This window comes from Salvelinus namaycush, unplaced genomic scaffold (genome assembly GCF_016432855.1).
Source record: "Salvelinus namaycush isolate Seneca unplaced genomic scaffold, SaNama_1.0 Scaffold524, whole genome shotgun sequence".
Lineage (NCBI taxonomy): Eukaryota > Metazoa > Chordata > Actinopteri > Salmoniformes > Salmonidae > Salvelinus > Salvelinus namaycush.
In genome coordinates, this window is record NW_024061225.1 from 679 (window position 1) to 72,767 (window position 72,089).

General features: G+C 44.9%; 2 protein-coding genes across 2 annotated transcripts; both read right to left on the reverse strand.

Moving 5' to 3' along the window:
* Window positions 1-17,052: 17,052 nt before the first annotated feature.
* On the reverse strand, window positions 17,053-19,515 carry LOC120041745. The gene is made up of 3 exons (XM_038986606.1): window positions 19,126-19,515; window positions 18,350-18,588; window positions 17,053-17,682 (listed from the first exon to the last, which is right to left on the reverse strand). Exons 1-3 carry the CDS (start codon window positions 19,312-19,314, stop codon window positions 17,487-17,489), a joined length of 624 nt encoding a protein of 207 aa, XP_038842534.1. The 5' UTR covers window positions 19,315-19,515; the 3' UTR covers window positions 17,053-17,486.
* A 4,296-nt stretch (window positions 19,516-23,811) lies between these two features.
* LOC120041742 (paralemmin-3-like) lies at window positions 23,812-58,870 on the reverse strand. The gene is made up of 8 exons (XM_038986603.1): window positions 58,441-58,870; window positions 36,863-36,914; window positions 36,080-36,160; window positions 31,574-31,689; window positions 28,866-28,938; window positions 27,573-27,600; window positions 27,211-27,267; window positions 23,812-26,454 (listed from the first exon to the last, which is right to left on the reverse strand). The coding sequence occupies exons 2-8, from the start codon at window positions 36,905-36,907 to the stop codon at window positions 25,334-25,336; spliced, it is 1,521 nt and encodes a 506-aa protein (XP_038842531.1). The 5' UTR covers window positions 36,908-36,914; window positions 58,441-58,870; the 3' UTR covers window positions 23,812-25,333.
* Between the last annotated feature and the right edge of the window lie 13,219 nt (window positions 58,871-72,089).

Genomic DNA, 72,089 nt, shown 5'->3' on the forward strand with positions numbered 1-72,089 from the left:
AGAGTAGATTTACTATATAGAGAGTAGAGGAGTTATAATAGAGAGTAGAGGTGAGTTATATAGAGAGTAGAGGAGTTATAATAGAGAGTAGAGGGGAGTTATAATAGAGAGTAGAGTTAGTTATAATAGAGAGTAGAGGGAGTTATAATAGAGAGTAGAGGAGTATAATAGAGAGTAAGGTCTTATAATAGAGAGTAGACGGAGTTATAATAGAGAGTAGAGTTACTTATAATAGAGAGTAGAGGAAGTTATAATAGAGAGAGAGGAGTTATTAATAGAGAGTAGATGAGAGTTATAATAGAGAGTAGAGGGAGGTATAATAGAGAGTAGAGGGAGGTTATAATAGAGAGTAGAGGAGTTATAGAGAGAGGTACTTATAATAGAGCAGTAGACGGGAGTTATAATAGAGAGTAGAAGTTACTTATAATAGAGAGTAGGAGGAGTTATAATCGAGGAGTAGAGGTACTTATAATAGAGAGTAGAGAGAGTTATAATATAGAGTAGGGAAGGTATAATAGAGAGTAGAGGGAGTTATAATAGAGAGTAGAGAGGAGTTATAATAGAGAGTAGGAGGGCATTTATAATAGAGAGTAGAGTGGAGTTATAATTAGAGGAGTAGAGGGAGTTTATAATAGAGTAGAGGGGTTCAATGAGAGTAGAGGGAGTTATAATAGAGAGTAGAGGGAAGTTATAATAGAGAGGGAGAGTTACTTATAATAGAGAAGTAGAGGGAGTTATAATAGAGAGTAGAGGGAGTTAGTAATGGAGAGTAGAGAGATTTATAATAGAGAGTAGTAGAGGGAGTTATAATAGAGAGTAGAGGGAGTTATCAATAGAGAGTAGAGGGAGTTATAATAGATAGAGTGGAGTTAGTTATAATAGAGAGTAGAGGGAGTTATAATAGAGAGTATAGAGAGTTATAATAGAGAGTAGAGGGAGTTATAATAGAGAGTAGAGGGAGTTATAATAGAGAGTAGAGGGAGTTAGAAAAGAGAGTATAGAGAGTTATAATTGAGAGTAGAGGGAGTTATAATAGAGAGTAGAGGGAGTTATAATAGAGAGTAGAGTTACTTATAATAGAGAGTAGAGGGAGTTATAATAGAGAGTAGAGGGAGTTATAATAGAGAGTAGAGAGAGTTATAATAGAGAGTAGAGGGAGTTATAATAGAGAGTAGAGAGAGTTATAATAGAGAGCAGAGGGAGTTATAATAGAGAGTAGAGGGAGTTATAATAGAGAGTAGAGAGAGTTATAATAGAGAGTAGAGAGAGTTATAATAGAGAGTAGAGGGAGTTATAATAGAGAGTAGAGGTACTTATAATAGAGAGTAGACGGAGTTATAATAGAGAGTAGAGTTACTTATAATAGAGAGTAGAGGAAGTTATAATAGAGAGTAGAGGGAGTTATAATAGAGAGTAGAGAGAGTTATAATAGAGAGTAGAGGAGGTATAATAGAGAGTAGAGGGAGTTATAATAGAGAGTAGAGAGAGTTATAATAGAGAGTAGAGGGAGGTATAATAGAGAGTAGAGGGAGTTATAATAGAGAGTAGAGGGAGTTTCAATAGAGAGTAGAGGGAGTTATAATAGAGAGTAGAGAGAGTTATAATAGAGAGTAGAGGGAGTTATAATAGAGAGTAGAGTTACTTATAATAGAGAGTAGAGGGAGTTATAATAGAGAGTAGAGGGAGTTATAATGGAGAGTAGAGAGAGTTATAATAGAGAGTAGAGGGAGTTATAATAGAGAGTAGAGGGAGTTATAATAGAGAGTAGAGGGAGTTATAATAGAGAGTGGAGTTAGTTATAATAGAGAGTAGAGGGAGTTATAATAGAGAGTATAGAGAGTTATAATAGAGAGTAGAGGGAGTTATAATAGAGAGTAGAGGGAGTTATAATAGAGAGTAGAGGGAGTTAGAAAAGAGAGTATAGAGAGTTATAATTGAGAGTAGAGGGAGTTATAGTAGAGAGTAGAGTTACTTATAATAGAGAGTAGAGGGAGTTATAATAGAGAGTAGAGGGAGTTATAATAGAGAGTAGAGAGAGTTATAATAGAGAGTAGAGGGAGTTATAATAGAGAGTAGAGAGAGTTATAATAGAGAGCAGAGGGAGTTATAATAGAGAGTAGAGGGAGTTATAATAGAGAGTAGAGAGAGTTATAATAGAGAGTAGAGAGAGTTATAATAGAGAGTAGAGGGAGTTATAATAGAGAGTAGAGGGAGTTATAATAGAGAGTAGAGAGAGTTATAATAGAGAGTAGAGGGAGTTATAATAGAGAGTAGAGAGAGTTATAATAGAGAGTAGAGGGAGTTATAATAGAGAGCAGAGGGAGTTATAATAGAGAGTAGAGAGAGTTATAATAGAGAGTAGAGGGAGTTATAATAGAGAGTAGAGGGAGTTAGAAAAGAGGGGATGATGAAAAAGGATGATTTGAAGTCATCTCATGGATCAACATCGTTAGCACCGAGGTCATGTCAAATCTAATGTGTCACGTTGTTTGTAAACAACAGGTGTAGACTAACAGTGAAATTCTTACATATGTGTCCTTTTCCAACAATGCAGATAAAGATAAAGTTAAAAAATTAAAATCAAATTAAAATGTGAATCTATTAGACCGTAATCCATAACCATGTTATGCTGTTTTCAGGGCTCTGCTCTAAGTTGACAAGCATCGCTATCTTTCTCCCTCCATCCGTTATTATTGAATCTTTCTTATCTGTAGTCTGTGTAGATATACACTGTAGATAATGTAGCAGGCAGAATGACTGTAGCCTGGTCCCAGATCCCTTTGTGCTTTCTTGCCAATTGAACCCCTTTGATCATTGTCAGCACAAACTGATCTGGGACCAGGCTAAAGGGACTGCATGGGGCTCAGGCTAGGGAACAGTGCTTTTAGCTGTCAGACTGGTTTACAATTATGTCAGATTTATAAAGTTGCAGTCAGCCGATGCTAATCTTGTAGTCACTTCAACTTCAGAGAGATGTGTAACCCAAGAGAGCAACCGTGGAGGAACTCAGGAGGGACTCTCTCTTTCTCTCCACTTTCGTTCTGTCTCTCTTTTGCTCTTTCTCTCTCTCTCGCTCTTTCCGTACCCAAACTCTATTCATATTTCGAATCCACTGCTCTCTCTCTCTCCCTCTCCTTCCCTCTCTCCCCCTTCTCTCTCTTATCTCAATTGATTAAGGAAGCTCCTTACTATCAGATGTGGTGTTATTCGCTCTGAGGGCTGAATTCACTGAGAAAATGCCACCAATGGAAAATCTACACGTGCTCTGGTGCTACGGTATATATGGCTAAATGGCTAAACATGGTTAAATGTTGAGTCTAATGCAGTGATAGTGTCCTGGTGTTTATGTATGAAGTATGGAGAGGACATGGTTGTTTGGGTATGTTATGGTTTCCACTACACTCTTAAAAAAAAGGTGATATCTAGAACCTAAAAGGGTTCTTCAGCTGTCCCCATAGGAGAACCCTTTGAAGAACCCTTTTTATTTTCAGGTAGAACGCTTTTTGGTTTCACAGAGGGTTCTACATGGAACCCAAAAGGGTTCTCTCCTCGCCCTTTTTTCTAAGACTGTAGATAGCACAGCCACAAAGTCAAAATTGGGTAATATCGTAAAATATCATGAAAACAAATGTTTATTTTTTCTTAATTTAAAGTTAGGGATAAGGTTAGCAGTGTGGTTAAAGTTAGGGATAAGGTTAGCAGTGTGGTTAAAGTTCGGGATAAGGTTAGCAGTGTGGTTAAAGTTAGGGATAAGGTTAGCAGTGTGGTTAAAGTTAGGGATAAGGTTAGCAGTGTGGTTAAAGTTAGGGATAAGGTTAGCAGTGTGGTTAACATTAGGGATAAGGTTAGCAGTGTGGTTAAAGTTCGGGATAAGGTTAGCAGTGTGGTTAACATTAGGGATAAGGTTAGTAGTGTGGTTAAAGTTAGGGATAAGATTAGCTGTGTGGTTAAAGTTTGGGATAAGGTTAGCAGTGTGGTTAAAGTTAGGGATAAGGTTAGCAGTGTGATTAAAGTCCAGGATAAGGTTAGCAGTGTGGTTAAAGTTTGGGATAAGGTTAGCAGTGTGGTTAAAGTTAGGGATAAGGTTAGCAGTGTGATTAAAGTCCGGGATAAGGTTAGCAGTGTGGTTAAAGTTATGGAAAATGTTAGCAGTGTGGTTAAAGTTAGGGATAAGGTTAGCAGTGTGATTAAAGTCCAGGATAAGGTTAGCAGTGTGGTTAAAGTTATGGATAATGTTAGCAGTGTGGTTAACATTAGGGATAAGGTTAGTAGTGTGGTTAAAGTTTGGGATAAGGTTAGCAGTGTGGTTAAAGTTAGGGATAAGGTTAGCAGTGTGGTTAAAGTTTGGGATAAGGTTAGCAGTGTGGTTAAAATTTGGGATAAGGTTAGCAGTGTGGTTAAAGTTAGGGATAAGGTTAGCAGTGTGATTAAAGTCCGGGATAAGGTTAGCAGTGTGGTTAAAGTTATGGATAATGTTAGCAGTGTGGTTAACATTAGGGATAAGGTTAGCAGTGTGGTTAAAGTTCGGGATAAGGTTAGCAGTGTGGTTAAAGTTAGGGATAAGGTTAGCAGTGTGGTTAAAGTTTGGGATAAGGTTAGCAGTGTGGTTAAAGTTAGGGACAATGTTAGCAGTGTGGTTAACATTAGGGATAAGGTTAGCAGTGTGGTTAAAGTTCGGGATAGGGTTAGCAGTGTGGTTAAAGTTAGGGATAAGGTTAGCAGTGTGGTTAAAGTTTGGGATAAGGTTAGCAGTGTGGTTAAAGTTAGGGATAAGGTTAGCAGTGTGGTTAAAGTTTGGGATAAGGTTAGCAGTGTGGTTAAAGTTAGGGATAATGTTAGCAGTGTGGTTAAAGTTTGGGATAAGGTTAGCAGTGTGGTTAAAGTTAGGGATAATGTTAGCAGTGTGGTTAACATTAGGGATAAGGTTAGCAGTGTGGTTAAAGTTCGGGATAGGGTTAGCAGTGTGGTTAAAGTTAGGGATAAGGTTAGCAGTGTGGTTAAAGTTAGGGATAAGGTTAGCAGTGTGGTTAAAGTTAGGGATAAGGTTAGCAGTGTGGTTAAAGTTAGGGATAACGTTAGCAGTGTGGTTAAAGTTTGGGATAGGGTTAGCAGTGTGGTTAACATTAGGGATAAGGTTAGCAGTGTGGTTAAAGTTAGGGATAAGGTTAGCGGTGTGGTTAAAGTTAGGGATAAGGTTAGCAGTGTGGTTAAAGTTAGGGATAAGGTTAGCAGTGTGGTTAAAGTTAGGGATAAGGTTAGCAGTGTGGTTAAAGTTAGGGATAAGGTTAGCAGTGTGGTTAAAGTTAGGGATAAGGTTAGCAGTGTGGTTAAAGTTAGGGATAAGGTTAGCAGTGTGGTTAAAGTTAGGGATAACGTTAGCAGTGTGGTTAAAGTTTGGGATAGGGTTAGCAGTGTGGTTAACATTAGGGATAAGGTTAGCAGTGTGGTTAAAGTTAGGGATAAGGTTAGCGGTGTGGTTAAAGTTAGGGATAAGGTTAGCAGTGTGGTTAAAGTTAGGGATAAGGTTAGCAGTGTGGTTAAAGTTAGGGATAAGGTTAGCAGTGTGGTTAAAGTTAGGGATAAGGTTAGCAGTGTGGTTAAAGTTCGGGATAAGGTTAGCAGTGTGGTTAAAGTTTGGGATAAGGTTAGCAGTGTGGTTAAAGTTTGGGATAAGGTTAGCAGTGTGGTTAAAGTTGGGGATAAGGTTAGCAGTATGGTTAAAGTTAGGGATAAGGTTAGCAGTGTGGTTAAAGTTAGGGATAAGGTTAGCAGTGTGCTTAAAGTTAGGGATAAGGTTAGCAGTGTGCTTAAAGTTAGGGATAAGGTTAGCAGTATGGTTAAAGTTCGGGATAAGGTTAGCAGTGTGGTTAAAGTTTGGGATAAGGTTAGCAGTGTGGTTAAAGTTATGGATAAGGTTAGCAGTGTGGTTAACATTAGGGATAAGGTTAGCAGTGTGGTTAAAGTTCGGGATAAGGTTAGCAGTGTGGTTAAAGTTAGGGATAAGGTTAGCAGTGTGGTTAAAGTTTGGGATAAGGTTAGCAGTGTGGTTAAAGTTAGGGACAATGTTAGCAGTGTGGTTAAAGTTTGGGATAGGGTTAGCAGTGTGGTTAACATTAGGGATAAGGTTAGCAGTGTGGTTAAAGTTAGGGATAAGGTTAGCGGTGTGGTTAAAGTTAGGGATAAGGTTAGCAGTGTGGTTAAAGTTAGGGATAAGGTTAGCAGTGTGGTTAAAGTTAGGGATAAGGTTAGCAGTGTGGTTAAAGTTAGGGATAAGGTTAGCAGTGTGGTTAAAGTTAGGGATAAGGTTAGCAGTGTGGTTAAAGTTAGGGATAAGGTTAGCAGTGTGGTTAAAGTTAGGGATAACGTTAGCAGTGTGGTTAAAGTTTGGGATAGGGTTAGCAGTGTGGTTAACATTAGGGATAAGGTTAGCAGTGTGGTTAAAGTTAGGGATAAGGTTAGCGGTGTGGTTAAAGTTAGGGATAAGGTTAGCAGTGTGGTTAAAGTTAGGGATAAGGTTAGCAGTGTGGTTAAAGTTAGGGATAAGGTTAGCAGTGTGGTTAAAGTTAGGGATAAGGTTAGCAGTGTGGTTAAAGTTCGGGATAAGGTTAGCAGTGTGGTTAAAGTTTGGGATAAGGTTAGCAGTGTGGTTAAAGTTTGGGATAAGGTTAGCAGTGTGGTTAAAGTTGGGGATAAGGTTAGCAGTATGGTTAAAGTTAGGGATAAGGTTAGCAGTGTGGTTAAAGTTAGGGATAAGGTTAGCAGTGTGGTTAAAGTTCGGGATAGGGTTAGCAGTGTGGTTAAAGTTCGGGATAAGGTTAGCAGTGTGGTTAAAGTTAGGGATAAGGTTAGCAGTGTGATTAAAGTTAGGGATAAAGTTAGCAGTGTGGTTAAAGTTAGGGATAAGGTTAGCAGTGTGGTTAAAGTTAGGGATAAGGTTAGCAGTGTGGTTAAAGTTAGGGATAAGGTTAGCAGTGTGGTTAAAGTTAGGGATAAGGTTAGCAGTGTGGTTAAAGTTTGGGATAGGGTTAGCAGTGTGGTTAACATTAGGGATAAGGTTAGCAGTGTGGTTAAAGTTCGGGATAGGGTTAGCAGTGTGGTTAACATTAGGGATAAGGTTAGCAGTGTGGTTAAAGTTAGGGATAAGGTTAGCAGTGTGCTTAAAGTTAGGGATAAGGTTAGCAGTGTGCTTAAAGTTAGGGATAAGGTTAGCAGTATGGTTAAAGTTAGGGATAAGGTTAGCAGTATGGTTAAAGTTAGGGATAAGGTTGGGGTTAGGTTTAAAATATAATTTTAAGAAGAAATAGGCAGTGTTTATGACTTTGTGGCTGTGATAACTAGTGACGACCGTATGTTAGGGCCAGGTGGTTTTACTGACCTTGTGACTTAACCAGGAAATCAACTTTGAGCCCCCAGTGTTTCTTCCGGTGCAACATGATATAAACTAAGAGCGCTCGTCATGATATAAACTAAGAGCGCTCGTCATGATATAAACTAACAGCGCTCGTCATGATATAAACTAAGAGCGCTCGTCATGATATAAACTAAGAGCGCTCGTCATGATATAAACTAAGAGCGCTCGTCATGATATAAACTAAGAGCGCTCGTCATGATATAAACTAAGAGCGCTCGTCATGATATAAACTAAGAGCGCTCGTCATGATATAAACTAAGAGCGCTCGTCATGATATAAACTAAGAGCGCTCGTCATGATATAAACTAAGAGCGCTCGTCATGATATAAACTAAGAGCGCTCGTCATGATATAAACTAAGAGCGCTCGTCATGATATAAACTAAGAACGCTCGTCATGATATAAACTAAGAGCGCTCGTCATGATATAAACTAAGAGCGCTCATCAAAGCGTATGATTAAGCCCCGACGTTTTACCTACTCAGGAAAACTCCTGGGCCTATATAGATTATGTTTGGTGAGGGAAGGAATTAACATACCTCTGATTGGCTATCCGGATACCCATCTGTCTGTGGTGGAGGCCACATGCCCAGCTTCCCAAGAGACTGTCGCGCTGGAGAGAGTGGGAGGCGAGAGGAAATTATAGTTACATAATGATCTATAATTTATAATAAAACTATAATTTCTCAGACACGGAGTCATAGAGGACTCTTGTGGTATTAGCACACCCTAACCCTGGCGTCCCTCTATTCAGTACTGTACCCAGATGAGCCAGGCCTGTCCCTGTCTGTCTGGCAGCTACTGTGGGCCTACCACTGACAACATACACAATACACCCAGCTTGCCTTGGCACAGCACATCGTAATAACACTGGTACTAATTATTACTGTGATAACAGCTTTATTTGAAAAGCATTTTTCATACTGGTCACATCACTAAGCACTTTGAATGATTTCCAAGGGTGATTTACGCTCTGAAATGTATAACCATTAGATTGTATTAGTTTGTTACATATTCATTCATGTTAAACATCCCTTAGTGTCTACCAACTCCCAGAATCCAAAGTTGCCTCACAAGCATGTATTCTGGGTTCTACAATTCATCTTGGAAAAGATTTTCTAAAGAGCTTTGTGTTTTGCTGACACAATGAAGGGTCAAGACATGAGTCAGTGATTTTCACTTTCATATATTTTCACTCACTTTTGATCCGGCAGTTAATTGTACAGAAGATCCCAACTTTAGTTTAGTTAGTTACCCAGTAGTGTATCATTCAGCCTGTTGGCAAGGGTTGCTTACCAAACGGCACCCACCCTATTCCGTGCACTACTTTGGCACCCTATTCCCTATTTAGTGCACTACTTTTGACCAGAGCCCTGGTCAGCAGTAGTGCACTATTTAGGGAATAGGGTACAATTTGGGATGCACACAAAGACTGTGATCTCTGGAGCAGAACTCCTGATGACAGTGAGAATGTTGTGTTAGATGTTTGATGATGTAGCACTACCTGACCCAATGGGAGATGAAATGATATCCTCACTGAACTATTACATTGTCTTTTCATCATCTCTCCTGACACACACACACACACACACACACACACACACACACACACACACACACACACACACACACACACACACACACACACACACACACACACACACACACACACACACACACACACACACACACACAAACACACACACACACACACACACGGAAACAATTGAACACACACACTATACACTAACCTGTTGGTGTTGCAGAGGCTGTCTGCGATGAGGGGGTAACAGATAGTTCAGGAGTCGCCAGTCCGTTCTCTAGAAGTAGAGGTGGAGGAGGAGGAGAAGTGGGACTCTGTACCTCCCTACTGGCTGGCCTCCCCCCTCCTCCTCCTCCCCCGTACAGACTGCTCCTCTGCCTCCGTAGCTCCTTATCTCTCTCCCTGGCTTCCCGGATATCCTGCTCCACCTTGTCCTGAGACACCGTTGAGGAGCGCAGCTTGAAGAAGGGGTTCTCCTTTGGAACCTCTTCCTCCTCCTCCTCCTCCTCCTCCTCCTCCTGATCCATCCTCCCTCCATCCTCATCCCTCCAAAAAACCCTTCTCTCTTCTCTGCTGAGTGCACTGGTTGAGGAGTATATGGAAGCGGAGTCGACCACGGTGAGGCCCTGTGTCTCGGTGAGCGTGCCCGTACTGTGGGAGTGCCTGAGGGGCTTGGAGACGTGGTGGACGTGGGCCGGAGCGGGAAGAGCCAGGTGGTGGTGGTTATCCAGGATGATGATCTGGCCCCCGGTGCTCTCGGAGAGAGTGGGGCCCCGGGGGACAGGGGCCCCATGAGGGGTGTAGGTGATGCCTTTAGGTGTTCCAGAGGGGCTCTGGTTCTGGGACATCAGCTCCAGGCTACTACGTCTTCTCTCCCCAAACGAGCCTCCGACAAAGGACACAGATGAAGCGTCGTTCCCCTGGATCTCCAGGGTGGAGAGGTCACTCGCCGAAGCCCAGGAGGGTGCCTTGCTCTGGGACAATATCATCAAGGATGTCTCCTTGGGCTCCTGGAAAGCTTCAAATAACTTCTTCCTTTCCTTGAGCTGGCGTACTGTCCCCTTGTCATAGGAACCTCTAACTTTCCCTAGTTGAACCAGGACCTGTTCCCTCTGGGTCTCTACACTGATCTCCTTCTGCATCTTCTTCCCCGCAAACTGACGTTCCTTCCCCTCCTGGCTCTTGTCCAATTTGGAAGGCAGGGTCTCAGTCAAGACTGACTTCCTTAGGGGGATGTCCACATATTCCTGGGTGGGCGGCTTGTTGTGGAGGCCCCTGGATCTCCTGAGGGACTGCTCACGCTGCACTGCCCGACGGATCTCCCTCTCGATGGGGGTCTCGTCGGCAGGAGGAGAGGTGAGGGTGGAGGTGGTGGTTTGGAGCTCCACGGTACTACCAGGGGAGAAGTCGGCAGATACGCCGCTGTCACTCTGGCTGTCATCGAACAAGTCCCCTCCCAACTTCATCTTGGAAGCTTTGCTGTGACTGTCTCTCGACATCAACAACCCAGGGTTTGTCCACTTTTCTTCGCTCCGTTTCACTCTTTTCTTCCTGTCTGCCTCGCCCGCTGCGCCAAGTCCACTCGCTCTATGCCCTCTCTCTCCACCTGTTTGCCTGTTGTCTCCCTCCCTCTTTCCCTCCTCTCTCTCTCCACCCGCCTGCTCTTTCACTACAACACAGCCAGAGCCAAGGAGATCTGCCTTGACCTGATTAGCTGGCTCCTTGGCGACCGTCGCCAGGGGCGGAGCCGGAGTTGCTCCCTTGAACACCTGTTGTGCTGCCACTTCCTGGTTACTATGATGCGTCAGGGCAGCAGTGACATTTCGTAACAACTGCTCCCCCTGCTGTTTATCTGGTGTAACTACACCTGGGGGCTGAGCCAGGTCTAATAGGTGGCTACAAGAGGAGGATCTAGAGGAGTTGGATTGCTCAGGCTGAGGGGCTTTGCTTCTGGTACTGTCCAGCCTAACCCACTGCCTCCGGGCTGAGCTGATGTCTAAAGGCTTGGAGTCAACACTCAGGTTCTCCTCTCCATCACCGGCAAAAGCTGATTCAGGGTTTTCTGGGGACTCAGAGAATATGTCATCAGAACTCTCTCTTTTTAGTGGAGAGTGGGTGGTAGTGCTAGTTTCAGCAGCCTTCATAGTATCATGGTTGTTATTGTCTGACATTGTCTTCTCTCTGTCACTACTGATTGGGCACTCACTAGCCTCTTGCTTGTCAGCTACCTGCTCTGTAGCACACATCGTCTCTGACAGCCCCTGCTCAAGTTCACTACTAGCTGAACACTCTGTATTCAACTCCAACCGCACAGCGCCATTTTCCATCATCTCAACAGACTGAAACTCCTCTACTTTGTCTTTCTTGGCACCATCTTCTTCTTCTTTGTCTTCCTCCACAACGTCATCAAGGTGAGATCTCGAGGGCCACTCCTGGCTACCCTGGCTGTCTGATGACGACATTTCCTCCTCTACAGGGTTAGAGATCACCTCCACCTTACCATCACTGATACAGTCAATGGTCTCCTCTTCTTCTTCTTCCTCCTCCAATGGATATGGCTGGGTCTCTGGAGCGCCCTCTGCAGGTGAGGCTTGGTCAGTGCAGGCAAGAGGCGACCGAAAAGCAACGGCATCTTCCATCTCACAGTGATTGTCATCTATCATTTTAAGGTCTTGTTCCAATTCACTATCACCCACCTGGATTCTACTACTAGGCACCTGATTTACCTCAGAAAGTGCCTCCTGCTCCATTTTAGGAACCACTCCTGCCATTTTGTTTGTTGAGTCTGTAAGGTTCTCACTTGAGGGAGACACTTGAGGTCTAGGCTCTGGAGCATCTGGAGATTCCGACCCCAGGTCTTCTGACTTTGCCCTGGGTGCCTGTTTGACCAACGGGTGAGGAGGAGGGGTAGTGTCCTGGGCCAGAGTGGGGTCCATTTCGCCCTCCTCCGTCCACCAAACCTCGCTGGCCCACTTGTCCAATGATTCGGCTGAGCTCTGTCGGTTGGCCACCGGCTCCATTGTTTCCATGATGAGACGGGTAGACTGCCAATTGGCTGTCTCTGTTGACTTGAAATAACAGTCTGGACTAGAACAGTTTGTAACAGTCAGTCTTCAGCAGGTCGGTCTGGGAGAAAGAGGACAGAGAGGAAATGGAACGATTAGCGGTGCTGAACAAAACAAACATGGCGTGGAAACCCATTTTCAGACCAATTTTCAGATCCATTTTCTATCCTCTAGGCTACAAACGCATAAAGTAAAATACTGTTGTATAATGTCATTCATACTGTATTCCCATACTCCTTACTGTTTGACACACCATTCACTCTGTGTTGTAAAGCTAAATGGTTCATACACCTGTTATAATGCTAACCAATTGTTGTTGTCAATGCATTGCAGAATGGTTATGGTATTGTATTGCATTGTGTTAGTCTTTGGCAATGAGGTAAAAATTACTACTACACACACGATTCTCCTCCACTGCAGTAGGCTGACGACTCAAACTGAATTCTTCCGCTGTTTTATAGTTTGCTGCATACTTCAGTGAGGAGAAGAAACGTTCATGGGCGTGGCGTTTGGTTGGAGCAATATGGTTGGCTAGCCAGGCAACCTCTGCAGTGCAACTTGGGAAGTTTTCTGCTGAGTGGGTCAATCTTTAATGTGCTTAACCACCTCAGAGCAAGAGGCTCAGCAATGCTCTCTCTCACACACATGCATGCGAGTGTTGTACACCAGCTGAATGAGCAGAACAATGGGTCTGTACTTTGTCCTCATTATTGCCATGGCACCCATGGCACCTCTCTCTCTCCCTTTCAAATACCTTTAATAGGTTCATTTACACTCCAAAACAGTCTCACTTTCCAATTTATCACTTAAGCCCCAAAACCACTATTGAATATTTTTCTCCCCATCCTTACTTTCATCAACACTTTCTCTCTAGCCATCTCATTTATCCCCTTTCTCTCTAGCCATCTCATTTATTCCCCTTCTCTCACAGTCACACTTTCTCTCTAGCCATCTCATTTATCCCCCTTCTCTCCCACATTCACACTTTCTCTCTAGCCATCTCATTTATCTCCCTTCTCTCCCACATTCACACTTTCTCTCTAGCTATCTCATTTATCTCCCTGCTCTCCCACATTCACACTTTCTCTCTAGCTATCTCATTTATCTCCCTGCTCTCCCACATTCACACTTTCTCTCTAGCCATCTAATTTATCTCCCTTCTCTCCCACATTCACACTTTCTCTCTAGCTATCTCATTTATCTCCCTGCTCTCCCACATTCACACTTTCTCTCTAGCCATCTAATTTATCTCCCTTCTCTCCCACATTCACACTTTCTCTCTAGCTATCTCATTTATCTCCCTGCTCTCCCACATTCACACTTTCTCTCTAGCTATCTCATTTATCTCCCTGCTCTCCCACATTCACACTTTCTCTCTAGCTATCTCATTTATCTCCCTGCTCTCCCACATTCACACTTTCTCTCTAGCCATCTCATTTATCCCCCTTCTCTCCCAGTCACACCTTCTCTCTAGCTATCTCATGTATCCCCCTTCTTTTTCACAGTCACACTTTCTCTCTAGCTATCTCATTTATCCCCCTTCTCTCTCACAGTCACACTTTCTCTCTAGCCATCTCATTTATTCCCCTTCTCTCTCACAGTCACACTTTCTCTCTAGCCATCTAATTTATCTCCCTTCTCTCCCACATTCACACTTTCTCTCTAGCTATCTCATTTATCTCCCTTCTCTCCCACATTCACACTTTCTCTCTAGCTATCTCATTTATCTCCCTGCTCTCCCACATTCACACTTTCTCTCTAGCTATCTCATTTATCTCCCTGCTCTCCCACATTCACACTTTCTCTCTAGCCATCTCATTTATCCCCCTTCTCTCCCAGTCACACCTTCTCTCTAGCTATCTCATGTATCCCCCTTCTTTTTCACAGTCACACTTTCTCTCTAGCTATCTCATTTATCCCCCTTCTCTCTCACAGTCACACTTTCTCTCTAGCCATCTCATTTATTCCCCTTCTCTCTCACAGTCACACTTTCTCTCTAGCCATCTAATTTATCTCCCTTCTCTCCCACATTCACACTTTCTCTCTAGCTATCTCATTTATCTCCCTGCTCTCCCACATTCACACTTTCTCTCTAGCCATCTCATTTATCCCCCTTCTCTCCCACAGTCACACTTTCTCTCTAGCCATCTAATTTATCTCCCTTCTCTCCCACAGTCACACTTTCTCTCTAGCTATCTCATTTATCCCCCTTCTCTCTCACAGTCACACTTTCTCTCTAGCCATCTAATTTATCTCCCTTCTCTCCCACAGTCACACTTTCTCTCTAGCTATCTCATTTATCCCCCTTCTCTCTCACATTCACACTTTCTCTCTAGCTATCTCATTTATCTCCCTGCTCTCCCACATTCACACTTTCTCTCTAGCTATCTCATTTATCTCCCTGCTCTCCCACATTCACACTTCCTCTCTAGCCATCTAATTTATCTCCCTTCTCTCCCACATTCACACTTTCTCTCTAGCTATCTCATTTATCTCCCTGCTCTCCCAGATTCACACTTTCTCTCTAGCTATCTCATTTATCTCCCTGCTCTCCCACATTCACACTTTCTCTCTAGCTATCTCATTTATCTCCCTGCTCTCCCACATTCACACTTTCTCTCTAGCCATCTCATTTATCCCCCTTCTCTCCCAGTCACACCTTCTCTCTAGCTATCTCATGTATCCCCCTTCTCTCTCACAGTCACACTTTCTCTCTAGCTATCTAATTTATCCCCCTTCTCTCTCACAGTCACACTTTCTCTCTAGCCATCTAATTTATTCCCCTTCTCTCTCACAGTCACACTTTCTCTCTAGCCATCTCATTTATTCCCCTTCTCTCTCACAGTCACACTTTCTCTCTAGCTATCTCATTTATCCCCCTTCTCTCTCACAGTCACACTTTCTCTCTAGCTATCTCTAGCCTCCCCCCTTCTCTCTCTGCCTGGTTACTCAGGTCCTCAGTTTCTAGCACCAGACAGAAAAAAAAGATTACACATTCATCCCCCCTGCTTCCCCTCCCTGCTAAACCATTCACAGTGTGATTCACAGTACTGTGGGTTTTAACACACACACACAGACACACACACACACACAGTGCCCTGGGTTTTGGCACGCGCTGTAAGGAATCATTAGCAGAGGCATGTGGGACAGAACAGAGAGGACTGGGGGTGAACCAATGGGATGAACAGTAGATCTGGGACAGTACGACAGTGTGCAGCGGTCCTGGCCTGGCATACTGCACATTACAATCAGAAAACAATGCTATGTCCTGACCTGGACATGATTACATTCACATAACAATGCCCTGTTAGAGCGGACAAGCCTGGACACCTTCACTATGAATGGAAGAACATGGGATAGGACATGGGGTGATTGGTTTATAACTGGCCATAGGGGCCTGCCCTGCAGGCTATTCATTGGTGGGAAAATGTTGTGGATAGAGCTAGAATTTCAAGATTGGACATGCACCTTTTTACAGATAAATTATATTGTGACAGACAAGGCTGTCCCCTCTAACCATAACATTTCTATCTTCAAAGTAGATCACACATTTTACAACATATATGAATATTGGAAACGTGCAAGTCAACCACAAAGGTAGTGTACATTGGGATGCAGCCTGACTTCGATTCCAACACTGAATGCATTTCAAATGCAACTCTCCACTTGAGAGAAGAACAGGTCCTTGGGCTATGAAAGAGGAGGGACACACACACACACACACACGAAAATGATGTTTCGCCACAGTAGGGAGGAGTAAACATTTAACTATTGTGAGAAAGAAAGCTCTTTAAATCCCTATTTAGGAACACACACACACAGACAGTCTTGTTTAACTAACCTTGTGGGGACACACAATTGATTCCCATTCAAAATCCTATTTTCCCTAAACCCTGACTCGAACGTTAACCCTAACTTTAACCCCAAAACCTAACCTTAACACTAATTCTAGAAATAGCCTTTTTTCTTGTGGGGACTGACAAAAGTTTCCCAGTTGGTCAGATTTTTTTTTGTTTACTCTTCGTGTGGGGCAGCTCTAGCAGGGCAGAAATCTGACTTGTTGGAATGGTGGAATCCTATGACGGTGCCATCTTTAATGTCACTGAGCTCTTCAGTAAGGCCATTCTACTGCCAATGTTTGTCTATGGAGATTGCATGGCGGTGTGCTCGATTTTACACAACTGTCAGCAACGGGTGTGACTGAACTCACAAATTCACTAATTCAAAGGGGTGTCCACATACTTTTGTGTATATATAGTGTATTTTACAGGGAGCACAAAGCTAACCTCCAATGGGACTGTCTCGGGATATTCCCATGTGCCGTGGGGTAACAGGGAGTTGGGAAAGATGCAGATTAGTGGGATATAATATAATAGGATAATATTTCTCCTCATTAGCAACGAGGCTAAATTTTATCAAAGGAGCTTCAGGAAATGTGATCATCATTAAATATACATTTCCCACAGGGGGTATTGCATATAAACTTCCTATTTTATTTTATGGGTGGCAATTATTTTATATGAACAACTAGTGGTATGTAAAATCTATTTTCCATGTAATAAACATTGAATAAAGACATTAAACCAACAGAATATTACAAATGAGATCTGTAACAGGAATTTACAATCTGATAAAGCTAACCTTCACACAAGAAGGACTACACTGTACCAGTACAATGGTTACATACAGTGCACGGCACACACTGTGACATCACTTTAAAGGAGCCCCTCAGTACCTAGTAAGTTTATGGCACCTACCTGTTGATATGGTATCGTCTGTGCTGGTGACGACGCCACTGGACTGGAACGTTTCTGATCTACAGGGGACCTTCTTCTTCTTGTTGTGGAATTTGGGACGTCAATTCTAAAGGTACGTCATGTCTAATCAGAACCTAAAGTAAGACCAAGTACCCAATAGTTCTGAAAGTAGGTTACTCTCTCTCTGGCCCTGTCCCTGTCCATACTCACACCCACATTTCCCCCCTTGCTTGTGCACGCCCCCATCTGCAGAAACACTCTCTCACTCACAAATTACAAATTGTTCACTGTTCCATCCAGTTTAATCTGAGATTTAACAGTATGAGCACTTTAATGCATGGACAAATGAGGTTATGCCAAATTATACAAAAGTAATCCAATTAAAAAAATACTTTTCTTTCCCATTGTGCATAGAGTTTGGAGCGGTCCTAATGATGTCCCGGCATTCCTGCTGGATCCCACTGTCTCTGCGAATTAGCTTAAGCTCTTGGACATTAAATCACTCTGTGAACGTAATTAAATCTGTCAAAGAAGACAGAATAATATGACAAATCGTGCATCTTTTTTTCAAAATTCTACAGGTCATCGACAAACAGTAAACACAGAAATGTTGGATTACAAAACCGATGACAGAAACGGTGTCTACATCTGCCTCACGGCCCCCACTCTCTGATCACACTGATCGAGCTTCGTCTTCTTCTTCTCCTTCTCCTCAGTTTTTCCAGATGAGCTGATGGAAACCACAGAGGGCATTCCCCGGCTCCATCACCACTGGCGGAGGAAGCCCCATACACTCCACCTGTTTCCTGAACTCCTCCATCTCCTCTTCCTCCACCTCTCTCCCACCCTCCACGTTCCTCAGCAGGTACAGGTCTGTGGACTCCCTCCTCCTGGAGCTCACCTCCCACCTAAAAAATAATTATACTTTACTGTTATACTTTTCTTTCTTGTACTCACACCAGCACTTATTTTTCTTCCTGTCACTGGTTTAGCTGACAGAGCAGGCGTATTCAACTCTTACCCTACGAGATCCATAGCCTGCTGGTTCTTCTGTTCTATCTGATCATTAATTGCACCCACCTGGTGTGCCAAGTCTAAATCAGTCCCTGATTAGAGGTCCAGAGTTGAGTTTGAGGCTGATAGAGGCTATCCACTGGGCACACACTGGTTGAATCAATGTTGTTTCCACGTCATTTCAGTGAAATGACTTCTGTGCCCAGTGGGCGTTTTGAAGAACGGTTCACTTGCAGTGATTGTAATGCAGTATGTGGTTGTTTTTACCTACCTGACCTTAGTTGAATAGCCTACACCGGTGTTTCTCAACTCCCGTCCTAATCTACCCCCAACAGTACACATTCTTGTTGTAGCCCTGGGCAACCACGCCTGATTCAACTTGTCAAGGCCTTGGTGCTTAGTTGACTAGTACAATCAGGTGTGTTTGTGTGGATCTACAACAGAAACGGGGGTACACCTGGACCAGAGTTGAAAAACACTGGAGTACCCCCTAACAGTAAGTTGTTCTGGATAAGAGTGTCTGCTAAATGGCTCAAATGTACAATTCTATAAATGACCCACTTCATCACCAGACAGTCTGGGCAGGAGGTCTCCAGGAAGACCCCAGTGAGGTTGAATCGCCCCCCCACGTCGAACTGGAAGGTGCTGTTGTCGTTGATGAGTGAGATATTGTAGGTTCGATACTCGCATCGGCTGCCGAAACGGTTAGTCTGGGTGTAGTGGACGGTTGTGGTGGTGTTGGAGTTCTGGGTGGGGTTGGGGGTAGAGGGTGAAAACTCCATGGTGATGCCGTCTCTGGTCTGTGAGAGAGATGAGTTGTGATTATTATTCGTTTTCATACAGAAACCACTATAGAAACAATAGAAACAATCATTACAACATACAGAATTGTCACAGAACAATTACCGGTACAATGCATGTGGAAAGGCAGGTGAAATGTAGCCTAGTTGACAAGTGTGCTAAAAAGCAATTTAAAGGGGGCAATCTGCAGTTGTTACATCCATTTTTGGACTTAAACATTTATGATATGTACCCATTAATTCTTGAAGAATATAACTTATAAATGCCTCATGAGCTTAGTTCAACTGTCATACCCCATACCGAACCCCAAATATAAGCTTGCTTTAATCCAATGTTTTGTAAACATTGTAAATGCCTCAAAACATGCTTAAAACTATACATGTGATATCTTGGATGGTCAGTCTTTGCATCCATAGCTCTGTCTATGAATTTGAGAGTGGTTACATTTCTCCAGGTCTATCCCTTGTTTTAACTTTGGACCAGGGTCTGTATAGGGTTCTAGGGAATAGGGTGCCACATAGTGGATAGGGTGCTACCTTGAGAGTCTCCAGGGATGCAGGGTGGCTCAGGCTGCCTGCGACGAGGGCCCATTTCCTGTAGAGCTGCTGGTCTAGTCGTGGTGGATCCATGGGCTTAAGGAGGTCCTCACAGGTTAGAGCTGCAGCAGGAGCTGATTGGCTAAAAGACAGGAAGTACAGGAGAGTCGTGGCACATAGAGCGAACATGGCTTCAGTGTCTAGGTCTCACTATATCTATGCACCAGTATATCTATCTACTGTGGGTCTATCTATAGCTATAGTATCTACAATATGTATCACTATATCTATCTTATATATTTATATGTATCACTATATCTACAGCATCTATCTACTGTATGTCTATGTGTCATTGATGTTTCTGTGTGTATGGAACACTGGTGCTGGGATAGAGGGGTCCAGTCTTATAGCTCTGCTATGGTACAATGTTCAACGTCAGAAAGTTCCACAGTTGCAGAGTACCAGTAAACTGGCACTTTTCCAAGGCAATTCCAAGGTTGCGAAATAAAAACGAAACTTTTTGTTAATCTATGTTCTGTGCTTATCTGGTGAAAAGTTGCGTGCTTTTATCTGAGACATTATTCCATAGAGTCAAACATGAAACAATCCAGAAGTCTCATTTACATGTACGTCTAGTGTTCTCCTAATTCTTCTGGGATTCTCCTAGTTTTTCTGCAGACATAGTGTATCAATTGTGTTATTGACTGTACGTTTGTATATCCCATGTGTAACTCTGTTTTGCTTTATCTTGGCCAGGTCGCAGTTGTAAATGAGAACTTGTTCTCAACTAGCCTACCTGGTTAAATAAAGGTGAATTTTATTTATTTTAATTGCTCTGGTACAGTACACAGTGCAATTTACCTTTTGTATGTTCAGAGCACTGGTGTGGCTTAGCGTCGTCCCGCAACTAGGCATTTATATAACAATTCTAACTTTTACTTTCATGTATACAAATGCCTAGTTGTGGAAAGAACCGTTCCGGAAACTGGAACACCCTGGATAAAAACAGGTTTTGTATTGTTCGTAGAGATTATGCCTTTGTTGACGAGAAAAGTTTGGCTTGTAAAACCCTAATGTTTAGGGTTGGTTGATTTTCCGGATTGACTGACTTTCATGTCTTAAAGTAATGATGGTCTGTCGTTTCTCTTTGCTTATTTGAGCTGTTCTTGCCATAATATGGACTTGGTCTTTTACCAAATAGGGCTATCTTCTGTATACCACACCTACCTTGTCACAACACAACTGATTGGCTCAAACATATTAAGAAGAAAATACATTTCACAAATTAACAACGCACACCTGTTAATTTAAATGCATTCCAGGTGACTACTTCATGAAGCTGGTTTAGAGAATTCCAAGAGTGTGCAAAGCTGTCATCAAGGCTAAGGGTGGCTACTTTTAAAGAATCTAAAATATATTTTGATTTGTTTAACAATTTTTGGTTACTACATGATTCCATATATGTTATTTTATAGTTTTGATGTCTTCACTTTTATTCTACAATGTAGGAAACAGTAAAAATAGAGAAAAACCCTTGAATGAGTAGGTGTGTGCAAGTTTTTGACTGGTACTGTACTTCAAAATACACACTATACAAATATTTTAAAACACCTAAATATTCTTAAAACGTGACAACATTCTATCAAAAATATTTTGGGGGGTATTATTTAGGTTTCTAACACCACAGCAGATGAATCTGATGCGTAGGTTAAAAGTGATGCCCGAAAGCGTTCTCTACAACATGGTTTCCCAACCCTCTCCTCTCCCCCCAGACTTTTCACATTTTTGTTTTAACCCTAAGCTGGCACACCTGATTCAAATAGTCAACACCCAAAACGAGTTACTGTAAAACTGCAGGTGTTAATTCCTTAACACTGAGAAAGTGTAACGGCATCAACTCTTAACAAAGTCTTCATTTAGCTCTGGAAAAGTGTTAAACTGAACACTCAGAGTTGATTCAACGCTGAAGAATTTGCTGTGAACATTCCTACTGGATTCCACTGTCTCTGTGAATTAACTGAAGCTCTTGTACTTTAATTAATGAATGCCATTAAATCTTTTAAAGAAGCCAAGAAGACAGAATGATATGATAAATCATTCAGTACAGTACAATCATACAGTACATTGACAAACAGTACATACAGAACTGCTATATTACAAAACAGAACATGTGTCTCTACATCTCTCTTTCTCTCCCAGAATCTATACTTTTATCACATTGATGGGTCTTCTTCTACCCATCTTAAGAGGGTAGAGAATCAGGGACGATAGGAATGAGGGAGAGGGATTTCCCAAGCTACACCAGCACTGGCGGCGGGAAGCCCCAGGCACTCCACATGTTTCCTGAACTCCTCCATCTCCTCTTCCTCCACCTCTCTCCCGTCCCACCCTCCACCTTCCTCAGCTAATACAGGTCCGTGGACACCCTTATTACGGAGCTCACCTTGTATTGAAAAGGAGATGAGATACCATTATGTTAGCTTGAAGAACATCTTTAATAAGACCAAACAGGTTTATGTTACACAGAGCATTATGGGTACTGTAGTTAATCATGCTACCCACCTCATCACCAGGCAATCTGGGCAGGAGGTCTCCAGGGAGACCCCAGTGATGTTCCAAAAGCCCCTCATGTCTAACTGGAAGGTGCTGTTGCCGTTGACGATGGAGATGCTGTTGGGTATATACAGTACTTGCACCAGCCGCCATGCCGGTCAGCCTGAGGGTAGTGGACGGGTGTGGTGGTGTTGGGGTTCTGGTGTTGGTAGCAGATGTAAACTCCATGGTGACTGTCTTTTCTCTGAGAGAAGAGATGTGGTTATTATTAGTTTTCATACAGCAGCCACAAAAACAATAGAAACAATCACAGTGTAAAAAAACTATCAAAACACAATGACAATGAATAATGGGGAATGACAAGTAAAATGTAGCCTAGTAGACATGTCATTTATTTGTATTATTAACCCAAAAAGGCACACTATTCCCTATATAAAGCTTTACTTTAGACCAGGGTCAAAAGCAGTGCTCTACATACAAGAGGGTGCTACCTTGAGAGCGAACATGGTTGAGTAATACCAGGGGTGGCTCACACTGTCTGCAACGAAGGCCCATCTTCCCAAGAGCTGCTGGTCTAGTCGTGGTGGATCCATGGGCTTAAGGAGGTCCTCACAGGTTAGAGCTGCAGCAGAAGCTGCTTGGCTCGAACACAGGAAGCAGAGGAGAGCTGTGGCATATAGAGCGAACATGGCTTCAGTATCTAGGTTTGACTATATCTATGCACCATATCTATCTACTGTGGGTCTAGCTACAGTACATCTATCATATCTACAATATGTATCACTATATTTATCTTATATTTCTATATCAACAGTATCTATCTACTGTATGTCTATACTTCATTGATGTGTCTGTGTGTATAGAACACTGGTGCTGGGGTAGAGGGGTCCCGTCATAGCTCTGCTGTCCTGCTATGGTAAAATGTTCCTCAAATGTCAGAAAGTTGCACAGTTGCAGAGTGCCAGGCAAATGACCCTTTTCTATGGCAAATTCCAGGATTGCAAAATAAAAAAAGCTTTTTTTAATGCTCATCTCATGTTCAGTTGTGTGCTCATTCGAACCAGTGGCCTTTTGGTTACTGCCCCAATGCTCTTAACCACTAGGCTACCTGCTGCCCCATTTTTATATTCTCCCAATTAATACTACATTTCTTAGTAAGAGTTTTTTCTACAGACAAATAAGTATACTATACCAAAGCAATTGATATACTAAGTAATAAGGCACGAGAGGGGTGTGGTATTTGGCCAATATACCACGGCTAAAGACTGTTCTTATGCACGAATCAACGCGGAGTACCTGAATACAGGCCTTAGCCATGTTATATTGGCCATATACCACAAACCCCTGAGGTGCCTTATTGCTATTATAAACTGGTTACCAAGGAAAAAAATAAATGTTTTGTCATACCCGTGGTATACGGTCTGATTTACCACAGCTTTCAGACAATCCTCATCCAGGGCCAGAACCACCAAGTTTATAAAATACAATTGACCTTTGCTGTGTTCAGAGCAATGGTGTGGCAAAAGCCCATGTGTGAAAAAGTTAGTGCCTGCGTCCCAAATGGCACCCTAATGCCCAAGGGCCCTGGTCAAAGGTAGTGCCCAAGGGTCCTGGTCAAAGGTTGTGCCCAATGGTCCTGGTCAAAGGTAGTGCCCAATGGTCCTGGTCAAAGGTAGTGCCCAATGGTCCTGGTCAAAGGTAGTGCCCAATGGTCCTGGTCAAAGGTAGTGCCCAAGGGTCCTGGTCAAAGGTAGTGCCCAAGGGCCCGCGTCAAAGGTAGTGCCCAAGGGTCCTGGTCAAAGGTAGTGCCCAAGGGTCCTGGTCAAAGGTAGTGCCCAAGGGTCCTGGTCAAAGGTAGTGCCAAAGGGTCCTGGTCAAAGGTAGTGCCAAAGGGTCCTGGTCAAAGGTAGTGCCCAAGGGTCCTGGTCAAAGGTAGTGCCAAAGGGTCCTGGTCAAAGGTAGTGCACTATGAAGGTAATGGGGTGCCATTTGGGACGCAGAAATTGTGTGTTTTGACTTTTCACTTGAAAAGGTTACTCAATAATCTGTGTGCTTGATCTTAGAATGGAGCAACATGGTAGTTTTTCATTGTCCAATGTTGAAAAATGGTTAGACAGGAGACAGGACATCAAATAATATTTCACAAATGTCAGTTTAATCATTATTGATTGGTTCAAAAGTATCCTGTTGAGAAAACATACATTCTATACATAAACCCCACTGCTGCTTGATTTCATGGTAGCTATATACATGCCAGAGCACTGTGTGTGTTCTATGGAAAATACACCGATAAAATAAAATGCATTTAGATATAAAAACATACTTTCCCTTTAACAATTGATAATGGACCAAAATAAGATTCAAACGGTAAGGTTGCAAAATCCTGGCCACTTTCCAGAAATCCCGGTTGGAAGATTCCCTGAATCAGGAAGGAATAGGCAGGAGATCCAAAACCTCCAACCAGGAAAACCTGGGAATTTTGATTTCTGGAAAACCTGGGCATTTTCTGAAAGTTAATGGAACTTTACAAACCTTGATAACACTCAAGTAGGCAAGAAGGCTAACACATACAACAAATAGAAAGACAATGGAATAAAGATCTCAAACTGTATGTAGACTATCAAGTTGAGACATAAGTGCACCCAAAAAGGCCCACTATTCCCTTTATATACACGGTGTACAAAACATGACCTTCCTAATATATAATTACACCCCCTTTTTGCCCACAGAACAGCCTCAATTCCTTCCAGGCATGGACTACAAGGTGTTGAAAGCGTTCCACAGGGATGCTGGCCCATGTTGACTCCAATGCTTCCCACAGGTGTGTCAAGTTGGTTGGATGTCCTTTGAGTGGTGGTCCTTTCTTAATCCACACAGAAAGCTATTGCATGTTAAAAACACAGCAGCATTGCAGTTCTTGACACTGAAACCGGTGCGCCTGACACCTGCTACCAAACCCTGTTCAAAAACATTTCAATATGTTGTCTTGCCCTCAATGCTACACACACACAATCCATGTCTCAAGGATAAAACATTTTTAAAAATCCTTCTTTAATCTACACTGATTGAAGTGGATTTAACAAGTGGCATCAATAAGGGATCATAGCTTTCACCTGGTCAGTCTGTCATGGAAAGAGCAGGTGTTCCTAATGTTTTGTACACTCAGTAACCTACTTTCGACCAGAGACCATAGACCCTGGTCAACAGTAGAGCACTTTGTAAGGACTAGGGTTTCATTTGTGACACATCCCTACTGTACTGGTCATGATTCAACCCTCAGGCCTTTGACACATCCCTACTGTACTGGTCATGATACAATCCTCAGGCCTTTGTCACATCCCTACTGTACTGGTCAGGATTCAATCATGACTTGAACAGGGTGGGCCTACCTGAACCTGGTCCAATAAGAAAAACACTGGTCTTTATTTTTCATTTCAAAGCACTTCACCCTACTGAACAAAACCCAGGTACCTCTGGATGGGTAACTGAGCTATACTCATAGGGAAGGAGATCCACAAGGCACTTCAGTAATAACACACCATCTTACCACCCCCCATCATTCACAGTGTTAGAGGCAGAGTCAAGTCCCTCTTGTAGTATTACACAGAGAAAGCATTGGAGAATTTGGTAGAGAGATAGAGAGTGAAATGATTGATCACATGACGGCGCAGCACTGGCAGGTCTGGCGTTTGGGAGCCACACCGACACCTCCCTCCGCCTCTCCCCTGGTAGCGGTCAGTGTCTCTGGGGCGGCTGGAGCCTGCTCCAGGGTCTGGGCCTTGGATGGGAACAGCAGGGGCTCCTGCTCAGGGTCTGCCTCAGTCCGGGGCTCCACTAGGGACACCTCCAGGAACTGGCCCCCAGGGAGGATGGCTGATTCCGGGGACACCGAGGCCGCCTCTTCCCCCTTGACTTCCACTTCAGTCTTCACTTCCACATTGCCCTCTGCCGGCTCGCCTGCAGCCTCTCCCTCTGCGTCGGGCCTGGGGGTGAGTAAGGACTCAGAGTAGACGGGAACGGCAGCCACAACGCCATCATCTGGGACCTGCAGGTCAGACACAGGAGCTTCCTCTACTCGCTGTGCCTCTTCCTCTCCACCACCGTTTGCCACGCCCTCCATCTGTCCTTCTCCTAAATCTCCTGTTACTGTGTCCATCTGTCCTTCTCCTAAATCTCCTGTTACTGTGTCCATCTGTCCTTCTCCTAAATCTCCTGTTACTGTGTCCATCTGTCCTTCTCCTAAATCTCTGGTTACTGTGTCCATCTGTCCTTCTCCTAAATCTCTGGTTACTGTGTCCATCTGTCCTTCTCCTAAACCTCCTGTTACTGTGTCTGCCGCTGCCTCAGTCTCTTTTGCTACTTCTGAGGACTCTTCAGGAGTTGTCTCTGGTTTTGCCTCCTCAATTCCTCCTTCCTCAGGAGATTCTGAGCTCTTATTGGACGCTACCGAGTCTACATCCTGTTCCTGACCCGTAGAGGAAAGGTCATTTGCCAGCTCGTCTCCCTCGTCATTGATAATCACTCGCTCCGCTCGCATCATGATCACTCCTCCTTCCTCGAGTACCGGAGCCTCGCCTGGCTCCGCCTCCGTGAACCCCAGGAACGTCATGGTAATGGCACCATCTTCAGGGACGACCGTGACTGGACCGTTGGTGCCGTTGGGCGGTCCGCCCTCCTCTGATGCATCGTGGGTAGCAGCTTGCCCCTCACCCTCTCCTCTCCCATTGGTGAGGATCTCAGCTCGTTCCAATAGTGCTGCCTCAACTGTTCCTAGAACTGTGACAAGACAGATCATAGTTAGGAAATGTTTCAATCATCTTCCCAGTCTTCTATCAGCAAGACCCTTGGCAAGGATGCACATTACTCTTACCAAGCTCTGGAAAGTCCAGCTAGAATAGTGAGCACAGCAGAAGCAGGAGAGTGGAACACTTGTAGAAACTTGGAGAAGGTTATGGAGAGTGAAGGAGAAAGACAAGAAAAGAGGCCGGCCAATGGGACGAGTGATGTTAGAAATCCAAAAGAAGTGAAGAGAGAGCAGCTTCCAGAATCAACGCTGTTCTGTTCTGGACTCATGACAGACAGTCATAATGATAGGAGTGACATTTCAGCATGGCATGTTGCCAGTCCCTGTGACCTTGAATCCAACCAACCAGAACATTTCCACTGACTTGGCTTGTGTTGTGTGCTCTTTGCCCCATAGAAATAGAATTACTAGACCCATCATGGTGTAGCCAAACAGCAGTGGTCTAAAGGAATGTTCATGTTCTAGAAATTCTATTTCTATGCTTTTCTCTGATAACTTCACACATGAGATTATTCATCAGCATCAATTTATATGTATTCCATGTCATTCAAATGCATAGATACTGTATGCATGTATGAACTTCCACTGACGAATGAATACAACGTATTACCTTTGTAATACAACTACCATCAAAGGCCAGTACAGTCTGTAGTGTCTTCTGGGACTAGAACCCATTTCAGTTGATTCAGAGTGAAGGAGAGATGATGGTAACATTGTTAACCCCTTACCGGATTCAGCCTCTACTTCTTCCTGTCCATTCTCCAAGATAACTGCTTGGACAGCTTCTGTGGGAATAGATGGAAATAAGACTTAAAAAAAATAAAAATCAGTGTTTATTAAGCCCAGCATTCAACAGTCCCGATTCTGTTGAAATCTATTGGGTTATTTACAATGTCTTTTTACCACACAACACATTCATTATCAACTCAAACAGAAACAAAGACGTATTATGTTATCTTTCAACAATTCAATTGATTGGGTCAAGTAATATAAAGCCAGTGGAACAACGACTGCTACCAGCGGTTGCTAACAGTAACCGGTGGTGACAGCTAGACAGTCGTTCATTCATTCAGAGACGGGTGACACCTACCTGCTGTAGCCTCCACCACCACCGCATTCTATTGGAGGAGACAGACGGGGGCGGGGTTAGACACTCCAACCACATACCATTCTTTTATTACTTTCAGTCTCAAGTTGTAACCGTGACCCTAGATGAGGAATAACATTATAAAGGGTAGATGAGCAATGTCATTCATGCATTTTCAACCCACAAGAGGGAGCCAATTAGACTTTAGGGCCCCACCATCCACCAGTGACTATTCAATACTAAATATGCCTACTTTAAAAAGGTAGACTCTGTGAAATGACGTTGCCACAAGCAGCACCGCAGATATTGAGATGAGTGAGATGCAAAGACTTCCCTCTCACACAGTATCTGCGCGTGTGTACAGGGTTCTCTTAGTTACAGCCTGGTTGCCAGGGCACCGAAACAGCATAGAAGTTGAGCCTCGCGCTTCAGCGCTCTTAGTTGTTACGGAAATTGACCCACTATGCCATTTACTTTCTGCTTCTACGTCAGATCACTGAGTCGACCTTTAAAGAGGTTGGGAGGACACCCCCTTTATAACAAGAGCCCAGTGTTGAGGGTAGTCCCTCTGCCATGTCACAAAAACCCCCACTATCATACGAGTCAACCATCACCGGTCTGCTCCTTGGCTACGAGACTAAATAACACGCTCGGTTTGTGATTCCCGTCTCTACAACCTCTAAAAATCAAGGTTAGGAGAAGAAATACGAACAAAAGAACAAAAGACTTGAAGAGGAGAATTCTTTGTTGTATAAGGTCATTCTGAGGTAAACAGTCACGGTTGCCTTGAGGTGGAGCGATTACACACGTCTAAGTGGTACATTGTTTATGCAAGGAGGGCGTGGTCTTTCTAAAGCTCCTGCTTCTGAACGAGAGGTGCTCCATCAAAGCTGCATTAACGTATTATTATGGAAAAATGTATTATTCCTCTGAAAGGACCCTCGTCGGTCAGGACTGGTGGGAAGAACGGACGTAATGATTGGGGCTACTTGTTCTAGCTAGCCCATTCAATTCGTCTGTGTGCTTGTGTATCAGTGAGTGTTTGTGTGCGTTACTCACAGCTTGGCCATCCTAATTCTCTCTCTCTCTCTGTGTCTGTGTAGGTGTACACATTTTAGTGCCAGAAGTCCTCACAAGAATAGTAAACCAAGTGAGGACATTTTGCCAGTCCTCACTTGTAAAAAGTATATTTTAGGCTTAGGGGTTAGAATGACAGTTTAGGGGAAAAATGTGAATCAATTGTTGGTCCTCAAAAGGTCTTCACAAGTATAGTAAGACATAGTGTGTGTCACTCACAGCTCGGCCATCTTCCATCTGCTGCTCCAGTTTCTCCTCCTCCTCCGCTAACCGTTGACTCTCTGTCTGCAACCTGACACACACACACACACACACACACACACACACACACACACACACACACACACACACACACACACACACACACACACACACACACACACACACACACACACACACACACACACACACACACACACACACACACACACACACACACACACACACACACACGTCTTTTAGCATTCGGTTCCAACCTCAGACAGAATAAATCATTCACTTTTAACCTCGCATTGATAAAAGGTAGTGCTATCAGACACTTACAATACATGAAAATACACTACGAGGTGCAGAGACTATAACCACTACGAGGTGTAGAGACTATAACCACCACGAGGTGTAGAGACTATAACCACTACGAGGTGTAGAGACTATAACCACTACGAGGTGCAGAGACTATAACCACTACGAGGTGCAGAGACTATAACCACTACGAGGTGCAGAGACTATAATCACTACGAGGTGTAGAGACTATAACCACTACGAGGTGCAGCGACTATAACCACTACGAGGTGCAGCGACTATAACCACTACGAGGTGTAGAGACTATAACCACTACGAGGTGTAGAGACTATAACCACTACGAGGTGTAGAGACTATAACCACTACGAGGTGTAGAGACTATAACCACTACGAGGTGCAGAGACTATAACCACTACGAGGTGCAGCGACTATAACCACTACGAGGTGCAGCGACTATAACCACTACGAGGTGCAGAGACTATAACCACTACCAGGTGTAGAGACTATAACCACTACGAGGTGCAGAGACTATAACCACTACCAGGTGCAGAGACTATAACCACTACCAGGTGCAGAGACTATAACCACTACGAGGTGTAGAGGCTATAACCACTACCAGGTGCAGAGACTATAACCACTACCAGGTGCAGAGACTATAACCACTACGAGGTGTAGAGGCTATAACCACTACCAGGTGTAGAGACTATAACCACTACGAGGTGCAGCGACTATAACCACTACCAGGTGCAGCGACTATAACCACTACGAGGTGCAGAGACTATAACCACTACCAGGTGCAGAGACTATAACCACTACGAGGTGCAGAGACTATAACCACTACGAGGTGCAGAGACTATAACCACTACGAGGTGCAGAGACTATAACCACTACGAGGTGCAGAGACTATAACCACTACCAGGTGCAGCGACTATAACCACTACGAGGTGTAGAGACTATAACCACTACCAGGTGTAGAGACTATAACCACTACGAGGTGCAGAGACTATAACCACTACGAGGTGCAGAGACTATAACCACTACGAGGTGCAGCGACTATAACCACTACGAGGTGCAGCGACTATAACCACTACGAGGTGCAGAGACTATAACCACTACGAGGTGCAGAGACTATAACCACTACGAGGTGCAGAGACTATAACCACTACCAGGTGCAGCGACTATAACCACTACGAGGTGTAGAGACTATAACCACTACGAGGTGTAGAGACTATAACCACTACCAGGTGCAGAGACTATAACCACTACGAGGTGTAGAGGCTATAACCACTACCAGGTGCAGAGACTATAACCACTACCAGGTGCAGAGACTATAACCACTACGAGGTGCAGAGACTATAACCACTACGAGGTGCAGAGACTATAACCACTACGAGGTGTAGAGACTATAATCACTACGAGGTGCAGACTATAACCACTACGAGGTGCAGAGACTATAACCACTACGAGGTGTAGAGACTATAACCCCTACGAGGTGCAGAGACTATAACCCCTACGAGGTGCAGAGACTATAACCCCTACGAGGTGCAGAGACTATAACCCCTAAGGTCAGAGGTGCGTGTATAATCTGAAGCTGGGGTCTAACAAACAGCCACAACCCTAGACAGACAACATGGAGAGTATAGAATGTCTTAGAGAATAAGAGTCATACAGCTACTGTGTAGACTATGAGGTGAGGCTGGCGTCCTACAAACACACTGCATGTACAGCACAACACAGATAGGAGTTGAGAGTATAGAAAGCCCTAGAAAGAAAGTGTGGTGAGTATGGTATCTATGGTGTGAACCAAGCATCGAGAGTATCTAGCCTTATACAGGTAATGTGGCGAGTATACAGGTAGCCCTATACAGGTAATGTGGCGAGTATACAGGTAGCCCTATACAGGTAATGTGGCGAGTATACAGGTAGCCCTATACAGGTAATGTGGCAAGTATACAGGTAGCCCTATACAGGTAATGTGGCGAGTATACAGGTAGCCCTATACAGGTAATGTGGCGAGTATACAGGTAGCCCTATACAGGTAATGTGGCGTGTATACAGGTAGCCCTATACAGGTAATGTGGCGAGTATACAGGTAGCCCTATACAGGTAATGTGGTGAGTATACAGGTAGCCCTATACAGGTAATGTGGCGAGTATACAGGTAATGTGGTGAGTATACAGGTAGCCCTATACAGGTAATGTGGTGAGTATACAGGTAGCCCTATACAGGCAATGTGGTGAGTATACAGGTAGCCCTATACAGGTAATGTGTTGTGTATACAGGTAGCCCTATACATGTAATGTGGTGAGTATACAGGTAGACTTATACAGGTAATGTGGCGAGTATACAGGTAGCCCTATACAGGTAATGTGGTGAGTATGGGGTGTATAATAGGAGATTCCTACTTGTCTATGCGTTGCTCCATCTCCTGGGCCTGGGAGCCCCACAGCGGGGAACGAGGCTCTGAGGATGTGGGGGAAGAGGGGCCGTCCATCAGCCACTGGTCTCTAAGAGACTTCCTCTGGATGGAGAGAGAAAGCGCGAGAGAGGGAGGGAGGACACAGGGAGAGAGGACACAGGGAGAGAGGACACAGGGAGAGAGGACACAGGGAGAGAGGACACAGGGAGAGAGAGAGGAAGGACACAGGGAGAGAGGACACAGGGAGAGAGAGAGGGAGGACACAGGGAGAGAGGACACAGGGAGAGAGAGAGGGAGGGAGGACACAGGGAGAGAGAGAGGGAGGACACAGGGAGAGAGGACACAGGGAGAGAGAGAGGGAGGGAGGACACATGGAGAGAGAGAGGGAGGGAGGACACAGGGAGAGAGGACACAGGGAGAGAGGGAGGGAGGACACAGGGAGAGAGGACACAGGGAGAGAGGACACAGGGAGAGAGGACACAGGGAGAGAGGACACAGGGAGAGAGGGAGGGAGGACACAGGGAGAGAGGACACAGGGAGAGAGAGAGGGAGGACACAGGGAGAGAGGACACAGGGAGAGAGAGGGAGGACACAGGGAGAGAGGACACAGGGAGAGAGAGAGGGAGGACACAGGGAGAGAGGACACAGGGAGAGAGAGGGAGGACACAGGGAGAGAGGACACAGGGAGAGAGAGAGGGAGGGAGGACACAGGGAGAGAGAGAGGGAGGACACAGGGAGAGAGGACACAGGGAGAGAGAGAGGGAGGGAGGACACATGGAGAGAGAGAGGGAGGGAGGACACAGGGAGAGAGGACACAGGGAGAGAGGGAGGGAGGACACAGGGAGAGAGGGAGGGAGGACACAGGGAGAGAGGACACAGGGAGAGAGAGAGGGAGGACACAGGGAGAGAGGACACAGGGAGAGAGAGAGGGAGGACACAGGGAGAGAGGACACAGGGAGAGAGAGAGGGAGGGAGGACACATGGAGAGAGAGAGGGAGGGAGGACACAGGGAGAGAGGACACAGGGAGAGAGGGAGAGGACACAGGGAGAGGACACGGAGAGAGAGGACACGGAGAGAGAGGGAGGGAGGACACAGGGAGAGAGGACACAGGGAGAGAGGACACAGGGAGAGAGGACACAGGGAGAGAGGACACAGGGAGAGAGGGAGGGAGGACACAGGGAGAGAGGACACAGGGAGAGAGGACACAGGGGGAGAGGACACAGGGAGAGGACACGGAGAGAGAGGACACGGAGAGAGAGGACACGGAGAGAGAGGGAGGGAGGACACAGGGAGAGAGGGAGGACACATGGAGAGAGGGAGGGAGGACACATGGAGAGAGGGAGGGAGGACACAGGGAAAGCAAGAGAAGCATGTCAGTCAACGTTGTCAACGTCATAGGCATCATCCAAACCATGCACTCCTACTCAGACACAACATGAGCTTAATGCAACATGGCATTGTCTTTAAATCTGACAGGTTTGTCTTCATTCTCACACACTATTGTTATGGTGTCAGTCGGTGGCTGTGACCTTTAAACCTCCCCATCCAATCAGCTTAGGTCACATCTCTCTATTAGACCTCATTCCCCACTCCACTTCCTTTCAATAAACCGCTCAACAGGTGTCCCATCCCTTTAACACTTCAATAAAGCCCTCAATAGGTGTCCCATCCCTTTAACACTTCAATAAAGCCCTCAATAGGTGTCCCATCCCTTTAACACTTCAATAAACCGCTCAACAGGTGTCCCATCCCTTTAACACTTCAATAAACTGCTCAACAGGTGTCCCATCCCTTTAACACTTCAATAAAGCCGTCAACAGGTGTCCCATCCCTTTAACACTTCAATAAACTGCTCAATAGGTGTCCCATCCCTTTAACACTTCAATAAATCCCTCAATAGGTGCCCATCCCTTTAACTCATATCCCATACATTCGGACAGGAACACACTCCTTTCTGCCCCAAGTGTGCACTTGCTCACTTCACCTTGTAGATTTAAAAGATTACTAGCCCATGCTTACACCAATCCAATGCTTTTAAATGCATTAGGGGGAGTGAATGAGTGCACACTTTTGCGAGCAAGGTAACAAATTGGGACACAGGGTCTCTCCTATCCTACCACTCCCTTCCCCTCCCCCTGTTTGCCTCCTCTCCCCCTCTCCTCCCCGCTGGCCCCGTCTCACCACCTCAGCTGAAGGTGAAATGTATAGCAGAGCACTGACAGGAAGTCTGCAGAGAGCACTGACAGGAAGTCTGCAGAGAGCACTGACAGGAAGTCTGCAGAGAGCACTTCCTTCCTGTTTCTGTAGCAGCACAGGTCCTCTCAGAGCCAACATGTGTGTTTGCAGAACACCTCCCTCTAACCCAACAGGACTAATATGAAGTTCAATTAAATGGATCGTTTTCTCCTTCTAAGAAATACCTCATCAAGAGGGTCAGAAGTTTGATTGGTGGGTAAAACCCAGAAATTTATATAAGTAAAAAGACGTGATGGGTCAGCACTCAAAAAGATGTCGCATAAACTTGACTACATTTGACTATAAAAAAATATGTATTTTCACTGCATCAGGGATAGAGTACACAGACGTTTCGGCTTTACAGTGTGTAGGTACTGAAGAAGGCTGCAAAGCCGAAACATCTGCGCACGCTCCCCTGACGCGGGGAAAATAATAATATATATTTTTGAAATACAGTAAGCTTTATGGGACATCTTTTTGAGTGCGGACACCATCACATCTTTTTGAGTGCGGACACCATCACAACTTTTTGAGTGCGGACACCATCACAACTTTTTGAGTGCGGACACCATCACAACTTTTTGAGTGCGGACACCATCACAACTTTTTGAGTGCGGACACCATCACAACTTTTTGAGTGCGGACACCATCACAACTTTTTGAGTGCGGACACCATCACAACTTTTTGAGTGCGGACACCATCACAACTTTTTGAGTGCGGACACCATCACAACTTTTTGAGTGCGGACACCATCACAACTTTTTGAGTGCGGACACCATCACAACTTTTTGAGTGCGGACACCATCACAACTTTTTGAGTGCGGACACCATCACAACTTTTTGAGTGCGGACACCATCACAACTTTTTGAGTGCGGACACCATCACAACTTTTTGAGTGCGGACACCATCACAACTTTTTGAGTGCGGACACCATCACAACTTTTTGAGTGCGGACACCATCACAACTTTTTGAGTGCGGACACCATCACAACTTTTTGAGTGCGGACACCATCACAACTTTTTGAGTGCGGACACCATCACAACTTTTTGAGTGCGGACACCATCACAACTTTTTGAGTGCGGACACCATCACAACTTTTTGAGTGCGGACACCATCACAACTTTTTGAGTGCGGACACCATCACAACTTTTTGAGTGCGGACACCATCACAACTTTTTGAGTGCGGACACCATCACAACTTTTTGAGTGCGGACACCATCACAACTTTTTGAGTGTGGACACCATCACAACTTTTTGCATAATTAAGAAATACCCATTGTCCTCCAAGAGTGGCTGAATACAAAACAGTCCACATCCTTCCCCCAGAGGACAAACATGAGATCACGTTGCATGACGATAACAATTAGAAGGCTTTAAAGCTGTGGGTGTGATAGCAGGCTGTAATTGACCTCTGAGGAAGTCGAGAGACCACTGCTGGTGACAGCCATTGAGAGCTCAGTACTACCTTTACCTCTGAGGAGTACAGAGCAGGGTTTGTTCCTTCAGTAGTCGGTACAGTACAGTTGTAGACAGAGGCGTTCTTGTAGGTTAGAAGTTAGCCAACTAAAAACTATGGTTAATGCAAGTTCGTTATAATTTGGCCTCATAAGGGTGGTTGGGGTAATCATTCTTGGAGGTGGCTCCAGGTAGCAGACTAAGGCAGACCAGTCACCTGAAACCATTTTCTCATTGGGTGTACACAAGCACACAGCAAGGATTTGAGGAATGCGCCCGGCGGGCAGTTGGAACGCCAATCTGGAAGTGGTGTGAAAACAATAGAGCCGTCCAGTGCAGAGAGCAGAGCACGTAAACACACACACACCATTCTAGTGAAGGAAGGCCAAACCTCCCAACTCTGGCAGGCAGTTTCAGGAAGGGTGTGTTCTCAAGTAGACTAGGAGTTGTGTGTTGCTTGGAATGGAATTTGGAACTGAAGTAAGCCCCTTGCTAACACGCTGGAATGAGTCCGTACAGGATTTTGGCGGAACAACATTATGGCTACATTCTACATTTGTGGGGAAAGAAGAATGAGTGTGGAGGTTCTGTCCAGTATCCACCACCATATTCACAGAGAGAGCGTGTGTCTGAGTGTGTGTGGTCACTTTTCTGGCCATTTGACGTTACACCTCAGAATAAATAGTCCTACACAGTGAGAGGGGTGATGGGTCGGGGACAGTGAGAGGGATGACGGGTCGGGGACAGTGAGAGGGGTGACGGTCAGACCTTCAGGGTGTGTGTGTGTGTGTGTGTCACCTTGAGCTGCTGTAGCCTCAGCCTCTCCTCCTCCATCTCCCTCTTGGCCCTCTCCTGTTCCTCCTGCAGACGACGCTTCTCCTGAGAGAGAGGGGAGAGAGCGAGCAAGAGAGAGTGGGAGAGAGAGCGAGCGAGAGAGAGGAGAGAGCGAGCGAGAGAGAGGGGAGAGAGAGCGAGCGAGAGAGAGGGGAGAGAGAGCGAGCGAGAGAGAGGGGAGAGAGAGCGAGCGAGAGAGAGAGGGGAGAGAGAGCGAGCGAGAGAGAGAGGGGAGAGAGAGCGAGCAAGAGAGAGGGGAGAGAGAGCGAGCGAGAGAGAGGGGAGAGAGAGGGAGAGAGGGGAGAGAGAGCGAGAGGAGAGAGAGCGAGAGAGAGGGGGGACAGAGCGAGAGAAAGGGGGGACAGAGCGAGAGAGAGGGGGGACAGAGCGAGAGAGAGGGGGGAGAAGGGGCGCGAGACAATGAGAGGTGGAGTGATAAACAGAGGAAAAAATAGAAACAGAGGGAGAATAAAGAGAAAACAGAAAGAAGAGGAGGAGAGGTAATAAAGAGGAAAACACCTGGTCAAACCTGTCACCATTATCCTAGAGGTAGCCATCCTATAATAGTCACTGTGTCTCCATGGAAATACTGTGGCATTGTTTTACTGGCTGAGGGAGGCGGCCTGGTGCGACACACTGCACTATGGGTAAATTATTCAGTAGCTATGGACAGACAGCGCAAGGAGCAGTGCTTAGTTTCCATGGGTCTGCATGTGTGGTTGTGTGTGTGTCAGGTGCTTGACTCACAGTGATCGCCTGCAGTCTCTGTGTGTACTTCTCTGCCTCGTCCATCTTCAATCTGTGTGACAAGACAAGGGGTTAAAGGTTATATGTTACATACATCATTTACCTTAGGAAGTAGTTGAAGTGCTGCTCTAGGAACAGTTTAGCCTTTTAGAGCACAATTAATACGGTTATATGGACAGGTGAGGACCTGATCCTAGATCAGCACTCTGACCCTGAGATACCTGGAAGCCTTAGTTGTTTTTCTGGGAATTCATCTGGACGTTTCTATCTAGCTTGTGTTGTTTCACATTACGTATCCCTTGTGACATGGCCTCAGGCATCACAAGGCAAATGACTGTAACTACATGTTTGGATCCTCACAGCTGACACACAGCGGGACAATAGGACTAGCCTGACTTGGTACGTACGAACACAGCCTGGAGGATGTGCTGTACCCGCCAACCTTTATTATAGAGCCTTTGTTTTCTACAATGTAGAAACAGATCATATATGCCATATATGCTTTTATCCAAAGCGACTTGGTCACGCCTGCATACATTTTACATATGGCTAGTCCCAGGAATTGAACCCACTATCCTGGCGTTGCAACCGCCATGCTCTACCAACTGATCGATAGAGGACCAGGAGATATTTCTACTGTGTAGAAACAACAGTGACATTTCCTACTTCCCAAGGGAATATTGGAGACTGGACCCAATCCACTAAAAACACGACAATCACTCGTTTATACCTGCGATCTGGCAACCAATCACCACCTACCCTACATCCTTCTCCACACAGTTTCTATCCTCTGCTCCAAGCCTTAGAAAACACCCTGATAGCTCCCTCAAACCCCAACCTCCCTGGTGTTTGGAGGCATTGGGGCTATGACAGCTTATAACCAGCTTATGAGCCTCCGTAGGGACTACGTTAGGTCTCATGGGCAGCCAGGAATAGCAGTGAGGAGATAAACAAACTGTCTTTGATGAGGAGCATTGTTGAGCTCCCTACAGACGGAGTTTGATAATTAGATACAATATGATGATACACAGCAGAGAGGGAGAGAGAAAGTTGGAGAAAAACTTGCACACAATGACTTAGTATTAGTCCAAGAGCGTAATCCATTGTCTTCACAGTATTCACTGAGTTGTGGAGATCTCCTACATGCTTCTACGCCACATGAGAGCCAGTGTGTAACAGACACTCCGCCCAGACCAGGTCCCTACGCACGACACTGTTAACTCAATGACACTTACAAATCAAAATGTAAGTGTAGACTAACAGTGAAATGCTTACATACGGGTCATTCCCAACAATGCAGAGAGAGAAATAATAACGCGAGGAACAAATACACAATGAGTAACGATAACTTACATATATACACACACACGAGGTACCAGTAACTGTTACTATGGCAACGCTCTCAGACCCCCCCAAAGACATTAACGTTAACTACTAAGTATGTTCCAATCCCCCCCAACAAGTTCCCTAGAGAGTTCCCTAGGGAGTTCAGTTCATCAACCAACTAGTTGAGATTGACAGAGGAAAGAGGCACAAGCAGGATGGTTAAGTCTAGAGGAGGAACTGGTTCAGTGTGTGTGTACATCCGCTAGAGTAGGTGAGAAACCCCGTCTTCTGGACCGACCACACTAGCTAGCGGTGGTTAACGTTTATTTGGTTGGCATGGCTTCAGTGCAAACACTCCCAGAGCCTTGGTGTGCAACACACACAGTGTGTAAAAGGATGTATATTTGCCCTGTGGGGAGGCTACATGGTTTCTGCTAGCGTAGCGTTCTCTGCGGGAACAGGTGGTTGTATAGCGGGGCGGTAGCCTATCTTAATCATGACGGGCCCAGGTGCCCATATCACCACCCATATTTCCCTTAAAATGTAAATTATTTTGTTGGTAAGGCTGTGTGTTAATATTACTAAACATTGTAACAGCAGAGCAGAACCTAATCTAAGCTGTTCCCAGAGAAGCCGCAATATAGCCAATACATTCAGCACCATGGACAGCGGTCAGAAATTAACCCGTATAAGTCGATCAACACCACCGAAAGCACAAATCGATCAAGAAACACCCTATTTTATCCGCAAATAATAGGCAATAGCCTATATTATAAAACATAAATATATAGACCAATCTCTCGACAGAAACACCGAAACACAGCTATTCTCAACCTGGCCAAGATACAGCAAAGCAGTTCGACACATACAACACAGAGTTACACATGGAATAAAACAAACATACAATCAATAATATAGTAGGAAAAATATATATATATACAGCATGTGCAAACGAGGTAGGATAAGAGAGGTAAGGCAATAAATAGGCCATGGTGGCGAAGTTATTACAATATAGCAATTAAACACTGGAATGGTAGAATGTGCAGAAGATGAATGTGCAAGTAGAGATACTGGGGTGCAAAGGAGCAAGATAAATAAATAAATAAATAAATACAGTATGGGGATGAGGTAGTTTGAATGGGCTATTTACAGATGAGCTATGTACAGGTGCAGTGATCTGTGAGCTGCTCTGACAGCTGGTGCTTAAAGCTAGTGAGGGAGGTAAGAGTCTCCAGCTTCAGTGATTTTTGCAGTTCGTTCCAGTCATTGGCAGCAGAGAACTGGAAGGAGAGGCAGCCAAAGGAAGAATTGGCTTTGGGGGTGGCCAGTGAGATATACCTGCTGGAGCGCGTGCTACGGGTGGGTGCTGCTATGGTGAGCTGAGATAAGGCGGGGCTTTACCTAGCAGAGACTTGTAGATGACATGGAGCCAGTGGGTTTGGCGACGAGTATGGGAGCGAGGGCCAGCCAACGAGAGCGTACAGGTCACAGGGTAGTGGGTAGTATATAGGGCCTTGGTGACAAAACGGATGGCACTGTGATAGACTGCATCCAATTTGCTGAGTAGAGTGTTGGAGGCTATTTTGTAAATGACATCTCCGAAGTTGAGGATCAGAAGGACGGTCAGTTTTACGAGGGTATGTTTGGCAGCATTGTTGCGAAATAGGAAGCCAATTCTAGATTTAATTTTGGTTTGGAGATGTTTAATGTGAGTCTGGAAGGAGAGTTTACAGTCTAACCAGACACCTAGGTATTTGTAGTTGTCCACATATTCTAAGTCAGAATCGTTTTGGAGACGACGTTCACATTTTCTAAAACCTTAGTCGGCAGACTAAAACCATTTTCTTTTCAAGTGCTGCTGCATCATCCCTCTCGTCCTTCCTGACACTTAACAGCACAGTCTTGGTGAGGGCCTTCATTACGTCCACATATCTGTATCTCAGGGCGTCAAGGGACTCATATCTAGATGACTGGGTCCTACCCGCTGGTCGTTTTAGAGTTACATTTTCTTTTCTGGTGCAAACTCAAATACCACTCAACATTGACCATCTCTTTATGCTATGCCGAAGAAGGTGTATAACAGTTCAACAGCATCATAAAACTGTTTCATCTCTGGCACATTCTTGACAGAGTTGTCAATGTGACAGAGTTGCAATGCACATAAACAGCAAGCGTCTCTCTTTCTGATATTCTGGCCGGCACACGCCGAATAGACCCTGCTCATGTTAGCAGCTCCATCATACCCCTGCCTACAACATTTTGAAATATCCAGCCCATTATCCTCTATGCTGCCCAGCATTTTATGTTGAAGCTCAGTTGCTGATGTGTCAGCAGTCTCCAGAAATCCCCAAAACAACTGATGGTCAGATCTGTGGTGACATTATTTACATCCCTTATCACTCTCACATAGCGATAAACTTGGCTTAACTGGTCTACTTTGGATACATCCGGTGTGGTGTCCATAATACAAAAAAATATACACTGCTCAAAAAAATAAAGGGAACACTAAAATAACACATCCTAGATCTGAATGAATGAAATATTCTTATTAAATACTTTTTTTTTTTACATAGTTGAATGTGCTGACAACAAAATCACACAAAAATGATCAATGGAAATCAAATTTATCAACCTATGGAGGTCTGGATTTGGAGTCAGACTCAAAACTCCACACTTAAAGTGGAAAACCACACTACAGGCTGATCCAACTTTGATGTAATGTCCTTAAAACAAGTCAAAATGAGGCTCAGTAGTGTGTGTGGCCTCCACGTGCCTGTATGACCTCCCTACAACGCCTGGGCATGCTCCTGATGAGGTGGCGGATGGTCTCCTGAGGGATCTCCTCCCAGACCTGGACTAAAGCATCCGCCAACTCCTGGACAGTCTGTGGTGCAACGTGGCGTTGGTGGATGGAGCGAGACATGATGTCCCAGATGTGCTCAATTGGATTCAGGTCTGGGGAACGGGCGGGCCAGTCCATAGCATCAATGCCTTCCTCTTGCAGGAACTGCTGACAGACTCCAGCCACATGAGGTCTAGCATTGTCTTGCATTAGGAGGAACCCAGGGCCAACCGCACCAGCATATGGTCTCACAAGGGGTCTGAGGATCTCATCTCGGTACCTAATGGCAGTCAGGCTACCTCTGGCGAGCACATGGAGGGCTGTGCGGCCCCCCAAAGAAATGCCAACCCACACCATGACTGACCCACCGCCAAACCGGTCATGCTGGAGGATGTTGCAGGCAGCAGAACGTTCTCCACGGCGTCTCCAGACTCTGTCACGTCTGTCACATGTGCTCAGTGTGAACCTGCTTTCATCTGTGAAGAGCACAGGGCGCCAGTGGTGAATTTGCCAATCTTGGTGTTCTCTGGCAAATGCCAAACGTCCTGCACGGTGTTGGGCTGTAAGCACAACCCCCACCTGTGGACGTCGGGCCCTCATACCACCCTCATGGAGTCTGTTTCTGACCGTTTGAGCAGACACATGCACATTTGTGGCCTGCTGGAGGTCATTTTGCAGGGCTCTAGCAGTGCTCCTCCTGCTCCTCCTTGCACAAAGGCGGAGGTAGCGGTCCTGCTGCTGGGTTGTTGCCCTCCTACGGCCTCATCCACGTCTCCTGATGTACTGGCCTGTCTCCTGGTAGCGCCTCCATGCTCTGGACACTACGCTGACAGACACAGCAAGCCTTCTTGCCACAGCTCGCATTGATGTGCCATCCTGGATGAGCTGCACTACCTGAGACACTTGTGTGGGTTGTAGACTCCGTCTCATGCTACCACTAGAGTGAAAGCACCGCCAGCATTCAAAAGTGACCAAAACATCAGCCAGGAAGCATAGGAACTGAGAAGTGGTCTGTGGTCACCACCTGCAGAACCACTCCTTTATTGGGGGTGTCTTGCTAATTGCCTATAATTTCCACCTGTTGTCTATTCCATTTGCACAACAGCATGTGAAATTTATTGTCAATCAGTGTTGCTTCCTAAGTGGACAGTTTGATTTCACAGAAGTGTGATTGACTTGGAGTTACATTGTGTTGTTTAAGTGTTCCCTTTATTTTTTTGAGCAGTGTATAATTATTTTTTATTTTTTTAAATGGGTCTTCCTGCATCTCTCCCTGAATGTCACATTTCATTTGTTCAGCAAAGATATAAAATCAGCTCATTTTGGATTTGAGGACTGAGATAGTTAACGGATCCTGATGGGCATTCTAAAAGTTATTTCAGAACTGGGTCGTAAAATGACAGCAGTTGAATTTTCCTGAGAAACTTCCCACTGTTGGCCTGCCCCAGCTTTTCACAATGCCCTCAACGCCAAATTAAATGATGAAAGTGTGAAAGTTACATTAACTATGCGCTCAAACACCTGTTGCCCGAAATTTGCTGATTTACGCACGCCTTTCTCCATTTCTGCGTCAAAGGTGCCATTGAGCTTCCATTGCTCATATACCAAACAGGCAGCCATGTGAATCTGGGATGTCTCATGACATGCTATTTTGGATGTTAGATGGGGCCAATCTCTCACCCCATTCACCAGAGAAGAAAGGGGCACTCCGATCTCCGAACAGCCAGCAAGGCTCACAATACGCGCAATTTAGCTTGGCTAGAATAACATAGCCATGTACGTGGTAATTTGATTCCAGGCTTGGTTGTAGTGGTGTAATACGACTTGGAAAAACACCGCCTTTCGTCATCTCTTGGGAATGGGCCAGCAGGCTTACACGAGCCTGATGCAATAACGTGCCATTTAACTTTTGCATCCACATTTGTTGCATAATGCCCCCTGTCAGTTGGATTGGTAAAAAGGCCATCTGTCCCACTTCCACCTGTTTCCTCAGCCGCCACGATTCTAGCCTCGCCCTGCTCCTCTTCCTCCCCGCCCGGGGATAGCTTGTCCGGCCTGGCTTGTGCTCAGGGTCGTATCCGCCGATACCTGACAACCCGTATCCTCCTCTGTCACAGTTGCTTCTTCTGGCAGGATGAAACAGCTTGGCCTTGGCTCACTTGACCGGCTAAAAGCTGCTGCTGGCGATGAGAAACCTACATCCTCTTCTGGTCCCGCTACATGGCTTGTGCTCGCAATGGCTGCACTTGAAAAATGAAACAAATTTTGATTCTTGCTTTGCTTTCTCATTTGTGGCCTTCCTCTTTTGGGCTCCACTTTTTAAATCCGTAATTTTTTATTCTCGACTCTCTTTATTAATTTATAGGCCGTTGTCTCTTGATAGCTAGCTCAACTGTTGCTGAAAACGATGACAGAAACAACGCTTTGGAGAGTATTTGCACAATGAGTCCCAGAATGCATTTCATTATCTTAACTTGGTATTGAAACTATTGAATAATATGATTTATTTAGCAAGTTAAATGGATTTATTGTCATCAATACACTAAAATATCACGCTGACTTATGTAGTGGTAAAAAAAAAATTTGTTGCTGAAACCATCAGCGGGATCATTTATCATATAGCCTACTTTAAAGAAAGATCTTCTCGTCAAATCGTAGACGTGATGGACCCGCGTCAACAATTAATACTTGGGCATGGTGGGGCGGTATTCAAATGACATAGGGGGCCCGCAGCTCCGGGCCCTGGTGCGTCGCGGGCCCTGGTGCGTCGCGTGCCCCGGTGCGACCGCACCGGCTGAAGCTACGCCACTGAGCAGGAGGTTATATGGTTTATATGGAGCATTCTTCCCTCAAGGTGCCGCCACCATGTCGGTCTCTCACAGACACACGGTTACTCAGCAGTAATAGGTTATGGACGTGTCATGCACAAGTACACATTGAGGTGGACGTGTTGGGGGTTGTGTCAAACAAACATGACACAATTAGCAGCACACTGACACAATTACCCCCGTGTTGCCGTCGGCGACCGACGCAGCACGACACACTTCAAAGCAATGATTGTTTCTGCTCCATTTCCTCCCGACATTTGGAGTTAGAGAGGGACAGAGACCGGGCTGACCCTGTGAGGTTCAAACAGGAAACACACACACACACACACACACACACACACACACCCTTTGTCCATAAGCACAGGTAGAGGTAGTACTTGTTAGTGGAGCATGTCCACACTACCTCAATTAGCACAGTAATGTAAAGTAAATGAACAAGTATGGCTTCATTCACATGTATGATGATTTCAGGGTGCAGACAACAGTTGTACAGTAGTGGCTAAAGCATAAACAGACTGGTATGCTATCCAGGCTATTCCACTAGTACCCCAGGGTTCTGATCTGCACTAGTAAGCTACCACTAAGGTGTCATACCATGGGATAAGACAATGGAATACACTACACTGGAGGTTGCACTGGAGCAATACGCATTGCACTGAAGGTTGGGTCACTTGGGACTGAAGATGAGATGTAAAAGGGCTCACTTGTTGCCATGGATACAGAGTTAATCCAATCTAGAGTGTGAATAAGTATATTTTAAGTCTGAGCGGCCAGAGGCAGTATTTTACTTTCCGAGAAGACTTCAACAAATCAGAATTATCTGGGCTCTACGCCCCCTAGCCTCTGGGGGGGAAGTGCAACTGTGCTCGACTAGCCATGACTGGCCACCTCTTGACGACAGAAAGGAAGTCCGGTCTGGTGTGTGAATGTGAGAGAGATGTGTTGTGGGGGGGGGGGGGGGGGAACAGGCTTCAGCACCCAACACAACAAGACAGCCTTTCATAGGATGCTGAATAGCACCATGGGCCCAACAAATTAAAATTAAGAATCAAGGCTTCTTCCTCTGTCTGACATCAATAATATCAGATTCAGGGAATATCCGTGTCAGACACACTGCTACAGTCCAAGGCCATTGGAAACTGGCATCGCATCTCTCTCTCTGTTTGGGAAGAGGGAAAGAGCACACACCAGTAAGCGTCCTCCAGACGATCGGCGACGAGCCATCCAATCACAAAGACCCAGAGCTCACACACATCCCCTGCTGTTGTTATTGGCTGCCAGTCAGGAGTTGATTGAAATAGACCCCACCAATCATAACATAGAGTTCCTGGAAAGAGTCCTCATTCTTTATGTGTGTAAGAAAATAATCAAAGGCAATTCCTCTGTGTGTGTGTGTGTGTGTGTGTACACTCAATCATAGAGTCTATAGCTTGAAGGGGCGATTTGTTGCAAAGTGCTTTTTCATCACCCATAGATTTTCAGTTCCTCACAGAGGGTCAGTCTAGTAGAGAAACCCTCTTTGTCATGGTTGTGCTGCTGGTTTAGATACAGACACCAACCTAGGAGGAGACAGATAAATCAATCATAGTGTTGCGAGTGTGTGTGAGAGAGATGAGAAGAGCGTGTACGTGACCGAGTGTGTCTGATATACAGTACAAGTCAAATTTGGACACCTACTCATTCAAGGGTTTTTCTTGAATTTGACTATTTTCTACATTGTAGAAAAATAGTGAAGACATCAAAAGTATGACATAACACATATGGAATCATGTAGTACGCAAAAAAAGTTCAATCAAAATATATTTCATATGAGATTCTTCAAAGTAGCCACCCTTTGCCTTAATGACAGCTTTGCACACTCTTGGCATTCTCTCAACCAGCTTCATGAGGTTGTCACCTGGAATGCATTTCAATTAACAGATGTGCCATGTTACATTTTATTTTGTGGAATTTCTTTCCTTCTTAATTTGTTTGAGCCAATCAGTTGTGATGTGACAAGGTAGTGGTAGTATACAGAAGATAGCCCTATTTGGTAAAAGACCAAGTTCATATTATGGCAAGAACAGCTCAAATAAACAAAGAAACGAGAGTCCATCATTACTTTAAGACATGGTCAGTCAATACGGAACATTTCAAGAACTTGAAAAAAAAAAACATGAAGTGCTATGATGAAACTGGCTCTCATGAGGACCACCACAGGAAAGGAAGACCCACAGTTACCTCTGCTGCAGAGGATAAGTTCATTGGAGTTACCAGCCTCAGAAATTTCAGCCCAAATAAATGCTTCAGAGCTCAAGTAACAGACACAGCATAACATCAACTGTTCAGAGGAGACTGCGTGAATCAGGCCTTCATGGTCGAATTGCTGCAAAGAAACCACTACTAAAAGGACACCAATAAGAATAGACTTGCTTTGGCCAAAAACACATTTTTGGTTCCAACCGCCGTGTCTTTGTGAGACGCAGAGTAGGTGAACAGATGATCTCTGCACGTGAAGCATGGAGGAGGTGGTGTGATGGTGCTTTGCTGGTGACACTGGCAGTGATATATTTAGAATTCAAGGCACACTTAACCAGTATGGCTACCACAGTATTCTGCAGAGATATGCCATCCCACCTGGTTTGCGCTTAGTTGGACTGTCATTTGTTTTTCAACAGGACAATGACCCAAAACACACCTCCAGGCTGTGTAAAGGCTATTTGACCAAGAAGGAGAGTGATGGAGTGCTGCATCAGATGACCTGGCCTCCACAAATCACCCGAACTCAACCCAATTGAGATGGTTTGGGATGAGTTGGACTACAGAGTGAAGGAAAAGCAGCCAACAAGTGCTCAGCATTTGTGGGAACTCCTTCAAGATGGTTGAAAAAGCATTCCAGGTGAAGCTGGTTGAGAGAATGCCAAGTGTGCAAAGTTGTCATCAAGGCAAAGGGTGGCTAATTTGAAGAAACTAAAATATATTTTGATTTGTTTAACAATTTTTTGGTTACTACATGTGTTATTTCATAGTTGATGTCTTCACTATTATTCTACAAAGTATAAAATAGTAAAAATAAAGAAAAGCCCTTGAACGAGTAGGTGTGTCCAAACTTATGACTGGCACTGTATATACACTGCTCAAAAAAATAAAGGGAACACTTAAACAACACAATGTAACTCCAAGTCAATCACACTTCTGTGAAATCAAACTGTCCACTTAGGAAGCAACACTGATTGACAATAAATTTCACATGCTGTTGTGCAAATGGAATAGACAACAGGTGGAAATTATAGGCAATTAGCAAGACACCCCCAATAAAGGAGTGGTTCTGCAGGTGGTGACCACAGACCACTTCTCAGTTCCTATGCTTCCTGGCTGATGTTTTGGTCACTTTTGAATGCTGGCGGTGCTTTCACTCTAGTGGTAGCATGAGACGGAGTCTAGAACCCACACAAGTGGCTCAGGTAGTGCAGCTCATCCAGGATGGCACATCAATGCGAGCTGTGGCAAGAAGTTTGCTGTGTCTGTCAGCGTAGTGTCCAGAGCATGGAGGCGCTACCAAGAGACAGGCCAGTACATCAGGAGACGTGGAGGAGGCCGTAGGAGGGCAACAACCCAGCAGCAGGACCGCTACCTCCGCCTTTGTGCAAGGAGGATCAGGAGGAGCACTGCCAGAGCCCTGCAAAATGACCTCCAGCAGGCCACAAATGTGCATGTGTCTGCTCAAACGGTCAGAAACAGACCCCATGAGGGTGGTATGAGGGCCAGACGTCCACAGGTGGGGGTTGTGCTTACAGCCCAACACCGTGCAGGACGTTTGGCATTTGCCAGAGAACACCAAGATTGGCAAATTCGCCACTGGCGCCCTGTGCTCTTCACAGATGAAAGCAGGTTCACACTGAGCACATGTGACAGACGTGACAGAGTCTGGAGACGCCGTGGGGAACGTTCTGCTGCCTGCAACATCCTCCAGCATGACCGGTTTGGCGGTGGGTCAGTCATGGTGTGGGGTGGCATTTCTTTGGGGGGCCACACAGCCCTCCATGTGCTCGCCAGAGGTAGCTTGACTGCCATTAGGTACCGAGATGAGATCCTCAGACCCCTTGTGAGACCATATGCTGGTGCGGTTGGCCCTGGGTTCCTCCTAATGCAAGACAATGCTAGACCTCATGTGGCTGGAGTGTGTCAGCAGTTCCTGCAAGAGGAAGGCATTGATGCTATGGACTGGCCCGCCCGTTCCCCAGACCTGAATCCAATTGAGCACATCTGGGACATCATGTCTCGCTCCATCCACCAACGCCACGTTGCACCACAGACTGTCCAGGAGTTGGCGGATGCTTTAGTCCAGGTCTGGGAGGAGATCCCTCAGGAGACCATCCGCCACCTCATCAGGAGCATGCCCAGGTGTTGTAGGGAGGTCATACAGGCACGTGGAGGCCACACACACTACTGAGCCTCATTTTGACTTGTTTTAAGGACATAACATCAAAGTTGGATCAGCCTGTAGTGTGGTTTTCCACTTTAATTTTGAGTGTGACTCCAAATCCAGACCTCCATAGGTTGATAAATTTGATTTCCATTGATCATTTTTGTGTGATTTTGTTGTCAGCACATTCAACTATGTAAAGAAAAAAGTATTTAATAAGAATATTATTTCATTCATTCAGATCTAGGATGTGTTATTTTAGTGTTCCCTTTATTTTTTTGAGCAGTGTATATTGTGTGTGTGTGTGTTGACAGGAATCTATGGTGTTTGCTTGGGCCAGATCCAACAGCACACTGCCCACTATAATTTCTTTGTGACAGGCTGGGTCAGGGGAATGAAAACACTGCATTCCTAGTGAGCGGTGTTTGTATGTATGTGTATGCTGCAATAGCAGCCCAGTGTCAACAGTGAACAGACTGGGAGTGTGGCAGGGATTACCAAAGTAAACTACAGATCACTATTCTTAGTCATTTATCAAGTTACCCCACACAACCAATGTCTAGTGGATTCAATGACTTCCTTCACACACACCACTTGATTATTTCAGTATTGCATCATTATCTGCAACGGTGCCTGGAGTGCACAGTAATGTCATTAAACAGTACATCATCTCCCATGACAAATAACATGTAGGTTTGTGTGGGATGTTTCCTCCTCTTCATAGTGTTGGGCTGTAAGGAGTCTCAGCCCAGGGTGCATCAATGCCCCCTCTGTCAGGTGCTCCTTTGAGTTCCGCACACACACACACAATAGTGTCTCTGTTTGTCCAGGGGCCAGGCTTCTCCTCCTCCACCGCGCTCTCTGCAATATCCTCCACTGGTGCAGTCATGGAACACTAAGGTACAACACACACACCATCCCTTCGCTCACTGCCTACCTGATCCCTCAACCCTGGAGGCAGCTCTCTAAGCCTGGCCTACTGAACACATCTCTGAGGGGAATTACCAGCTGAACTATCTGAGCTACACTGTCTGCGTCCCAATGGCAACCCATTGCCTACATAGTGCACTACTTTTGACAAGAGCTATATGGGGTCAAAAGTAGTGTACTACGTAGGGAATAGGGTGCCATTGGGACGCATACAGTGAATTGAGGGGAGTTAAAAGGATAAAGTACCAGACAACAAAAAAAAAAAAGTGTAACTTTTGCCATTGATCAGGCAGAGAGCTGAGGGTTCTATGTAGTTGCAGAGTAAGCCATGCTGACTGTCTAAGACTAAGCCATGAGAGAGAGAGAACAAGAGATGAGAGGACAACAACATTCTACTGAGACAGAGCAGGACACGACATGCTGTTGAAACACTGATATGTCTGTGATACGTGTGTGTGTGGCTTATTTGAGTTAATCATAAGCACTCATATGTCAGGCTCTATATCGTCAGGAAATTACATTTACATTTTAGTCATTTAGCAGACGCTCTTATCCAGAGCGACTTACAGTAGAGTGCATACATTTTATTACATTTTACATACTGAGACAAGGATATCCCTACCGGCCAAACCCTCCCTAACCCGGACGACGCTATGGCAATTGTGCGTCGCCCCACGGACCTCCCGGTTGCGGCCGGCTGCGACAGAGCCTGGGCGCGAACCCAGAGACTCTAGACCACTGCGCCACCCGGGAGGCCTACAGGTGAGAGAGGGGTGAAAGGTCAGCATGTAGGTCTCGTATCTAGAACCACTGTTTAAACACAACCTGACAGGTAACACAAATCGCACCACACACACACACACAGTGAAGCACCAGTTGATTGACATAACCAGGAGAGGGGGAGGAGTCGGATAGGGGAGGAGTCGGAGATAGAACTGCTGGGTACATATTAATTCTTTCTTTAAAATGTTCTTACACGTTTGCTTTGGCAAAATGTTTGACTTTGTAAGTTGCTACACTTTCCATATCAATAAACTTTGTTTCTTGAATTGAATTGAAAGTGTCAGAGAGAAACAGAGTGAGCAACGGAGAGAGCGAGAGAGCATGAGCAACGGAGAGAGCGAGAGAGCATGAGCAACGGAGAGAGAGAGAGAGCATGAGCAACGGAGAGAGAGAGCGAGAGAGCATGAGCAACGGAGAGAGAGAGCGAGAGAGCATGAGCAACGGAGAGAGAGAGCGAGAGAGCATGAGCAACGGAGAGAGCGAGAGAGCATGAGCAACGGAGAGAGAGAGCGAGAGAGCATGAGCAACGGAGAGAGAGAGCGATCGAGCGCAAGAGAGAATAAGATCAAGAGACTAACAGGGGCCCAGGATGAGACACCTGTTCTGACAAGACACCTCGGGCTGCCTCACAGCACAAACATGTCACACACACATGATTTCCAATTGTCGCCAGAGACGTTCAGATGTTTCTGAGAACTGACATCCCTACTTATTATCCCCTTTGTCATCACTGATTCCATCAGTTAAAGCACAAAATGACATGTCAAACCAGCTCGTTGAATATACACAGGGCCACAGTGTATTCTCACACACACACACACGCATGCATAATACAAACAAGCCTAATCCAAACAAACCTAACACACCTAAACCTAGCTGCTCACACAGACAATAGGATATGATATTGTATGGTTCTGTCATTTGACCTACTTTGATCAAACTATTTTGGGCTGTTCTGTAATGAGAATATTGAGTCACCTCTGCCTAACATTGTCTGGGTGCAGCTGCAGCAGCAGTAGTCTCATCCCAGCTCTGAGGTGTGACATGTACTGGCTTGCTTCAGTGGTTTCCCCTGTTATGTCTGTGTGTGTGTGTGTAAAGGATTATAGCGTGTGTGTGTGTGTGTGTGTGCCTGCATGCATGCATATCTGTGTAACTCTGAAACAGGTTTGGAGAGAGGTAACCAGGACTGGTGTAATCTGGTCTCAGTTCATCTCCACTTTTATCATTGGGTGAAGACCAGGAGTAATGTTTGCCTTGGGGCCTAGCAGCTAAGCTAACGAGTCTAAGCTAAGCTAACAGAGAAACCTCATCTAAACCGAAGGACCCATTTCAGACAGGTCACAGTGACTCCTTACCCTACTTCTGAAACAGAGACAAAGTCCTTGAATAGATGTGCTCCATCTGCAGACAGACAACCGTTGTAATGTTTAACGTCAACATTCCTCATCATCACCCAGGACAAACATAGTCCCGTTCCAACGGGACAAACATAGTCCCGTTCCAACGGGACAAACGCAGTCCCGTTCCAACGGGACAAACGCAGTCCCGTTCCAACCGGACAAACGCAGTCCCGTTCCAACCGGACAAACGCAGTCCCGTTCCAACCGGACAAACGCAGTCCCGTTCCAACGGGACAAACGCAGTCCCGTTCCAACGGGACAAACGCAGTCCCGTTCCAACGGGACAAACGCAGTCCCGTTCCAACGGGACAAACGCAGTCCCGTTCCAACGGGACAAACGCAGTCCCGTTCCAACGGGACAAACGCAGTCCCGTTCCACCGGGACAAACGCAGTCCCGTTCCACCGGGACAAACGCAGTCCCGTTCCACCGGGACAAACGCAGTCCCGTTCCACCGGGACAAACGCAGTCCCGTTCCACCGGGACAAACGCAGTCCCGTTCCACCGGGACAAACGCAGTCCCGTTCCACCGGGACAAACGCAGTCCCGTTCCACCGGGACAAACGCAGTCCCGTTCCACCGGGACAAACGCAGTCCCGTTCCACCGGGACAAACGCAGTCCCGTTCCACCGGGACAAACGCAGTCCCGTTCCACCGGGACAAACGCAGTCCCGTTCCACCGGGACAAACGCAGTCCCGTTCCACCGGGACAAACGCAGTCCCGTTCCAACGGGACAAACGCAGTCCCGTTCCAACGGGAGAAACGCAGTCCCGTTCCAACGGGACAAACGTAGTCCCGTTCCAACGGGACAAACATAGTCCCGTTCCAACGGGACAAACATAGTCCCATTCCAACGGGACAAACATAGTCCCACTCCAACCGGACAAACATAGTCCCATTCCAACCGGACAAACATAGTCCCATTCCAACCCACTGGAGGAGGAAATGAGAGACAATACATCACCCCTCTTCTGTGGGATTGTTAATCAGAGAAAATATGGGTGATTGGATTAATAAGGAAATCAAACAAACAGTGTGATTTAGAGTATGGTATCACTCCAAAGGCCAACGTTGGGTTTCGTCTCTCGGCCAACTTATGCTTACCATCTGGGGCTGTGATTCACCAGCAGGTTGTGATTCACAAGCATGTCTTTATGAATCTAGCCATGTTGACAAAACCTTGGGAATCTAAGGGGAGTACACATTGCCTAAGAGATGTCTCTGGTATGCAGACATACCATGGTATCCCACACAGTCACCTCCTGACCCTGGTGTATTGGTGACCCAGCTCACAGTGCTGAGGAACTAAGAGTGACCTTTGACCTCAGCTTATGTCAAATCACCCATCTGATCTGGTCTGAGTGGAACCGTTTAAATCTGAGTCACCATGTTATTAACTGTCAAGTAGGCTACCCAACTGACCTAAGCAAACTCCTCGGGGTGGTGGGCGTGGCCTAAGCAAACATCTCAGGGGTGGTGGGTGTGGCCTAAGCAACCTGAAGCAAACAGATACCATATATTAGACCGATGTCAGGTTTCACCCCCAGACATCCAAACATGGCAGTTGCATTGGTATTTCACACTGCTTGCACAGATTAAGCGTGCCTGGCCACACGAGCACATATCTAACAAACAGTAGGTGATCATGCAAATAGTATTCAAAGGAGACTCCAAAATAAGAGTCCTTATCACGATGAGCAAACTATCAGCTAATGTTGTACAATGTAGTGAATGATTCTATTGTAGACAAGAGACCATACCAACGAAACTGACTCAAAGCCAAAAAGGAGCCTTAGGTTAGTCCACACCCATAAGACAAGTCAGCCCTTTCACACCATGGCAACCTCTTGGCATCATGACAACCTGCGGGCAGCTGAAATGCCCATTGATCAAAAACATCATTCACAAACCAGGCTCCTCTACCTTACACTGAGTAAGCACTGCTCACACACACACACACACACACACACACACACACACACACACACTGCAGTAAAAAGCAGTCTCAACGGCTACTATCATTGTTAGATAGCAAAGACAGTTAAGGTTAGATAAACATTGTGACAACCTTAAATTGGCCCCTCCTCCCCATCATAAATCAGGTGCCTGGAATAGCTTCCTTAACTAGGGTCTCAGGTAAAACTACTACTACTGGGCAATTCCACGATAAAATGTGCAAAGTTTGGTAAAATAATTACAGTTTGTACCACACAAACTGTAATTCTGTTACCAAAATGTGCATCTGCACTTTTCAAGTAAATGTGTTTTTGTATTTTTTTCTGTGGAAATTGTTAAAAGTAGTCCTTGTGCATAGAGCTGTATGGTTTCTTTAACTTTGCAATCATTGGTTTTTGTTTGGCATACATTTTAAAGTGAAAAACCTGAGTCGGCGTAATTCCGTTACCTTGGACTTGCCCTCCCACACACACACCAGTTTCATGGGTTGCTCGCTATGATGAAGGGCTAGGTAATTACTAAGAGCTAAACAGCTGACTTTATCATGTCAGAATAGGCCCCATTTCCTTGTTTATATTATCACCCCCAGACCATTACCTCGACATCAATAATAAATGATTTAAAGTGTCACATAATTGTCTTGGTGTTTTATGTGGTCTGTAGTGTTGCCTTGCCAGCAGGTGTGGAGGAGGGGTTTGTACTGTGGGTATAGGAGAAAGTAAAGTTTTCAAAAGAGTACTTTTTTTATTTTGTTGGGTCACTGTCACATGATTCTGGACAGTGGGAGACACACAAAATGTAAACTGTACCTTCTCCAGTTCACACTACCTTCCCGGACAAAGTCCAGACACTGACAAACAACGGTTGTGTGGTGAAAAGAATACGGAGACACAAAAAGATTCCCACTTACACATATCACAAACACCTGGGGAGCCTCTAAGATCAGGTATGAAAGACAAAGCAGACTGACATCACACAGACTGATGAGACAGATCACTGGAGTTATATGTACTATAGTGTAGAGAGTATGGGATCTCTGCTACAGTACTTCTAATGGTAATAATTAGTCAATGTCATGTACAGGAACTGTTATGTAAGTGAGCAGAACGGAACCTGCGAGAAGGAATGAAAGAGAAAGAGAGAAACAGACAACGATAGAGGAATTGGAAGAAAGAAACAGACAACGATAGAGGAATTGGAAGAAAGAAACAGACAACGATAGAGGAATTGGAAGAAAGAAACAGACAACGATAGAGGAATTGGAAGAGAGACAGTAAAATGGAAACAAAGAGGTAGAGAAAAAGAGACACATATAGAAACAGAAAAAGACATTTAAATAGAGGGGAACCTTGTGTTTGAGAGAAACAGAGAGAAAGAGGGGTAGCGTAGTCACTGCAGGGCAGTGTTTGAGGCAGTGAGAAATTTCCCTCCAGCAGACTAGTCATCCATCACCCAGGGGAGAGAGAGAGATCTCATCACTCCATCTCTCCCTTCACCATGATTTATCTCTCCGTTTTTATCTCCCTCGGTCTTTTTAGTGTGACACTCGCTCTCTTCAGCAGGATAGCAGAGATAAAAATCCAACTGATGTGGTTACACTTACTTCACAGTTTCATCTTCTTTTTGCGCCCCTCCTCTCTCCCCCACTCAACCCCACCAATCTCTCACACATACACCAGTATATACACACACATACACCAGTATATACACACACATACACCAGTATATACACATACATACAGTGCTGTGAAAAAGAATTTGCCCCCTTTCTATTTTTCTAATCTCATCACGGTATCTCAGTGCATTCAAATTGTCATCAATAAAATGTAATTGTGTTCATTTTCCTTAGCCTGACCATATCATAACCCCACCGCCAACATGGGGTACTCTGTTCACAACGTTGCCGTCAGCAAAAGGTGCACCTTGTGCTGGGGACAGCACAGGTGCACCTTGTGCTGGGGACAATAAAAGGCCACTCTAAATTGTGCAGTTGTCACACAACACAATGCCACAGATGTCCCAAGTTGAGATAGTGTACAATTGTCATGCTGACTGCAGGAATGTCCACAGGAGCTGTTGCCAGAGAATTCTTTGTTAAATTCTCTACCATAAACTGCCTCCAACGTTGTTTAGAGAATTTGGCAGTACGTCCAACCAGCCTCACAACCGCAGACCACGTGTATGGCGTCGTGTGGGCGTTGTGTGGGCACAGGTGCACCCCAGCACAAAGTGCACCAGTGCGCGCCCACACGACACCATACACGTGGTCTGTGGTTGTGAGGCTGGTTGGACGTACTGCCAAATTTTCTAAAACAACGTTGGAGGCAGTTTATGGTAGAGAATTTAACAGAAAATGCTTTGGCAACAGCTCTGGTGGACATTCCTGCAGTCAGCATGACAATTGTACACTTCCTCAAAACTTGGGACATCTGTGGCATTGTGTTGTGTGACAACTGCACAATTTAGAGTGGCCTTTTATTGTCCTCAGCACAATTTCGTGAACCTACCTACTTACTACTTTTTAGCTTTAAACCCTAACCCATAGCCTATCTAATGTTAGCCAGTTAGCTAACATTAGCCACAACATATTGGAATTCTTAACATATACGTTTAGCAAATTCGTAACATATTGCACAAATATAAATTTGTAACATATTTTATTTAACCAGGTAGACCAGTTGAGAACAAGTTCTCATTTACAACTGCGACCTGGCTAAGATGCCTCCCGGGTGGTGCAGTGGTCTAGGGCACTGCATCGCAGTGCTAGCTGCGCCACCAGAGTCTCTGGGTTCGCGCCCAGGCTGGGCTGGGTTCGCGCCCAGGCTCTGTCGCAGCCGGCCGCAACCGGGAGGTCCGTGGGGCGACGCACAATTGGCATAGCGTCGTCCGGGTTAGGGAGGGTTTGGCCGGTAGGGATATCCTTGTCTCAGTATGTAAAAAAGGTAATGAAATGTAAAATGTAATGAAATGTAAAATGTAATAAAATGTATGCACTCTACTGTAAGTCGCTCTGGATAAGAGCGTCTGCTAAATGACTAAAATGTAAATGTAAGATAAAGCAAAGCAGTGCGACAAAAACAACACAAAGTTATACATAAACAAACGTACAGTCAATAACACAATAGAAAATCTATGCGCAGTGTGTGCAAATGTAGAAGATTAGGGAGGTAAGGCAATAAATAGGCCATGGGGGCGAAATAATTACAATTTATCATTAACACTGGAGTGACAGATGTGCAGATGATGATGTGCAAGTAGAGATACTGGGGTGCAAAAGAGCAAGAGGATAAATAACAATATGGAGATGAGGTAGTCGGGTGTGCTATTTACAGATTGGCTGTGTACAGGTACAGTGATCGGTAAGCTGCTCTGACAGCTGATGCTTAAAGTTGGAGAGGGAGATAAGACTCAAGCTTCAGTGATTTTTGCAATTCGTTCCAGTCATTGGCAGCAGAGAACTGGAAGGAAAGACGGCCAAAGTAAGTGTTGGCTTTGGGGATGACCAGTGAAATATACCTGCTGGAGCGCGTGCTACGGGTGGGTGTTGCTATGGTGACCAGTGAGCTGAGAAAAGGCGGGGCTTTACCTAGCAAAGACTTATAGATGACCTGGAGCCATACGATATAGATGATGACATTCACAAACATATACACCATACGAAACATCTGACTAAATGAAGTGTTTAGAATTTACATCCAGAACACAAAATGCTCTGAGACCAGGATGGTTCACTAGATACCAAACGGAAGAAAAACATCTGAAACAGGGAGTAACTACCTGAATTTGTCCATTAAGAAACGTTTGTTTTTTGATTTTCTGTTGCAAAACAGAAAGCTACAATGTGCAGTAATGAATATGCCCTGGTTATAGGGACTTAAAGAGTGAACTGAACACCATACTACTTCCTAGAAACAAAATGAGTCAGGGGTTCAATTATGTTGATGACACCTTTGGGCTAGCACACACACAGTTAGGGCCTAGGGGGTTCAGCGAAGGAAGACTTTAAAGAGTAGGTCCCTGGAGATCTGTAACCTGGGGTCCCTCCCCCCACATGCATATGTCTCTGTGTGCTAGCTAAGCAGATCTATGTGTTGGTGGTTTTAGATGACTCAGGTTAAAGCCCCTGGCTTCTCTCTCAGAATGAGACCAGGCTTGGTCTACATAATGACGTCACCTCAGCAGTTTACAATGCAGCAGATTAGATGAGCAACTCTGTGCATTGAACATCACATAGGCAAGATATAGAAATAACACACAGTCCATGTGTCTCAGCACATTAGTAGGAACATACCGTATGTGTTCATATATTATGCAAGTCAGTTCCTACATCTAACAGTCCCTTTTTCGCAGTATATATAATCAGTGTGAGCCAAGGGATTCTCTTAGACGGGTAATAGTTTAGCATGTCAGCTATGTTGTTGTGTGTACAATATTGGTGGTGTGTGTAGGTGGTGCAACAGCAGCTAGGCACTATTACCATGCTCTAGTCTCCGCGATAGAAAGCTGGCCCAATATGTTCCGTCATCCCAGAACGCATTAATTAACTAGGTTATAATGAGCTACATTTATCCATCCCTTTGAGGTATATTATGTTCTCTGTATTTAAATACTCCATTCAAGTGTATCATGATTTCTGAATGTACCCTCTAGAAATGTGGGAGATCTGTGAAATAACTCGAATTGATATGAAAAAGCTCAACATCATTTTGGCAACATTCTATAACCTCTCCTTCCAAATGTTTTTTTTTTATGAGGCCTCTTTGTTACTTTCCACACTCATTGTCAAGTTAATTTCTAAGCTGATGAATGAATATATCAACAAATAAGATGGGACCAAATGTAACTATGATTCTATAATTATTTAGTGAATGTGTGGCTTAATGGTTTACAGAGGTCAAGCACGTAGCAAATCATCAGCTTGCAGCCAGGCCTGTCGTTGCTTGCGCACAAGGATCACATTTTTAGCACGAGTTGGCACGAGTTCAAAAGGTGTCAACCCAAGGACGTTTACTAACTTTTCTAACTTTCAAATTCAGTAGAAAACAAAGGCAAAGAAACGTTGAAATCGAAAGGTGTTGGCTAATAATATTATTGCAGACACTTACCTGTTTGTTCCAACGTGGCCACTCGGCGTTGTCGGTGGTTGCAAATTAAATATTTAAAAACGAAAGAAAGAAAAAACTGGCGTGGTAAACAAGAGTATTGCAATAAAGAAATATACCGCAGGGTAAAACCTCCTGTCGCTGCTCTACTTAGGAATAATTTTTTAAAAGGCAGAAAATCCACCTATGAAAAACAAACACCTGAGCGTTGTATCCGCTTTTGAAACGCAAAACTCGTCACATCAGCGCAGCAGACACACGAAAACGTGAAACTTAAAACGTCTATAAGGTTTTTAAAATACACATGGGAGTACAGCAAAATCCCTTTCAGAGAAATATGTTTGTCACTCCCTGCCTCCCAAACCGAGTCGATGCGTGTCCAAAATTCACCGGAGCTCAGAGGCAACGTCCTGTTACAGTTACCTGACTCATGTTCTGTGCTGGGTGGCCAACCCTCTTTTTAGAAAGCAGCACATAGGGATAGTTGTGTGTAGTTCGTATGTACCAACTGTAGGTAGTGAGACGTGGACTTCCCATACCACAGGAGCAACCATAGACACTGAAACCAGGGAGCAACAGGTAACACAACTGACAATATGTTATTATGTGAGGTGAAATGGAGAATGGGCAATGTGAACAACACAAAAGTTATCGACAAACAAAGAGTAAATAGTTTAATAGTAGCGCATCTAGAAGGGAGCAGTAGTAGCCTGATCCATCCCAATATCGTCCTATGTTCTCATTATACAAGCGTGATATTGTAATATAGGCTAAATGCACCCAGAGCAACAGTGGCATTACTATTTTAACGTCGGGAGATGTGGGAAATATTCTCGTCCCCGTAAATTACAGATTACATATATATTTCATTGCTCCATATTCCGATCTGAATAATTATGTCCAAACTAACTCCCAAGCAATTTAAACATAATATCCTTGACTGTAATCCATAAAGTGGACTCTCACAAACACACACATGGGCACAATAACACGTACCCTGAATCGCCCTAGTTTTGATTCCTGAATAAAAAGGAAACCGTAGGAGTTCTTCACATTGAGAGCCAAACACTGTATTAGTCATGTCCCTTCCAACAGTGTGTGTGTGCGCGCACGTACGCGCATCGCATGTGTGTGCCTGTGCTTGCGTACATGCCCCCACGTGTGCGTGCACAAGGCAAGAGACTGTATGTTAGTCGTTGTCTCGTGCTCTACTTTAGTCTCCACAGTGTACCTGTCTATTGAGCTTGCTACTGTCCCTGATTTATCCTTGTATTCCACTTTTACTCCTTTGACTCTTATTCATACTATGTTAATATGCATGACTTTGACTCTTATTAATACTATGTTAATATGCATGACTTTGACTCTTATTAATACTATGTTAATATGCATGACTTTGACTCTTATTAATACTATGTTAATATGCATGACTTTGACTCTTATTAATACTATGTTAATATGCATGACTTTGACTCTTAATACTATGTTAATATGCATGACTTTGACTCTTATTAATACTATGTTAATATGCATGACTTTGACTCTTATTAATACTATGTTAATATGCATGACTTTGACTCTTATTAATACTATGTTAATATGCATGACTTTGACTCTTAATACTATGTTAATATGCATGACTTTGACTCTTATTAATACTATGTTAATATGCATGACTTTGACTCTTATTAATACTATGTTAATATGCATGACTTTGACTCTTAATACTATGTTAATATGCATGACTTTGACACTTATTAATACTATGTGAATATGCATGACTTGGCATCTGCGCTTGAGCTCACATATTATCATAATGGCTCAGGCAGGTAAAAACTTATGCATCATAATATTTGACATCATATGATTGAAAAACGCATATCTGCAAAGTAGTGAGAAAGTACTTTATACTATTTGTCCTTTGAGAGTGGCCCCGTTAGAGACTGCAGTAAAGATATGAATAACTACTGGTACTCTCTTGGCCAGGTGGTGTATTGTTGAAACCTCTTCCTTTAGACCTCATTAAAATCGTCTGGGGTTGATGCAGTACAGTCCCAGCCAATGTCCCTCTCCCCCATACTGTGTGTGGGTGTACGTGTGTACATGTGTGCGTGCCTCAATGAATGTCACTCCTTATCATGGGAATGGGATGCTGTGTTTCCATGGGAACTACACACAAAAAAATGTTTTTGATGCTTTTAACAATCAGTCACAAGGGAACTAACTCTCTCCCTTTGCCAGGTCTATGCACTGGACATATTATGTTGAAGGCATGTTTACATGATATATCCTATCCACCCTCTCCAACAGGCTTATTGAAATGCAGGCCTCAAGGTGTCATCCTTCCCCTCCAATCAGGGACTGATTCAGACCCGGGGGACACCAGGGGATTGACTCTTTGGACCAATCAGTGACATTACTAATCAATGAACTACCAGGGAGAAAAGACAACCAGCCCCACCACAGACCTGAAGGCCTTGCTTTTCATACCCCTGGTCTGTAGCTATGTGGAATATTCAATAGTTGTTCATTATGGTAAACTAGTACAGTATGTACAGAACTGTTTGTGGAGTAACAGGCACATCCAGCAGCATGATGCAAGTCATACCACATCCAGGCTGGTGCAGCATGCCTTATAGGTCCTCACGCTGGTGATAATGAACATGCATGAATACACAGCCCATGTTTGTGGCAACAGTACATATCACCTTGGGGAGTCATGCACACACGCACGCACGCACGCACGCACGCACGCACACACACACACACACACACACACACACACACACACACACACACACACACACACACACACACACACACACACACACACACACACACACACACACACACACACACACACACACACCGCCTGAGGCTGCTGGTGCCTAGCACCTGAGGGCCCCTGACCCATATAGGGCCTGGTACACAGGTGTGTGTGTGTGTGTGTGTGTGTGTGTGTGTGTGTGTGTGTGTGTGTGTGTGTGTGTGTGTGTGTGTGTGTGTGTGTGTGTGTGTGTGTGTGTGTCTGAAACGCCCCACTTTTCCACTTGGTGATGCATCATTAATCCCGTCATTCTGAGGCACTCACCTGAGCCCACGCGTTTCCACACACACACACACACACACACACACACACACACACACACACACACACACACACACACACACACACACACACACACACACACACACACACACACACACACACACACACACACAGCTTTCCTGGGGTTTCCTGGGGTTGAGCTCTAAAGGTATGCTGCCTGTGCCTACAATCATAGAAAACAACTACAAACCATCTACAACCTAAAAGGGTTCTTCGGCTGTCCTCATTGGTAAACCCTTTGAAAAACCCTTTTTGGTTCCTGGTAAAACCCTTTTGGTTCCAAGAAGAACCATTTTGGGTTCTATGTAGAACCCTTTCCACGTTGGGCTCTACGTGGAACCCAAAAGGGTTGTACCTAGAACCAAAAAGGGTTCTCCTATGTGGACAGCTGAAGAACCCTTTTGGAACCATTTTCTCTTAGAGTGTAGACTAGCCTATCATTCAGCTGTTATTCCTATACAGCTGACACACATACACACACTCTCTCTCTCTCTCTCTCTCTCTCCCTCTCCCTCTCTACTCCGCTCCCTGCGTTCTCTCTTCTCCCGCGGTCTCATGCTCTCATTCCTTCGTCTTCCGACTCTTTCACTCTCACTCTCCTTCACCCTCTCTCTCATCTCCTCTCTCTTCTCCACTCTCTCGCCTTCGTTCACTCTAATTATCTCTCTCACTCCTCGCATCCTCCACTCTCTCTCTCTCCCAGCCTCTCTAGTTCTTTCTCTCTCCATTGAAGCCCTCAAGCCGTACGGATTCATTAATTAGCTTCGTCCGTCCATGGAAGATTAGCAAAGTAGCGTAGCGACTGCATGTTGCCCAGTGCATATAGATAGACTGTGTTGCTTGTGCTATACTGTGAATCTATACACACACACACATTAACACACACTCTAGCAGACAAACACACTATCTCTCTCCCTCTCTCTCTCTCTCTCTCTCTCTCTCTCTCTCTCTCTCTCTCTCTCTCTCTCTCTCTCTCTCTCTCTCTTTCATTCTCTCTCTGTGACTGTAGCGCTGGCTTACTAGAGAAAGCAGCAGTGAAAGTACGGGCGGTCTACTTTGACTGAAGACTCGGAGCAGATAAAACAAACACAGACAGAAGACAGCAGGATGGGAGCCTTCAGCGGGTTGTAAAATACTCCAGTTCTTCTCTGTCAAAGGCAGAGGCTGTGGCTACTTCATCATCACTACTTCTCTGCACAGCATCTGTGGTAAGTCCAGATTTTATTCATGACATTCTTTTTCTTTGATAAAAGACAGTATTAGAAGTGTGTGTGTGTGTGTGTGTGTGTGTGTGTGTGTGTGTGTGTGTGTGTGTGTGTGTGTGTGTGTGTGTGTGTGTGTGTGTGTGTGTGTGTGTGTGTGTGTGTGTGTGTGTGTGTGTGTGAAAGCCATAGATAGGATGATGAGTGCAGTAGCAGAGACATCTCAGTCTCCGTCTCTCCTGACCCACATGGATGAACCTGTAGTGCTACATGCAGAACTGTCTTAATGTCCTACTCCCCTGGCGCCACAGCCAATACCACTCCACACACACACACACACACACACACACACACACACACACACACACACACACACACACACACACACACACACACACACACACACACACACACACACACACACACACACACACACACACACACACACACGCACATTATAAAAGCAAATACAGTCACACTCTCTCTCGCACACACACACATCTGCTGGATTGTCAGGGAGAAAAAGTAGCGTATCAGTCGTGTGGGTGGGTGAGTGTGTGTGTAAGTGTGTGGGACTGTGTGTCGCTGTATGTGGGAGTGTGTGTAGCTGTGTGTGGGTAGTGAGAGAGGAGGTGTGTGGTAGTGTGTGAGGCAGGGTTTTGGGGTGTCATGACAATACTGCAGTGGTATGAGATGGAACACAGATGATGACAGAGACACAGACATATTATGTATTGAGAGAGAGCGAGACAGAGAGAGACAGAGAAAGATTAAGAGAAAAAAGGAGGGATGACTGAGCTGGGTGAAGACCAGTTCAGTATATGAGCCATAACTCAATAATACATGTAGTTAAACACAGAGGACTTTAAGCACTCTGATGTGTGTATAATAATGCATATCTGAACAAGCTCTCAGACACTAGGCTACTGATGAATGTCCACTTAGACATCAAGCCATTAGAATACTAGAGTGTGTGACTTCTGTGTGCAAGTCTCCCCATTGCTGTCAATGATTGATTGATTGAATAATGATTTATTATGCAAAGTTTAAACAGGAGTCAGCCGCACTTACACGACCGTTCAACAGTTTGGGGTCACTTAGAAATGTCCTTATTTTTTAAAGAAAAGCGCATTTTTTGTCCATTAAAATAACATCAAATTGATCAGAACTACAGTGTAGACATTGTTAATGTTGTAAATAACTATTGGAGCTGGAAACGGCAGATTTTTTATGGAATTTCTACATAGGCGTACAGAGGCCCATTATCAGTAACCATCACTCCTGTGTTCCAATGGCACGTTGTGTTAGCTAATCCAAGTTTATCATTTTAAAAGGCTAATTGATCATTAGAAAACCATTTTGCAATTATGTTAGCGCAGCTGAAAACTGTTGTACTGATTTAAAGAAGCAATAAAACTGGCCTTCTTTAGACTAGTTGAGTATCTGGAGCATCAGCATTTGTTGGTTCAATTACAGGCTCAAAATGGCCAGAAACGAAGAACTTTCTTCTGAAACTTGTCAGTCTATTCTTGTTCTGAGAAATGAAGGCTATTCCATGCGAGAAATTGCCAAGAAACTGAAGATCTCGTACAACACTGTGTACTACTCCCTTCACAGAACAGCGCAAACTGGCTCTAACCAGAATAGAAAGGAGTGTGAGGCCCCGGTGCACAACTGAGCAAGAGGACAAGTACATTAGAGTATCTAGTATGAGAAACAGACGCCTCACAAGTCCTCAACTGGCAGCTTCATTAAATAGTACCCGGAAAACACCAGTCTCAATGTCAACAGTGAAGAGGCGACTCCGGGATGCTGTCCTTCTAGGCAGAGTTGCAAAGAAAAAGCCATATCTCAGACTGGCCAATAAAAATAAAATATTTAGATGGGCAAAAGGACACAGAGACTAGACAGAGGAACTCTGCCTAGAAGGCCAGCATCCCGGAGTCGCCTCTTCACTGTTGACATTGAGACTGGTGTTTTGCGGGTACTATTTAATGAAGCTGCCAGTTGAGGACTTGTGAGGCGTCTGTTTCTCAAACTAGACACTCTAATGTACTTGTCCTCTTGCTCAGTTGTGCAAACTGTTAGAGACAGTTTGCGCTGTTCTGTGAAGGGAGTAGTACACAGCGTTGTACGAGATCTTCAGTTTCTTGGCAATTTCTCGCATGGAATAGCCTTCATTTCTCAGAACAAGAATAGACTGACAAGTTTCAGAAGAACATTCTTTGTTTCTTGCCATTTTGAGCCTGTAATCGAACCCCCAAATGCTGATGCTCCAGATACTCAACTAGTCTAAAGAAGGCCAGTTTTTTTGCTTCTTTAATCAGAACAACAGTTTTCAGCTGTGCTAACATAATTGCAAAAGGGTTTTCTAATGATCAATTAGCCTTTTAAAATGATAAACATGGATTAGCTAACACAACGTGCCATTGGAACACAGGAGTGATGGTTGCTGATAATGGGCCTCTGTACACCTATGTAGATATTCCATAAAAAATCTGTTGTTTCCAGCTACAATAGTCATTTACAATATTAACAATGTCTACACTGTATTTCTGATCAATTTGATGTTATTTTAAATTCTAAGTGACACCAAACTTTTGAACGGTAGTGTATCTCAATTCAGGATTCTGTTCAGAAAGGCATAAGATCAGGGCCGCATCCCAAATGGCACCCCATTCCCTAAGTAGTGCACTATGTAGGGAATAGGGTGCCATTTGGGACATAGGCGAGGAAAGGGTGAGCCAAAGGAGGCTTTCTAAGAAGAGTATACAGAAGGGACTAACGGCTGTCAATCAAACCTTGAAACTGCTTTTCAAGTAAAAAATGCATTATTCTCACTCTGTATCGGAATTCATATTTGGGGTTTATGCACTACCCAGAATAATATTGACTGTGTGAATCAAACACTTCAACTGCAAATCAACTCAGACAGGCTTTTTTGCTGCTGCGTGGTGAGAAATGTACTTTTGACTTTGATGGAATAGTATCCATAGTCCTTGGAGCCTACAGTTCTTTCCCCATGGGTATCTGCTTGTGGGTAGGTGGAAGGAAGCCTTCTTATCTAATGCCGTTCTGTAGTATATGTTCTCTTTTCTTTAGCTGTCCTGTGGGGGATCCCTGGGTTGACTTCAATTTGGGATTGTTGTTGTTCAATGTTAAATCTCTCTTTCATTCATCTCTTTTTAACCGTCTCTCCCTGTCTCTCTTATGTATATCCTATTCCCATGCTGTGTCTGACTGACTGCGTCTGACTGACTGTGTCTGAAAACTGTGTCTGATTGACTGTCTGAAAACTGTGTCTGACTGACCGTGTCTGACTGACCGTGTCTGACTGACTGTGTCTGACTGACTGTATCTGACTGTGTCTGACTGACTGTCTGAAAACTGTATCTGACTGACTGTGTCTGACTGTGTTTGACTGACTGACTGTATCTGACTGACTGTGTCTGACTAACCGTGTCTGAAACCTGCATCTGACTGACTGTGTCTGACTGACTGTGTCTGACTGACTGTGTCTGACTGACTGTGTCTGAAAACTGTATCTGACTGACCGTGTCTGAAAACTGCATCTGACTGACTGTGTCTGAAAACTGTGTCTGAAAACTGTGTCTGACTGACTGTGTCTGACTGACTGTGTCTGAAAACTGTGTCTGACTGACTGTGTCTGACTGACTGTGTCTGAAAACTGTATCTGACTGTGTTTGACTGACTGTCTGAAAACTGTATCTGACTGACTGTGTCTGAAAAATGTATCTGACTGTGTTTGACTGACTGTCTGAAAACTGTGTCTGACTGACTGTGTCTGAAAAATGTATCTGACTGTGTTTGACTGACTGTGTCTGAAAACTGTATCTGACTGTGTCTGAAAACTGTATCTGACTGTGTCTGAAAACTGTGTCTGACTGACTGTGTCTGAAAACTGTATCTGACTGACCGTGTCTGAAAACTATATCTGACTGACCGTGTCTGAAAAATGTATCTGACTGTGTTTGACTGACTGTGTCTGAAAACTGTGTCTGACTGACTGACTGTGTCTGACTGACTGACTGTGTCTGACTGACTGTGTCTGACTGACCGTGTCTGACTGACTGTGTCTGAAAAATGTATCTGACTGTATCTGACTGACTGTGTCTGAAAACTGTGTCTGACTGACTGTGTCTGACTGACTGACTGTGTCTGACTGACTGTGTCTGACTGACCGTGTCTGACTGACTGTGTCTGAAAACTGCATCTGACTGACTGGGTCTGACTGACCGTGTCTGAAAACTGTGTCTGCGTCCCAAATGGAACCATATTTGTGCGTGTGTGTGTGTGTGTGTGTGTGTGTGTGTGTGTGTGTGTGTGTGTGTGTGTGTGTGTGTGTGTGTGTGTGTGTGTGTGTGTGTCCGTGTGCTTGTGTGTGATAAAACTTATTTTTTTTAAGAACTCAAAATGGTTCCGTAATGGACTAAACTGGAGCAATTTGGCACAGCAATACTTTTCTGTGGCTGTTGCTAAAGGTTATGATTCTACAGGTGCATCAGTCCAGCTAACAGAAGAGAAACAAAAGAGAAACCAGGAAGAAGGCACAATGAGGAATATAGGAGACAGAGACCTACAGAAGACCAGCACCTACATCGTACCCTGCTTCCTGCTAGTGGAGGTGAGTGGGCAGCATATTGACCAATCATTTCCAATATTTCAATCACCCTTTCCCTTGTCCCCTTTCAATACACAATAAATCCAATCCTACATATTCGAACATGGCCTCAGTGCAGAGACCTCTTTGTTCATTGCTCTGTCTGTACTTCCTCCTCTCCCCTCCCCTCCCCTCCCCTCCTCTACTCTTCCCCACCCCTCCCCTCCCCTCCCCTCATCCCCCCTCTCCCTCCTCTCCTCCGCTGCCCTCCTCTCATCCCCCCTCTCCTTTCCTCTCCTCTCATCCCCCCTCTTCCTCCCCTCCTCTCATCCACCCCTCTTCCTCCGCTCCTCTCATCCTCCCTCTCATCTCCCTTCTTCTCCTCTCCTCTCCTCTCCCTCTCCTCTTCTCCTCTCCTTTCCTTTCCTCTCCTCTCCTCTCCTTCCCTCTGATCCCTTTCTCCCTCCTCTACTCGCATCCCCCCTCCCTCCTCTCCTCTCATCCCCCCTCTCCTCCTCTCCTCCACTCCTCTCCCTCCTCTCATCCCCCCATCTCCTCTCCCTTCTTCTTCTCCTCGCCTCCCCTCCCTCCTCTACCTCCTCTCCTTCTCAGGTCCCTCTATATTCTATAAACCCTCACATGTATTTCCTAATTAATCGGCCTAATTAACACAAGGAAATGCAATTAGCCCACTCAGCCGCTAGCACTCTACGCTATTGCTAATGCTGTGCCCACTGCCCATAGAGCCTGCAACAAGGACTAGCGTAGTGGGTTAGCAGAGTTAGCAGTTTTAGCATTATCATGAGGTAAGAGGGGGATTTTTGCCATTAGCTTTACAGTATATCTAACACGTTACTGAGACCGTGCACCAGCTGTGCACGCGGAGCCTGTGGGCAGAGCTAGCGTAGCAAGTTTATAGAGTTTTAGCATTATCATAGGGTTAGAAGTTGATTTTAGTCGTTAGCTATACAGTGGACTATATAGTTCATGGGGTTTTAATAGCAGGGCTAACATTAGTAGCTACAGTTTAGGGTAAGAGGTTGATTTTGAGTTTAGCCACAAGACAACTGTATATATCCCGTGGGGTGTTATGACAGTTGGAGTGGACAAATGTGTTTTTGTTCAACTGCAGTGAGAGAAACTGTAGGGCTATCGAGTTAGACAGTAAGCAGGGTTCACCTCAGTACAGTGTAGAATTCAGTTTAGGTATCAGATGTAACTAGCCACTGTATATCTCATGTGTAGCACATGGGGATGTGTGAAATGTACTCCGCAACCTAAAATGTCCTCACTTGCAGTAACAAATGGTACATTTTTCGGTGGCGCTGACTGGGAAGACGCTCCGGGAGTGCGGTCACGCAAGCAAAGCAGAGGTCCTGGGTTCGAGCCTTGGTGTGAGCCAAATCAGGAGAAAGCGGTACTCGCTAAGCAAGCAGCGTGACGTCCGTTACACCTGGGTTATGACAGTTGAATGTGTTTTTGTTCAAATCAGGGACATTTTAGGGCCAGCAGTTAGTTATGGTACCACATAGGGTTAATGGTTGGGATCGATGTAGCTATATCCCAGGGTGTTCGGAGAGTTGGAGAGTGGACTTGATAATAATGTGTTTTTGTACAGCCGCAGACTGTCGGAGAAACAGCAGTAAATAAAAATGCAGTTTGCAGCGTATTAGCGGTTGAGTCCGAATTTGAGCTCAGCCACTAGACATGCAGGCTACATTCCCGAATGGCACGCTATTCCCTATAGGGCCCACAGTGCTCTGGTCGAAAGTAGTGCACTATGTAGGAAATATGGCGGCATTTGGGACACAGGGCCAGCATACCCCAATGGGGTGTCATGAGAGCTGGAGTTTAATGTGTGTTTGTACCACTGTAGTCGGAGAAAACAGTAGTACATATCTGGGGCATTCGCCTCCTACACACATTATACCATTCTCTACCCGACACACTCAGTCTGTGTCCCAAATGGCACCCTATTCCCTTTATAGCGCACTACTTTTGACCTGAGCCTCCTTTGGCCTCCTTTAGCCCTCCTTTCTTCAACCATACTCCTCCACTCCTACAACCAAGCCATCCAGCTATTTTTACACTCCTCCAACACTCATCCCTCTCTCCAACACTCCTCCAGGGTCCCCTCTCCTCTCTTTCTCCATCCCTCCTCTCCTTCTTCTCTCCTTCTTCTCTCGTCTGTCGGTGGAAGTGAGTGGGAGAGTAAACGGCCTGCTACTGTACAGCACCCCAGAGGGCATCCAGTCTTCTGTTGTTACATTAGCATCTCATTACACTCTATTCTCTAAAACAAACGGGCTGACGCTCTCCTTTCTTCCGCCTCTCTTCTCTTCTCTCTCTCTCTCTCTCTCTCTCTCTCTCTCTCTCTCTCTCTCTTCTCTCCCTCTCTCTCTCTCTCGCTTGCTTTCTCTCTCTCTCTCTCTCTCTCTCTCTCTCTCTCTCTCTCTCTCATGCTCTCTCTCTCTCTCTCTCTCTCTCTCTCTCTCTCTCTCTCTCTCTCTCTCTCTCTCTCTCTCTCTCCCTCTGTATCTCGCTTTCTCTGGGCATTTTTTTGTATTTCCATCTTTCTCTCTCCTAGAACGTGAGAACATTTCTTATCAGTCCCGTTAATAAACAAGGGATTACACAGGATTCCCATCCTTTTGACTGGGATGAGAACTTCAGAATGGAAAATGGAAGCTAAGCTGCTCCATCTCTATCTCTTCTAACCTCTCCTCCTTCCAGGCAGAATAATCCTGGTGTGAAAAGACACACACACACACACATAAACTTATCACACACACACACTCACACACATAGACACACTGAAATGCACATGCACACGGACGCACAGACACACTCTCTCTCTCTCTTCTCTCCTGGTCCAGCAGTGTGTAACATGGTAGACGTGCTGTGGGGGCACAAAGGGGCACAAAGTGTCTGCTCTCAAGGCTAACTGGCTCCTTCACTTCAAAGACTGAAGCGCTTAAAGAGTCGTTTTGATGTATCTGATTTTGCACCGGGCTTCAGTGGAAGAGGAAGTAAGTGGCAATTGGAAGGTCATACTGTATGGAAATAAAGGGGCAATCAGCGATTGGTACATACATTTTTTGGACTTAAATTAATGATATACCCAATGATTCTTGAAGAATATAACTTTTAAATGCCTCATGAGTTTAGTTCAACTGTCGTACCCGACAACTGTCAAATGATTTGGCATCTTTTCTTGTAAACTTAATTGATTAGTTACAAAATGAACAGCTGATGAGAAAACTGTCAATCTAATTGTATTCTGGTTGCCCCAGAGAAAACAAATCTGAGACATTGCCTATGGGCCATGGTCAAAACTAGTGCAATAACCTGAGTGTACAAAACATTAAGAACACCTTCCTAATATTTAATTGCTCCCCCCTCTCAGAACAACCTCTATTCGTCGGTATTGACTCTACAAGGTGTAGAATCTAGTGCTTCCCATAGTTGTATCAAGTTGGCGGGATATCCTTTGGGTGGTGGACCATTCTTGACACACACAGGAAACTGTTTAGTGTGGAAAAACCCAACAGCGTTGCAGTTCTGGACACAAACCGGTGCTCCTGGCACCTACTACCATACCATTTTCAAAGGCACTTACTATCTTTTGTCTTGCCCATTCACCCTCTGAATGGCACACATACACAACAATCCATGATACTCAGAATGGCACAGGAGGGGATGGCAGCCGTGTTACAGCGCTCCTAACCAACTGTGCTATTTTGTTCGTTTTTTCGCGCTGTTTGTAACTTATAACTTAACATATTTCGTACATAATGTTGCTGCTACCGCCTCTTATGACCGAAAATAACTTCTGGACATCAGAACAGCGATTACTCACCTCGAACTAGACAAAGATTTTTTTCTTTAACTAGTCCGACGCAAAGGATATACTGCTTTCTAGGGAACGGGCCCAAATCCTCGTCATTTGCGTGAAGAAAACACGGAGAAAAAGGGGGAGGAGGTAAGGCAGCCTTCTAAGAATTCGTAGGCAAGTGCGTAAACCTCCACCACCATCCGTTCTATTGGCCATTGTGCAATCACTGGAAAACAAAATGGATGATATACAGTCAAGACTATCCTACCAACGGGATATTAAAACGGTAATATCTTGTGTTTCACCGAGTCGTGACTGAACGACGACACAGATAATATAGAGCTGGCGGGATTTTCCATGCATCGGCAGGACAGAGAAGCTACGTCTGGTAAGACGAGGGGTGGGGGTGTCTATTTGTCAATATCAGCTGGTGCTCGATGTCTAATATCAAAGAAGTCCCGAGGTTCTGCTCGCCTGAGGTAGAGTACCTCATGATAAGCTGTAGACCACACTATCTACCAAGGGAGTTCTCATCTATATTATTCGTAACCATCTATTTACCACCACAATCTGATGCTGGCACTAAAACCGCACTCAACGAGCTGTATAAGGCCATAAGCAAACAAGAAAATGCTCATCCAGAGGCGGCACTCCTAGTGGCCAGGGACTTTAATACAGGCAAACTTAAATACGTTTTACTTCATTTCTACCAGCATGTCACATTTGCAACCAGTGGGGGAAAAAAACTCGAGACCACCTTTACTCCATACACAGAGATGCATACAAAGCTCTCCCTCGCCCTCCATTTGGCAAATCTGCCCATAATTCTATCCTCCTTATTCATGATTACAAGCAAAAACTAAAGCAGGAAGTACCAGTGACTCG

Coding starts and splice junctions, on each gene's coding strand:
- LOC120041745 (XM_038986606.1), bottom strand. CDS start 19,314: ATGTTCGCTCTATGTGCCACGACTCTCCTGTACTTCCTGTCTTTTAGC. Junction 18,589..19,125: donor CATCCCTGGAGACTCTCAAG/GTAGCACCCTAT, acceptor TCTCTCTCACAG/ACCAGAGACGGCATCACCAT. Junction 17,683..18,349: donor CCAGACTGTCTGGTGATGAA/GTGGGTCATTTA, acceptor ATTATTTTTTAG/GTGGGAGGTGAGCTCCAGGA.
- LOC120041742 (XM_038986603.1), bottom strand. CDS start 36,907: ATGGACGAGGCAGAGAAGTACACACAGAGACTGCAGGCGATCACT. Junction 36,161..36,862: donor AGAGACTGCAGGCGATCACT/GTGAGTCAAGCA, acceptor CCTCTCTCTCAG/GAGAAGCGTCGTCTGCAGGA. Junction 31,690..36,079: donor TGAGGCTACAGCAGCTCAAG/GTGACACACACA, acceptor CTCTCCATCCAG/AGGAAGTCTCTTAGAGACCA.